Raw genomic sequence first — 72,089 nt, forward strand, 5'->3', positions numbered from 1 at the left:
GTAGTTTAATTCTTTTTTGAAAATGAAAAACAGTTGGGATTTGGAGTCTCTTAAGTTAAAATGGATATCTGACCTCGGTTGCATTGTGTAGAATGCAGACCCAATCTACACTGACATTTTGTTTTTAATTATATGACAAAACCTCTTTTTTTATATACCTTTATTCTCTAAATTTACCCATAACCTTTACATTTTTGAAACTTAGAACAGAATTTGGATGATGTATTGTAATCCATCAACTTGTGACGAGATGGAGAAATTATATGTGTATTCTAATCTTTTCCTCACACACTATTTGACCATTTGCTTTCAATATAACTTTAGCATATTTACTTTATATGATTTAGTGAGCCATATGTCTTCACCAGAAGAAAACTAAAACAAAATTAAAATTAAAAATATAATGTAATGACACCCAATTTCATCTTTTTCTGAATTGATTGTAGTGACTTATTATCCTAGTATATTTGACACTGAAAGATATCTGTAGCTGCCTTTAAATTTTTGTGACCCTCTGAATTACTTTCAAAGCAAAGTCTTTTCCTAAGGAAGAACAGATGTGGATCTAGATCTAAATCTAGGTATGTCTTTGAGGAGTTCTCTCTTTGGGCCTCTCCTTCCTAATATCTAGCTCAGAGTAATGTCTCTGGGAAAGAATCAAGCTTGACAATTTCCATGGTGACACCATTCCTTCTCTAAAAACCTTTATGAAAAAAAGTGTCCTTGAAGCCAACTCCATGGTAAGCTTGGAAAAAAACAGAGGCTGAGCTGCTTAAATAATGAAGCAAGGTCATCCTCTGTTTCCTTAGAAAATGTTTTTATTACTCTGAAAGGAACTTTGGAATTGAATCAAAAAATGAATTGCAGCCCCTCCCAGCTTAGAAGTTGTATTTAGATTATCAAAAAGACTTAGCTAGTGTTAGTGAAATTAAAATGGGGAATATGCAGTGCCAGTTCAATATAAAATCTATATAAGTTGCCATAAGTAAATCATATATTAATACTTATTCACATATCTTGTAAGATTTATTTATATTACATATATTATTAGAATAGTGACATTAGAAAGTGATCTAACCTCAATAGTTGTAGAAGAATCAGATGCAGATTTTAGTATGAAATGATTTAATCATGTGTGCATTCTCAAAGTTTTGTTTTCCACATTCTCTCCTTATATTGTCAAAATTTGTTTGACAAGTACATGATAATAAAATACAAAATAAAGTCACAGTAATACTATCAATTTAACTTTTCATTTCTAATTGTACTGTTTGACATGTCATTATAGTTAATTTTTGTCAGACAAATGCACAGATAATAAAATGAATGCACTATTTTATGTTGCTTGTTAATACAAAAAAGTGAATTCATTGGAAAATATTCCAGATAATCAGAAACTAAAATATTGGGGAAAAAAAAACCCAGCTATTTGTAGAATTCTATATTTTCTCTCTCACTCATTCTTTTTCCCTTTTTTTTTCAAATAATTGTTGTCTTCTCAATGAATCTCATATATTACTCCTGCTTTGAAAACTAGCTTTAGGCACATTCCAAAATAATTCTGCACTTAGATAATCATTAACAAATGTTACCCGAGCCTGACCTTTCTGGCCAGACAGCCAGCAAGAGATAATTTTTTTTTTTTTTGAGACAGAGTCTTGCTCTGTCACCCAGGCTGAGTGCAGTGGCGCGATCTCGGCTCACTGCAAGCTCTGCCTCCCGGGTTCATGCCATTCTCCTGCCTCAGCCTCCCGAGTAGCTGGGACTACAGGCGCCCTCCACCATGCCCAGTTAATTTTTTTTTTTGGATTTTTAGTAGAGATAAATGTTTTATGAGACTTCGTCTTTTAAAGAGACTACATCCACCCTCAGGCACCTATACCCCTGGAACCTTTCTTTTTGTACAAACCTGTGTCTTTCTTTGCATTTCAAAATGAAATGATTCATGTTGATTTAAAGATTTTCTAAATGTTGGTACAACTATAGGTTTGATACAGTGAGTCTCTTTTGCCTACCACATATTCCCTAACCCTAAATCTAAAATGTGGATTTGAAATGTTTCCCAACACAGCATGTTGGTGGAAAAGGACATGTACTAGAATTAGTCTTATTCACACAAACTCCCTGGCCAAGTTTTGTGAACCTCAATTATGCCAGAACTGGTCTCTTCCACTAAATTGAGCTCCTAGAGCACACAGGTCATGTCTTTTTTATTTCTTCGGAGTGTGTCTGCTTTGCACAAATTAGGTGCTCAACACAACTTGGCTCTGACTGTCACTGCTGGTGAGTTTTCCTCTTGGCCTTGGTTATTTGTCAGACGATTGCATGGCTGTCTAACTGATTTCCTGGTTTCTAGGCTTTTTCTTTTCCAATTTAACTCACATAGCACTACTAAATTGGATGACTGCATTAATTATGTTATTGGGCTGCTCGGCAGCCCCTCCATTCTTGTTGGAATTTCACCTGATTTTTCACATTTCTTCTTAGACTTTTATGTATTGTTTAAAATTTTTACTACGAGTATGTAGTTTTACTTAGATATAATTAAGAAAAAAGCTGTTTTTATTCTGAAAAGATATTCAGATATTCAAAGGAACAAACACCTACTCTAATAAAATAATTCTGAATATAACAGCATCTTTGGTTTCAAAAGGAACGTCATCAGTCTCTGCACTTGAATCTGCTGCTGTAAATGACCAAATATCAGTCATTGTGGGGAGGAGGAGATACCTTCACAGATACACATAAATATACACACATAAAACTAATAGATGGATTTGTAGAAATGCACCTATATATCCATAACTAGACATGGTCTAAGCGATGTGTACCCCCATGCTGACACTAGTTGTGTTTGTACAATAGGATAATTTAGTGTATTTGCATTTATATAGTTTTCTGAAGTGAGTTCATAGCATTCATTAGAGCAGACAACCAAGCAGTGAAAGAGGTGAGAAGCTGGAGAGGCACAGTGGTCAAACTTAGAGGGCAGAGTGCACATACTCAACAGTTATATGCAGCACAGAGGCAGTTGATTAGACTTAAACAACATTAGTAATAATAATAAGAATAATAGATAGCACTCATTGCATTGTCACTTCCTGACACTGAGGTAAGAGCTTTACATATACATTATATTTTCTAATCTTTCTAGTTATCCTATAAGGCAATATTTTAAGCCCATTTTACAAGTGAGGAAAGTAAAGCTTTGAGAGATTAATCTATTTGCCCATTGAAAGCTATTAATTGGTTGATTTAAAATTCAAACCCTGATCTACCTGAAACCAAAGCTCATGTTCTTAACTACTACATTTGATCAGGTCCCAGTGGTAAAGTGGAAATTGTAGCTTAGGCTATATTTTAGAATTAGAAGGATTCATTAGCTAATTGAATAATTTTGTTTACCTATGTGTTATACAATAATAATTATAAACACATGTTCACTCACCTAAAGGTTTATGTTCTTACGATATTACAGCAACTGTATGAGAGAGAGAATTTGTTTTCCATTTGGATTTAGAAGGGTGAATTTGAAATTCTTGGTCTTTATAATTTTTTATTATCTTGAATCAAAGATACTCTTAAGAAAGGTCTTTCAGGTGATTTATCTTAAAACCTTATTGGCACATCTGCTTACCTTGAGTCTTAAATATGCATATTTCTGTGAAGTACTCAGATATGAGAGACACACCCTTCTCCAGTAACTTTATGGGTTCTGCAGAAAATGATAACATAAACATTGAGTTTAAACATTTACTCTTTCCAATACTTGGAGAATAAAGTGTTCCTATCTTATTGAAAATATTTCAGATGTCACAGGTTTTCTTTCCCTTATCAGATTAGAGAAATCAGATCATATCTCAAATATTATTTATTAGTTGTACCAATATTTAGAAAACCTTTAAATGTGAAAGGAACACAGCTAGAGGTTTCCCAAGCTCATCAGGCTGTTTCAAGCCTTCTACAGCATTTCATACTCTGTCTCCTCTGAATGGAACACCTCTTCTCTTTCACAGTCTTACTCTTCCCTTTAAGGGATTCCTTTTCTCAAGAAATCCTACCTTGATGGTGAACTCCTAAAGATACGTCAGCTTATTCATTCTTCTTTATGTTTCTGGTGCCTTACACAGTGCCTGGCACAAGTAGATTGCAAATAAGTGTTGATTAAATTTTTAACTGAAAACAGTGTAATTGTCCAAGGCACTATATGAGTTCAGAATCCCAAATTCCCCAATATTTCCTAGCATTTGAAACAACATGAGACTAAAATCCAGCAAAGGTAGGAGTTTTTGAGTCAAATAGATGAATGTGTATTCTTTGCTACCTATATAATTTGAGGCAAGTCATTTAAACCATCTTTCTGAATCTACAAACTGGTGTTATTTAAAGCTGTCTAATAGGATTGATGAAAGGGAGTAAAAGAAAGCATGTAAAGTATTTAACACAGAGCTTGGGACATTCTAGATATTTAATAAAATGCTGTGTTGTGCTGTTGCTGTTATTGTTGTTGTCATTTCTATAAGATCATTCTTATCATTATGCTCATCAGTATCTTCATTATCAAACCTTCTCACTATCAGCAATCAGGAAACCCATTGTAAAAGGACCAGAAATGGAAAATGTTAAAGCATGGAGTCTGCCATTCCCTCTGCATGGGGATTTAAGACACATGGAGAGATGCTAAATGGAAGGCACAAAGGAATTGAGAAGTAGAGAGGAGGTATGCCTTGGTGACTGAGAACAATTAATAAGAGCAGGAGGTTGGAAAATGAAAGACACAGTGTAAAATCAGTTAATTGTCTCTTGACGAGAGTCACTTTTACCTGGAAGAAACTAATGAATGTGAGATACAGTCAGAAAGATTAGATTGGAGTAAGACCTCAGAAGGTCTTGTACAGCAGGTTAAAATAATTAGAATCCATTGACATGATGAACAATCATTTAGACAAATGATTTTATTAGTTTTCTATTTCTGCACAGTAACAGAAATAACTTAGTAGCTTAAAACAATACCCATTTATTATCTCACAGTTTTGTAAGACAGAATTCAGCACAGGGTGACTGGATTCTCTGCTCAGGGTCATACAAGGAAAAAGTCAAAGTCATCTTGACCTTTATCTGTCAGTTGGGTTGGGCTCTTGTCTGGAGGGCTTGGAAAAAGAATCTGCTTCCAAGTTCATTTAGGATGTTGGCTGACTTCAATATCTTGCAGCTGTAGGACTAAGGTCTTGTTTCCTTCCTGGCTGTCATCTGGGGTTTACCTTCTGCTCCTGGAAGCCACCCCTATTCCCTCTCTTATAGCTCCCTCCAACTTCCAGGGCAGCAGTAGAGCAATGAGTCCTTCTTGTGCTTCCAGTCTTTTTGACTTCCTGTTCTACCACCATCCTGAGGAAACTCTGTGCTTTAAAGGGTTCATGTAATTAGATTATCCCACTTAGATAATCTTTCCTAATTACATCTCCCAAATCCCTTTTGCCATGTAAGGTAACATAATCACAGGAGTAACAATAGGACACTAAGGACATGGAAGTCATCTGGAATTCTGCTTACCAGCCGTGTGCAGTGGCTCACACCTGTCATCCCAGTACTTTGGAAGGCCAAGGTGGGAAGATCACTTGAGCCCAGGAGTTTAAGACTAGTCTGGACAACATAGAAAGAACTGGTCTCTACAGAATTTTTTTTTTAAATTAGCTGGGCATGGTGGCACACACCTGTAGTCCCAGATACTTAGGGGGCTGAGGTGGGAGGATTGATTGAGCCCAAGAGTTAGAGGCTACAGTGAGCTGTAATCATGCCACTGCAGTGCAGCCGGAGTGATAGAGCAAGATCTTGCCTCTAAAATAAATAAATAAGCAAGTAAATAAATAAATAAATAAATAAAAAGTCTTCTGCTTAGCTTACCACAATGATCCTTGCAATGATGTACAGGATTGTAAAAGAAAGTTCCTAAATGCTTGAGGACCACTCAGGAGCTATTCTGGCAATTTGAGCTGAGGTGTTAAAAAGTTCTAGTTAGCTAGTAATCACAGCTTGCTATGCACTATACCTTGTTTATGATTTTAACTCATAAAATCTTCACAATGGCCTTATGACATAGGTGCTATTATTTTTCTTATTTAACAGTTGAAGAAATTGAAGCTTAATGAGGTTAGGAAATGTGCTCAACTTCATACAACTTGTATTTTGTAGATATGAGGTTTAAGACCAGAAAGACTGACTCCAGAGCCCAGGCTCTCAACCATCATACCAACTGGCCTCCTTTTGTTGAAGGCTGAGGACCATATGGCAAGCATGAAGACAATATGATTGGCACCTTGGTTCTGTTTGAATCGTCCTCATATTACAAATCTCCACTCTGATTTACTTTGTGTATTATTAAACACGCACCATATATTGTTTTTTGCTGGATTTTTTTTTTGATGAAATATAACTCATTCAATTTTCACAGCACTAGAATTTTCCCAAAATTAGAAATAAGAAAACAGAGCTTGGTTACGTATCTTGTATCTTGTTTCAGGTCTCAGAGCTATGGGGTAGCAGATGTAGACTTTGACCTCGAGTTTGCCTAACTTTAAAGGCTTTTTATTACACTGTATGATTAACCTCAGGACATCAGGCACAGCATGTTCAAAGCTCTGAGAAACAGAAATATGTACTAGCTATAAGCATAGAAGCTGATACCACATTAATACTACCTGTATTTGAAGTCCAGTTCTTCTTATTTGTCTATTCTTACTTGGCCTCAGTTTCCTAATTTTTAACAGAAGGATATGACCTGTTTTATGGTGACTCTGTGAAAATTAATGGGTCATTACAGGTAACACTCTCAGAACAGTACCTGGTACATAGTAAATACTAAAAAATTATGAAATATTGGAAAAGTCTGGGAGAAATGCATGGTATAGACAACTATGAATTAGTTTTACCTGTTCTTTGTGTTATTTGCACGTTTTAAAGTTGGTAGTACCAGGCAATAGGGATGGTTAAATGATATAGCATAACAATGTTGCTCAGCGGGGCTATCTAATTAGGCTAGTGGTGAAGAGAAACTTAATTGTGAGTTGAATTTTGAAAACCTGGAGGGCATATAAAAGTAGCAGAAGGTAAGGGGAAAGCACTGTATGTAGGTCACTTGTGAAAACGATCATAGAAGGCAGTTTACGCTCAGGACAAATGAAGTAGACTTTTTTGTTTGGAATGGGGAAGATAGTGAATAGTGTGTCATAATTCTTGTCAGATTGTTAAGGCTGAAGTAATGAATACATTGAAGCAACTTATATCTTTGTATGTATTTGTTCATCTATCCAATTATTTATTCATTTGATAAACACTCCTAGAGCTCCAAAGTACAAGATGCTATTAAAAACACCAAAGTTAATTACACATCTCACCTTTAAAGGACCGATAAGCTAACAGAGGAAACAAAACATGACAATACTTACAACCGAAAGTGGAAAATTGCGTGAGTCATAAGTGAGGCATGGATAAAGTGCTAATGCTGTTCACAGGCCAAAGAGTTTCCTTCAAGCACAGATAAATTGGGAAAAGTTTGTGGGGATGATGGTAAGTATCAAGGAGGGAATTGATGAAGAGATGTTTGAAATAGGAATTGAAAGGTGGCACGGGGTTTTGCCTTGGCCCACCAATGTGTGAACAAACATGGACTTTCATTAGAGAAACAACAGTGACAATGGAGGTTAAAAAGCACATAGGAGAGACATTTGGGGATAGAATTGATAGAAGTTGACAACAACATGCATTTTTGGCATAAAGAGGAAAGAGAAGGAAAAATTAATTTGAGTTTTGGCTTCAATGACTAGGGAGTTGGTAAGATTAGCAGAAACACTGAATACAAGAGTACATTGGTAGGGAAAGAAATGGATTTTTGTTTTGCACAAACTCTATTTTGCTACCGGGTAGCCAAATTTGTCTAGAATGTAAGATAGCCTGGTTGAATGAGTTTTGCTGGCAGAACGTGTAGCTACTGCCTGATGCATGAGAAGAGGAGTCACCTGACCTCTACATTGGCTCTAGACCAGTGGGTTTTCATCTGCGTTCTGTAAGCTCTTCGGTTATGTAGCAGTGCCTCAGAGGTATGACGGCCATGCAGTTAATAAAGGTGAAAGGGGAAACTATTTATAATTACGTCAGAACAACTGGTGTAAACCGGGACTACCCTGGAGCAACGGGGCTCCAGGTTTATACTCTCTTCAGAGGCCACAGGAGGAGGATGGGGATAATGACACAGAGGCAGTTATTCCTGCAGGGATTCAAATCCTCTGCCTCAACCAGAGCTGCTCTTCTTTCATGTTTTCTGTGGGTGTTGGTTCTGCAAAAAACCGTAATTTGAAAAATGGTTTAGATTACCATAAGAAATGTTGAAAACCATTGGCCTAGGCAATAGTTTAAGGTTCACAAATAAAAAGGTGGAAATGCAGGATGTCTGTTTTTCTGGGGGAAAAAAAAGAACAGCTTTTTTTTGTCCCCCTCTAGCTCACAAGGAAAGGAGTGTTAAAATATTGTGGTAGCACATGTCCTTTTTAAATCACAACTATATTTTTAAACAAACCATTTATTGGTGATGCAACTGTAAAAGGTATCTAAAATTATCATGTCTATATTTGATTCATAAAATTGCATGTACAAACAAATGAATAGATTCTTCCAGACTGTTTAAAATTCACTTGTGAGTTGTGACTTTGTAAGCCAGGTTTCATCCTGGATCACGTTTTTTAATATAACGCTGTGAAAATGAACAATTTTAACAATAGCAGCAAATGTGGTGTTATAATCAGTTGCTGAAGAGCATAAGGTTTCCTTTCATAGTTCACTAGTGTTGAAAGGGAAAAAAAAGTGTCCATGTAACATGTGAATGCCCATACAAAGACCTTGAAAAATCCATAATATATAAGAACTAAAAATTCCATAAAAATAAGCAATGAAAAATTATGCTCTAGAAAATTATTAAATTCTGATTTTAAAAACTTTTAATTCCCAGACTTTGTTTTTCCTATATTCAATTTCATTGAAAATCTGAACTTCGCACCGGGAAAAAATGATATTTTCACTTGGGTCATTTTTAAAAGTTTTTAGATTAATTATATTTGTTTGGTGGCATGACAGATGAAGTGCTACAAATAATTTTATTAACTACTTTGGAGTTTTAAGTTGTAATTTTGTGTTTATGTTTAAAGAAAGTCAATTTAAAATTATGATAATAATATTGTATATACTTCTCCTCTTCCTATTTTATCTTTTTCTTATTTGAACATTTACTAAGTTTGGTATATATTTCTTTCTCAAGTCTTTGGTTTTCAAGTGAGGCAAAAAGATAAGTACCATTCCCTCAAATTGAAAGGCTATTTGTGACAGGAATTCATTTCTAGATCCATTTGGTGAAGAGTCTTTTTCTCACAACTCGAATCCATGAGTCGATAATCTCTCAGAAGTATCAGCAGTCACAATGTTATATTTATTTGTTTATAAGACACTACCTAGAGGTTTTAGAGTTAAGACACAGCCCCTGCCCCTAGGATGCACACAATTCTGTGGGAAGACAGAGAAGTTGATAAATAAACAGGCAATTGCATATGATGGTAAGAGTCAGGATAGGCGTAGGCACAAGGTCCCACAGAACAACAAACAGGGCTCTCCTAACTTAGTATTAGGAAGTAAAGGAAGACTGGGAAGGGAATGTCTGAGCTGAGTCCTGAAAAAGTGAAATTTCTACATAAAAATCGATATAAATAGGGATTCAAGCATTTTAGCAAGTTCAGCCTCATGTTCATTCATTCTCACATCATTGGAAAGGTGGAAGTGGAGAATAGACATTTTTGAGAAAAAAAAAAAGTTCTCCTTAAGCAGCTGTCTCCATGCTGGAATCTGCCATACTGAGACAGCTACATTCTGATAGGAAGTAAAAGGAAGGGTAAGGACAATATTTTAACGGATCACACTTCAAGGGACATGAGATTGAGTAAAATACTCAAGCAGGGTCATGACTTTAAAAGAAGTCAGAGGTCAGGCTGGGTGTAGTGGCTCATACCTATAATCCCAGCACTTTAGGAGGTTGAGTTGGGAAGACGACTTGAGCCCAGGAGTTGGAGACCAGCCTGGGCAACATAGTGAGACCTCATCTCTATGAAAAATAAACAAAATTAGCTAGGCATGTGCTTGTGGTTCCAGCTACTCAGGAGGCTGAGGTGGGAAGATTGAACCTGAGAAGTCAAGGCTACAGTGAGCCAAAATCATGCCACTGTCCTCCAGCCTGGGCAACAGAGCAAGACCGCATAATTTTTTTCTAGAAATCTTGTTTTAAATAAAAGGCAGAAAGACCTGTTAACATTTCACTGCTTCTGTTTGGCTCTGATCAAATCCTTGAGGCCATAATTACAAAGCCTGGCTGCCTGCAATGAACGGGGAAGAAATGTAGAAGCAGAACATGTACAATTTAACCTTCCAGTAAATTATTCTGCCTTTAAGAGCATGGTCCATGGGAAGGATAAACCGAAGGAGGTCAGTCCCAGTTAACAAAGTTGGGAAAGTGCCATGGTGCCCTGGGCACTTGTGGTCATCTGCACATTTCATGATATCATCTTGCAGCCTTTAGCGAGCCTGGTACAGGTCACCAATACTTGACCTGCTGCTTCTTGAAAATGGTCTGCCTTTGGGGATTTATACTTTATGTACTTGAAATCCCCAATGTCTTTGTCTCTTTTAAATTGGCAGACTTTTGGTTTACCACTTTGGAATTATGTTCAGTTAGTCCATGTGTTCTCCAGGTGCCCTATATTTCAAAAACAGAGCTGGATTCTCCACATGCCCATGGGTCAGAAGTGTATACTTCGTTTCCCTACTGCCAAGGACACCTGACTTTTTTCACCAGAATTGTTGTCATTATTGACTCTCGTTATTATTAATAGAATTTTCCACTCTATAGCAATTAAGGTTTTAAGGCTTTTTCACTCTATTATCACATCTGATCCTCATGAGAACCCTGAAAACTAGGACAAATGTTATTATCTATGCCCCCTATAACTATTGTCTTGATCACAGCCCTTAAAAGCAGTAGACTCACTGAGGACTTGTTGATGAAAATTTAAGTTGCTAAAAACATATTTCAGATAACTAGAATAAATTGTACCCAAGTATTTATGTCTTATTTTAGCTGAGGACAAACTATTGCACAGTATCTGAGGCATTCACATATTAATCTATTCAGAACATTACAGAAATTGCCACAAGGTTTCTGAAGGACATTAGTTATACACTTTACCCTGAATCAGATTACATGCCTTTGACGCCAGTTAAAATCTTCATGGCGCAGTTGTCCTCCATGTAACAAAAGGATCACTATGAACTTTTTTCTTGTTTCTTTTCTTTCCTACCCTCCCTATTTCCCCTCCCTCCTCCCTCTCTCCCTTCTTTCTTCCTTTCATCTCTCGTTCATTCATTTGCTCGTTATTATGCTTTATTCTTTCCTTTCTTCTTTCTCTTTCTTCCTTCTTACCCTTTCCCCTCAAGCATATATGAAAAACATCATTTTCTACTTCCAAAGGTCTAAAAATCCTAAGCAATAATAATCTCTAAAGAACTCATTTGCATTAATTTACTCAAAAAGAACAAAACCTATAGTTATATGCTTAGGACTTACTAGGGTTAAAGAATTTTAATTTACTGTTCGCCTATTATGTGTCAGACATTGTGCTGAATTTTTTCATATATTTTATTATTTAAACCTCACAATCACCCTTTGAAATAGATATTACTGTACTCAATGAAACTAAATATATTTACTAATATCATATAACTGAAAACTAACAGAACCAGAATTAAAAATTGGTTCTTGAGGGACTCCAAAGTCAATACTTTTTCATTCCAGAAGTATGTATTGAAAATGGTTAAATTTGAATTTGGAGCAGAAGGATAGAACACAGAATGTTAGAATAGGAAATGACTTTACATTCAAGGTCCCCTTGAATGTAAAATGCTGCACCTCTAAAATTCTCTGCCAAATTATTCCCCACTTTCTACTAAAACAGGTCTGGTGAGGTGTTGGATTATTTTCTTTCAGAGTTCTTCCTTGTTTTGAGCCAAATTATGTCTCTCTTTTTTCTCTGTCCCATCTTTTGACACTGGTTTTTCTCCTGTGTGTAGAGTGATCATATGTCCTAGTTTTCCTGGGACAGTCTTTGTTTATATAAGCTTGTTGTCCCTACAACAAGTTAATACTGTCCCCCTCTAACTCTCAGCAATGCCCTATTTTAGATGACAAATTATATGTCCACCCACCTATGAGGACACATAGATTTAACAGTTTTCCAAATATTTGAGGAAAGTCATCACGTCTCTCATCTCCTCTGCAGGCTAAGTATTCCTGGTTGATGTTTGCCACAAATTACAAGTTTTCCCCCAGACCCCTCACTATGTTGACCATAGAGTTGCCTGGACATTTCTAATTCAGATCTGTTTAACTTAGGCTTCATGGACCCTCAGGGAGTCCACGCAGAGAGTTTGAAATATTATGCGAAATGCTGCATGTAAGAGCGTTGTGTTTGTTTCCTGGGGCTGCTATAACAAATTACCACACTAGGTAGATTAAAAACCACAAAAATTTATTCTTTCACAGTGCTGGAGGCCAGGAGTCTGAAATCAAGGTGCTGGCAGGGTTGATTCCTTCTGGAAGCTTTAAAGAAGAATCAAATCCATGCCTCTCTTGTAGCTTCTGGTGGCTTTCAGCAATCCTTCGTGTTTCTTGGCTTGTGGCAGCACACTTTCAATCTCTGCCTCCGTCTTTTCATGACGCTCTTCTCTGTGTCTCTATGACTTCTCCTTTGCTGTCTCTTTTGTGGATATTTGTTATTGGATTTATGGCCCAACTCAAATTCTGGATAACCTCATTCAATATCCTTAAGTTAATTATATCTGCAAAGATTTTATTTCCAAACAAAGTTATATTCACAGGTACTGGAGGTTAGAACTTGGATATCCATCTCTTTTGTGGGGTACATCATTCAACCCAATACAACATATATGTATTGTCCTGAAAAGTGGCCCATAGGTTTTCTCATACCATAGGCAAAAGTTTAGTAATAATAACTAATCCAGATTGTCACTATCCTGAATACAATATTCTAGGAATCCTTAAGAATAGTTTCTACTGAAGTTATATTGCTTGGCACATAGTAGACAATAAATATTTCTTTCATAAGTGATCGAATTGAATGGTTTGATCATTTTAGAAGGTAATCACTTCTTCCTAAAAATTTCTTACGGCAGACAATGGTTATGTTATATTTGTTTTTGAAGGGTGAATACTAATGATAATTCAAATTGAGTTGATTTATGATTATAGCTACTTGGAGTCACCCACAGTTCAGCTAGTCAGCATAATAGGAGAATCCTCTTGGAAATGAGACTTCTTACTTTCTTTCTCTTATGTGGTTCAGGTGGAAATTGATGAGGATTAAGTTTCTATCCATAAAACACATTAGGTCTGTTGAAAATGACAGATTTCTGTGAGAACGAGCATATATCTCTTATCTATCTCTCTCTCTCTTTTTTTTTTTTTTTTTTTTTTTTTTGCACCAGTCCCTGGTGCCTCTAAGTTTAGACCAGGGATGCTTCACCCTGCATTATTCTTTTTTCTTCCTACGAGAAAAGCAGCTTAGTGCCGCTGTCTTTACTTTATGGCAAAAACCTAACTGAATAAGGCATCACTCCTTTTGAGGGAGTTTTGGTAAAGTCATTCAATTGACAGTTACACCCCAATTAACTCTATGCCACATGAGACATCTTCTTTTACATTAGATGTCCAATTGTGTGCTTCCAATATTCAAGATTCTTCTCTTAAAATGGGACTGAATAGGGGCCTGATTTTAGCAATTTAATTCTATTGTTTTTCTCTTCTCACACTTAATAATTCATGCCTTCAGGAAAATCAGATTCTAGAAAATAATTTCAGGTTTTTACCCCACAGTGGAAAATCAAGAAAGGTAGAAATAAGAAGATATCAGCTATTATAATCTCAGTTATAATAGAGGGATTCTTGCTGATTTCCTAGTAATATGTAAATAGAACTTCTTGGGTTTTTTTCCTCATATCACCTTTTTTATTTTCTGCATAACACTCCTTGAAGTCATCTATTCTTTTTAATTATTTACTTGGATAATGTCTCTCACCCTCCACCAGCACGTGAGCTCAGGCAAGAAGGGATCCTGTCTGTCTCGGTCATCCCCAGTGCCCTGAGCATAGTAGAACTTCAACGGAAATTTGGTAATAATGGAACATAAGGATCAACCCTTCACTGATTCATGGACTCCAAAAAGAGCCATCAAGGAAAAAGCCCCATATAATTATTTAGTAAAGTTCAAACAGATCCATAGGAGACCCAGCAGGTGGGGAAGGGGAAGGGATTCCACTTGCCGACCCATCCAAGGTTGTTAAGGAGCCTCTTCCTGTCCCATAGGTCTTCAGGAGAGGAGGACTTCCAGAGATGGGCCAGTTTTTAGCCTGAGGCCAAAGCATCCTTTGACCACCAAGATGAGCTTTCTAATGGACATAACACAGCATTTGGAAAACCAACTCATCTTACTTGATAACTAAAAATAAGTCATTATTATACCAAAAAAAGAGAGAGAAATGCTACAAAGTTGGGAAGGGAGTTCTTGGTCTTGATTCTGACACTGCTAAAAATATATCTTAATTAACAGCTTTCCTTATAGTGTTCTTCCAGGTATTTGGCAGAAAGCGGTCATGCCAATACCAACCCAGACTTTCCACACAGCTTCAGGAGATCTACTGTACTCCCTGATAGAAGAAACCTATGAGTTTGGCTCCTTCTCCAACAGCACACTTCTTTGTTTGTTTGTTTATATGTTTGCTGTTCACCTACTATGCACCCAGTAGCATGCTAAGCACTGGGGCCTGCAACAAGGGATTGGGGCCACACACTGCTCTCCCAGACCTCAGAGTCTAACAAGGATACTCTATGATTAAGCAAGTAATTTAAACAGAGGATGATGAGAGCAGGGATGGAAGATATAACAAGTGGGATGGAAGACAAAGTAAGAGGCGCCAACCTAGCCTGGGTGCCCAGGGAGGGCCTAGGAAGGCCTTAACTGAAAGGGGCCAAGGAACTGGTCAGGGAGAGAGAAGAGTGTTCCAGGTAGAGGGAAGGGCCCAGTGAAGGTCAGAAGGTGAGATCCAGGGACAGCTGGAAACACAGAGGTCCCTTGTGGATGGACCACTGTATTAGTCTGTTCTCACACTGCTAAAAGAAATACCCAAGACTGGGTAATGTCTAAAGGGAAGAGGTTTAATTGATCCACAGTTCCACATGTCTGGGGAGGCCTCAGGAAACTTACAATCATAGTAGAAGGGGTAGCAGGCACCTTCACAAGGCAGCAAGAGAGAGGGTGAGCAAGAACCAGCAAGCGCCACACTTTAAAACCATCAGCTGTCATGATACCTCACTCACCGTCATGAGAACAGCATGGGGAAAACTGTCCGCATGATCCAATTACCTCCCATCTGGTCTCTTCCTTGACACATAGGGATTATGGGGATTATAATTCAAGATGAGATTTGGGTAGGGACACAGAGACAAACCATATTATTGTGCCCCTGGCGCCTTCCAATCTCACATCCTCACATTTCAAAACAGAATCATGCCTTTCCAATAGTCCCCCAAAGTCTTAACTCATTCCAGCATTAACCCAAAAGTCCACAGTCCAAAGTCTCATCTGCAACAAGGCAAGTCCCTTCTGCCTATGAGCAGTTAAAATAAAAAACAAGTTAATTACTTCCAAGATACAATAGGGATACAGGCTTTGGATAATTACACCCATTCCAAATGGGAGAAATTAGCCAGAAAAAAAGGGGGCTGCAGGCCCCGTGCAAGTTGAATTCCAGCAAAGCAGTCATTAAATCCTAAAGCTCCAAAATAATCTCCTTTAACTCCATGTCTCACATCCAGGGCATGCTGATGCAAGGGGTGGGCTCCCACAGCCTTGGGCAGCTCCTTTCCTGGCTGGGGTTAAGTGTCTGAGGCCTTTCTATGTGCACGGTGCAAGCTATCGGTGGATCTACCATTCTGGGGGCTGGAGACTGGTGGCCCTCTTCCACTAGGCAGTGCCCCACTGGGGACTCTGTGTGAGGGGTTCCCACCTCACATTTCCCCTTTGCACTTTCCTAGCAGAGACTCTCCATGAGGGCTTTGGCCTTGCAGCAAACTTCTGCCTGGAAATCCAGGCATTTTCATACATCCTCTGAAATCTAGGTGGAGGTTCCCAAACCGTAGTTCTTGATTTTGTGTGCACCCACAGGTCCAACACCATGTGGAAGCCACCAAGGCTTGGGGCTTGCACCCTCTGAAGCAACAATTGAGATGTACCTTGGCCCCTTTTAGCCATGGCTAGAGCTAGAGTAGCTGGGACACAGGGCACCAAGTCTTGAGGCTGCATAGAGCAGGGGGACCCTGGGCCTGGCCCACAAAAGCATTTTTCCCACTTTGGCCTCTGGGCCTATAATAAGAGCAGCTGCCACCAAGATCTCTGACATTCCCTGGAGATATTTTCCCCATCGGTTTGGAGAGTAACATTTGACTCCTCATTACTTATGCAAATTTCTGCAGCAGGCTTGAATTTCTCCCCAGAAATTTTTTTTTTCATCTCTATCACATTGTTAGGCTGCACATTTTCCAAACTTTTAGACTCTTCTTCCCTTTTTAACGAATGTTCCAATTTCAGATATCTCTCTTAAGTTCAAAGTTCCACAGATCTCTAGGGCAGGCACAAAATGCTGCCAGTTTCTTTGCTAAAGCATAGCAAGAGTGACCTTTGCTCTAGTTCCCAAGAAGTTCCTTATCTCCATCTGAGACCATCTTAGCCCGGACATCATTGTCCACATCATTATCAGTATTTTGGTCAAAACCATTCAACAAGTCTCTAGGAAGTTCCAAACATTTCCACATCTTCCTGTCTTCTTCTGAGGCCCCCCAAACTGTTCCAACTTCTGCCTGTTACCAAGTTCCAAAGTCGCTTCCACATTTTCGGGCATCTTTATAGCAGTGCCCCACTCCCGGCACGAATTTACTGTATTAGTCTGTTCTCACACTGCTATACAGAAATACATGAGACTGGGTAATTTATAAAGGAAAGACATTTAAGTGGCTCACAGCTCCACATGGCTGGGGAGGCCTCAGGAAACTTACAGTCATGGCAGAAGGGAAAGCAGGCACCTTCTTCTCAAGGCAGCAGAAGAGTGTGTGAGTGAGAACAGGGAAGTGCCACACTTTAAAACCATTAGCTCTTGTGATAACTCACTCACTATCATGAGAATAGCATGGGGGAGACTGCCCCCATGATCCAGTCACCTCCCCCGACCCATTTCTCCCTTGCCACATGGGGATGATGGGAATTACAATTCAAGATGAGATTTGGGTGGAGATACAGAGCCAAACCATATCAACCATGGGGTTTGGGGAAAAAAATGGAGTGAGGGGAGAGAGGTCAGTGGGACCCAGATTATAAAGGGCCATGTAAATCATACGCTAAACATTGGGGGAGATGCAGGAAGTAAAAGCAGTAGCAGATCTGTGCTTTACAAAAATTATTCTGGCTGCTGCTGTATAAAGTGAGACCAATGTGCTGGGGGAAAGATGAGAAGTACAGAGACTAGTTAAGAGACAAGTTGTATTTCTGTTGGAGGAAAGGCACCACTGAGGGGGAAGGCAGAGGCTTTATTGAACAGGATTCATCTCCTCACACCTCAGGAGCAAGATTTAGGTAAAGCTATGCCCAAACAGCAGGCATTGGCCACATGGCAAAAGTATTCTTTCATCTTGGTAGGCAATGTTGACTGAGGATGAGAACCAAGTTCCAGCCCTATACGACCTTGGTATGTGCCCAGGGGCACTGCTCTACACACCTCTGAGCTTTAGCTGCTTCTTCTACTCTGGATGAATCACATCCTTCAAGCTGTGCAGCTAGGCAAGGGCCTAAGGGAAAAGACCAAGATTGCTGTAAAATGTTGATGCCTTTACAGATAAAAGGTGGCAACAACACTTAATAGGATGACTGGCAAGCATGGAGAGACAATTTTGCTCTACATTTGCTTCAGCTTTTTGTTTCCTTTGTCTTGGCTTCAGAGGCCTTTGCTTTCTGCCTTATGAAGCTCCCTTTAAAGCTGGACACAAGAAACATTTTAACAAGAAGCAGATGGTGACCAGGCCAGAAAACCTGATTTACCACAGTAAAGTCATGATCCCCCTCTTGCCTTCTGGAAGCTTCTTTTGTTTAGGGTCATCACTGTAATCAAAGTGGGTGAAAAATGATCATCAGCTGGTTCCTAAATGTGAGCTCTGGTGGCTTTGATCACTCCAAGAGCCTCTAGGATTGAAGACCAGTTGCAGGAAGAAGTTCCAGATTCAATCACTGCTCTGTGAAAGGCTAGGATTCAGCTCCGGGTCTACACTTCTGAGACACCATTTATCACCTCAGAAGCTGCAGTTTCAGAAGTTAAGATTGGTCCTCTACAGGAAAACATTAAATGTTATTTTCTAGGGAAAGCTGGAGAAATTTCTGGAGTTGATCCAATATTTTCAGTCTGTCCTGTGCTGCTGCTCTACTCCACGCTAGAAGATGATGATGGTCAAACTAAGTACAGGTTTTCATGTGGGCAGAGCAGAAAGAACAGGATTATAGGAAGTGACAGTTGTGAAATGGGCAAGCTAAGGACCTAAAATGCTCTCCACAAGTGTGCCCAAGCCCAGCCCAGCTAATTATTCTTATTTTTATTTTTTTTTTACACTGGGCACTCCATGTGATTAGGAACTGTGTCTTACTTATTCAGCTTCATCAGTACCTAACAGCTGCATTTCATTGGGAGAATGGAAAAATGTGAAAGCCTATCAACTCAGGTGCAGGAGATGCCCCTTCTTGTCTCAATGGAACTCCCAAATAAGATGGATGTAAAATTCCATAATGTTTATATCTTCCTGCCAAGGTACCAGTTGTTTGTTTAGATATATGGCTACAATTCAACAATCTTGTGAATTCCATTTAGTCCAAGTATCCGACAGATGAAATAAATATTGTTGTGGACTTGAATGCCAGGGAGAATAGTAGGGTTTTGAGGACTAAACTCTGACTTTTTTTCCTCTCTTGCTCAAATTCCTATCTAAGGGGCCTGGGGAGTCGTGCCCTACAAACCACAAAATCTCATCAGATGGGTTTTATGTAACCCTATATAATGTGGTTTACATTCCAAGCTGATTCTGGCATAACATCACATGAGGGATAAAGAAGAAAATCGAAATATTTTACCCCAACATATTCCATTTTGCCATATTTTGAAATGGCCCTGAAAAGCCATCTTTTGTAGAGGAAAACTTGCATCTGTAAAGACTCTCTATTAACATAACTAAATCTTTCCCCTTCCAGGCCCTCCCAATCCTGAAGAGATTAACTGAGAGTCTAGCATGTTTTAAAGGTCTGAATAGGAAATATTTGCCATCTATTGTCTCTAAAAGTGTCCACCTATGAGACTTCATCTACATAATAAGAACCTTGGTCTCCATAACCCCTATCCTAACCCAGACATTCCTTTCTACCAGTTCCAGGTTTTTAGAGAATAACTTAACTCTTTTGACCAACTGCCAATCAGAAAATCTTTCAATCCACCATGACCTGTAAATCCCACCCCACCTACATGAACCCCCTTCCCCACCCCCACTTAAAGTTGTCCCCTTTTTCTGGACTGAACCAACATATACCTCACATATATTGATTGATGTCTAATATCTTTCTAGAACACAAAATCAAGCTATAATCCAACAGCCTTGGGCACATGTTCTCAGGACCTCTTGAGACTATGCCTCGGACCATGGTCACTCACATTTGACTACAGAGAAACTTTTTAAATATTTTACAGTTTGACTCTTTTCATCAACATTTTTCAAAGCCTTTCCTGGGCTCATTTTCAAGTAAGGGGATTGCTTCCTCAAGGGTTATTCCTCTAAGTGGAATGTTTCTCTTCAAATACATTTTTTCCCCTTAGGTTGACCCAAAGAGTTAAAGGGAACTCACATTGCCATTTTATTATTTCCTACCCCTGCCAATATTTAGTGTCCATCTGACATTAGCACAATCCTAGATATGACTATTTTTTTCTCATTCTGTTCTCTGAAATTAGAGTGTTAAATATAACTGAGTTGTTATAAAAGGTTCTCCAAATTTAAAAAGGCTTTTTTATGGTCTGCAGCGTTCCTGAATCTCCATTCTTATGCTTTTTGAGTCACTTATCAAGAAATTGACATTCTGAAATTGTCTTATTTGTTCTTTGTAAGACTCATGTTAAGCCCCAGTTTGACAGGGCTTACCAGTGGGAAATAAAAACAAAATTCTAAGCTTCTCAACTGACTGAACGGATACCCTCTTGGCCAAGAGAACACCAGAGAAATCTTGGAAGCTGATTTCAGGGCTGGGAGGGGCTGGGAGATCAGATAAGCTTCATTATATCCCCTCCCTTACTAACGGTCATTAGGTTTTCTTCCCCTAAGCGCTAAAAAGAAGCCAGCTTCTTCAGGTAAGCTTACCTTCCCAGGCACAGAACAAAGACAAGATGAGATTTATCTTCCTTCACCCCTTCTCTAAGATGTGTGCTTCCTCTACTCGCTTTCTCTTCATATATTCACCTTATTCTATATAAAATGTAGATTTACTGAGCACTAGCCAAAGTTTCAGTGCTACCTTTTCTTTTTTAAGGAAAGTGTATGAATATGAAACCTCCTGAAAACATCTTTGGAAAAAACAGCCACAGATGCATCTGAGGCTTGCATTTTTCCCAGGTGTGCTCTCAGGCTGATTCAATAAACCTCAATGATTAGAGGCTTATGCCTCAATCACTCATTTTGGTTGTTTCCAGGATACTAAAAAATAACAGTCCTAACTCTTTTAGCAAGTTGATATGGAAAATGACAGTGAAAAGAGCTGTTTGACAGTCTAATAAAATTTAAATATTTCTAATCTTCTCAGCACTTCTCAGAAATCTAGATATCATAGATTTCTGCAGTGATTTGTGAAATTGGCTGTTGGGGAAATAAGGATTGTCAACTCAGGGAAAGAATTACCTACTTAATGTGTTTGTTGAGGGAGGGTGTAGAAACAGGACTTTTAATAAGTATCTGGGAGGGACTTTTTTCTCCCAGCTGTGTAGATCTGTGAAAATAGCCCAAAACCTTATCGCTCCAAGAATGGGACACAAAAGCACCAGATAAAGAGCTTTCCATCAGAAAAGCTCAAAGCCTATGATTTGAACATTCATCTCTACAGTCTTTGTTCTTTCAATTTTTTTCTTCCCTAAAAATAATTAAAAGCAATAACATTTCACTGAATATATTCACAGATATTAAAGAAAATAATTTAGTAAATATTTAAATGTAATTCATTCTATAGGTGCATACTATTCTATAGAGTATATAGTAGATGCCATAATTTTTTCAACCATCCTTGCATTAGCGAAAATTCATGAGTTTTTCTATTGCAGACAAAAGTCCTTCAATATCTGTATATGTGTTCTTACATATTAGCTCTTTTGGGTGATTTTTTGAGCTACTTGTAAGCTTATTTTAAATTTGATTAGTTATTGCATGGATATTTCCATAAAAATTGTACCAACTCCTATCTTTTACAACGTGGCCACGTAAGTAACAATTCTGACCTAATACCAACTATATGGTTTAAGAGACATGGAGGATAGACCCAAAATAACATTTCTCTTATATTAGAGTTTCCGAAGGAAAGAATAGAGAAAATATAGAATAAATAATAAAAGATAAGATAAACATATCCTTGTGATTCCAAAGGGAAAAAGAGATTGCTTAAAAGAAAGGAGAACTACCTCACATCTGAATTCTTGGCTGTGATGTAGGTTGCTAGAAAACAAAGTCTCCAAGGTGCTAAAGAAAAACTATTTAGATCTTAGAGTTCTTTGCTCAGCCAAACTATCATTCCAATGTAAGAACAAAAGAGAATTTCTCTTGCTCATATTTCTGTGAGTGGGTCAGTGCCTGCCCTACTACCATTGTGAGGTGGAAAACAGAAAAGACCTAACAATAAGTTCAGACGTGAGTGTTCTCTGTTCCCCTTTTACCTCTCACACCACAATAAGTAGATGATTATACTTGAAGAAGAAGAATGAGGGAAAAGCATTCCTCTAGGCATTAATACTGGATGGCCTCCTAAAGGGAATGGTAACTTAGTAGAGGGATGGCAAGGTAGGAAGCTGAGGCTGTATTTTAATATGTATATGTATGTGTATCCCAGAGACTCTCTCCCCTCAGGCATGTAGGAAATAGGGTGTAGGGTTTCACCTTCTCTTGAGATATATTTCATCTGCTGTAACTGTTATTTATTGTTGTGTAACAAAATTACCCCCAAAACCTAGTGTCTCAAAACAATAAAATTTTACTATCTCACAGTTTCTGTGGATCATAAATTTGGGTTTGGCTTTGCCGAGTGCTCTACCTTAACGCCTCTCATAGTGTTGTAATCAAGGTGTCAGCAAGAGCTGTGGGCTTACCAGAAGACTCAGCTAGGCGAGGATATGCTTCCCAACTCCCTCACATGTTTGTTGGCAGAATTTAGTTTCTCACAGGCTACTGACCAGAGGCCTTCCTCAGTCCACTGCCATGTGGCCTCTCCATAAGGAAGCTCAGCACTTGACAAATGACTTCCATCAGATTGGGCAAGTGAGAGAGCAATAAAGGACAGAACTTAGTTTTTAAATAATCAAATTCTGAGAATATTCCATGCCATATTCTCACTAGAAACAAGTTGCTAGGTCTAGCCCACACTCAAGGAGAGGAGATTACACAAATGTGAGAATACTGGAGGCAGATGTCAATCACTGGCAGCCATCTTACAGTCTGCCTGCCACACTTGCTATTGTAAGCTTCTACCCCTAGGAAAATATAAGCATACAGAGAAAATAAGAAGAATCTGAGGAGTTCAACAGAAGAGAAAGCCAACAAACCAAAGAGCTTATATCACAAGAAAAACAATGGATCAGAGAGAACGAGGATGTAAAATAAGCTTAGTATCTTTAAACAACTAAGAGCAGACATTGGTAAATATGAAGCAGAAAACAAACATTTATAAAAATAACCAATTGGTTTTGAAAAATGTGAGAGTTGAAAGAATCCCATATGTGGGATTTATATCAAAATGGATACAGCTCAAAATGAATGCATAGGTTTAAAGAATTGATGGACATAACTATCCAAATGGCATTATGGAATGACAGAAATGGAAAATATAAGAGAAGACTTGAGAGATTAAGAAAGTATTCATACTTGAATAATAGGAATCACAGAAGGAAAACTGTATAAATAGAAGGGAATAAGTATTTGAAGAAACAATGAGTAAGAATTTCCCTGAATTGTTTCTAAAAATGTAACTCAAATGTTTCCTCAGTCCTCCTAGTGAGTCCATAAAACATTTAGAACTCTGTAATTAACTGAAACTAGCTAAAGAGAATTTTGTTCTTAGTAACAAATGCTGGATAACATTATGATAATTGCCAGTAGAATACAAGAGAATATATAACTTTAAGATTAGCATAAGAAGAGTTAATCTACCCAATGGAAGGCAGAAAAGGAGAAAAGGATTGAAAATAGAAAACACAAAATAAGATAGAATGTTGTCATGGTTATCTGTTGCTGAGTAGCAAACTACCCCCAAAACTTAGTGACTTAAAACAACCATTTATTATCTCACAGTTTTGTGGGTCAGAGATTTGGGCAAGACCCCCTGGATGATGCCTTTATTCAACATAGTATTAAATGGGGTCACTACCTGGTATTTAATAGTAGAAAGGTTGGTCTGCATCACACAAGACAGCTTCACTCACATGCCTGGTGCCTTGGCAGAGATGGCTACAAGATTAGACCCAACTGGGGCTGTCAACTGGAATGCCTACCTGTGGCCTCCCCAGCATTGCCATTTCAGGGTAGGTAAACTTCTTACATACATGGTATTTCAGGACTCCCACAGAGGACAATCTAAGGCAGTAGAAAATGCCAGTTTCTTAAGGCCTGGGTTCTGAAACAAGCACAGTGTCAATTCTGCCATATTCTATTAGCCAAATATCTCACAGAGCCCACCCAGAACTGAGGTAAGGAACTTGCATCTACCTCTTCGTGGGAGGAGTGTCCATGAATTTTTGTCCACTTTTGATCTGCCACACATGAGTTAAGACACAATATTGATTAAGGAAGACAGAAGGTCTGTATTACAAAAACTTCCACGGCATATGTATGTTTCAGTAGTACACATATGTCCAAGGCCACATATTAGACACACTAGGGTGGAAGCCTATAAATACGAAGGAAAAATATTGACGTTAGAGGACACATAAGAAAATAATATAAAGCTAGAGGGGCTTGTATATAACAGGTATAATGTATGCTATGGATTTCAGAGCGTTCATGTGGAGGGAAATAAAAAAATAAGAAAAAAATGCATGGCAATTCCTTTCTTAAATCAGTTACAGGACTATATCTTTGAACTGTGTGACTCTAGCACTCATTAATTTAATTGCATTTAAAATTATGTTCTTTTATAAATTTATTTATATACTTAAATTTGTTGTTATGAGGTTTTTCCTTGGCATCTTTGAAGACAATGTGATCTCTCTTATCATATTCATTTTTCCTTTTGAAAATTTGAGTTATTTAGAAGACAGAGGAAGTGTGGGGGATGTATATGTACATGTACATGAATGTGTGTTTAGTGTGTGTGAGAGCTGGGGCAGTATTTATTATTTCTTCCTCCTTAATTGTAGACTTGGCATAAAAATCTGCCACGGCTTCTTCAGGGTGAGGCTCTACCAGCTGTTGAAAGACAAGAAAATCCTCCTATTTCTAATTTGATTTTCACATAATGTTTTGGCATTTGGCTACTAAATTCAACTCTTCTCACTTCCCTAGCTCCAAAGAAATAACTCTGGTATTTCAAAAATAAATTTTAAGGCTCCAAATGTTAAATGTGAACAAGTTTATCAAACAGGAAACATTAATTTCTATTGTTTGGATGTTGTTCATATCTAAGAAAAAAATCATAACTATATAGACCATCTTTAAGTATTTTAAATTTAAAAATGAACAACACAGTAAGTGAATATCTGAATAGAATTTGTTCATCAATAATTTATCAGTTATTTCCGGGTCAGTCCCGTAAACACTTGAAAATAAGGGAAATGAGATTGCTCAGAGTCAAGCAGTTAGAAACACATCAGGGGAATATGAAAAGACACTGCAAAGAAGAAAAAATGACATACATCTGCAAAATTTGACAATTATTAGACTAAAGATGTTAACATAGTAAAAAGACATGTCAGCTGGGAGTTGGTCAGGTGCAAAAGCATAGAAAAAGGAGGCTCTCAAAGGCACACATTAGCACATAATGAGAGAGAAACACCAAAAAATAATGATGAATAGGATGTATTTAACACATGTATACTTGACTACTAAAATCTATGACATACAGTTTAAAAATCTTAATCATGGCCGGGTGCGATGGCTCATGCCTATAATCCCAGCACTTTGGGAGGCGGGTGGGTGGATCACAAGGTCAAGAGATCGAGACCATCATGGCCAACATGGTGAAACGTCATCTCTACTAACAATACAAATATTAGTTGGACGTGGTGGCGCATGACTGTAGTCCCAGCTACTTGGGAGGCTGAGGCAGGAGAATCACTTGAACCCGGGAGGTGGAGGTTGCAGTGAGCCGAGATCGCGCCATTGCACTCCACCCTGGCAACAGAGTGAGACTCCGTCTCAAAAAAATAAAAAAATAAAATGAAATAAAAATCTTAATTATGTTTTACGACAAAAATCATGAAATCATTTGTGTTTAGAGTTAGGAAGAACTTCAAGGGCATCTCGTCTGCCTTCTCCTTCATACATCATAATAATTTCTTTTCAGAAGTATCCAAACTATTTTTGAGCACCTTCAATTTTTGCCTCATAAGTTAACCATTCCCCTCGGGATCCAAAGTACCAATGTGCCATTGATTCTGTTAGTTACTTCTGGCCCACTGTAAAAGTAGCACACACAAAACCAACATTTATTTACTAGTTAGATGAATTGTTTTCTAAAATAAATGGGGAAATGGTTCCTGTAAATAAATATTGAAAATGGGGATTATTTGCAGACGCTAATCTAGAATTCTGGATTTGGATGGCACCTCGGGGAGAATGGATGCATTCTCTACCACTGGCTCTAGATTCTTTAGGGCTTCTTTCCCTGGGCTAATAGTGGTGGCAGTTACTTCAGACTGAGTATAGGAAGGCACTGGTGTTGATGAAAAGTGAAGGATTTATCACATCATAAAAGATTATATCAGCCTACTTATCATTTGTTTGCCATTACCTTTGTGAGAAACATGGTGCTACTTGTTTTTCGTAACCATCTCATCCAGTTTCTATAAGGTGCCTTGGAGATATCTCAATTTTACAATTAGACAGCCTTGGAGATGTCGAGGAACTTGTCCATATTTATCATATGGAGCTTGAATTTCAACACAGTTCTACTGTTTCCAAACGTCAGGGAACGCATTGGTTCCCATGTCAACATTCTCTTACCCAGGCTCCTATCACCAATGCTTGCCTCTCCCCTTATTCTCCACCTGCATGCCTTCCCTGCCTCCACAATCTCCTGCCTCTTTTCTTCTTATTAGGTCAATTACAATTCATGTTAGTTTTTTAAAGTCATGCATTCATTGCATATCCACTGTAAGAAAAAAATTCGTAAATACAGAGAAACAAAAAAGTGCCCAATAAAGTAAAACAAAGAGAAATGCTTGAATCATAATTCTACTACCCAGAAATAGCTATTATTGGCATTTGTAATATTGATACAACATTGAGTTGCTCCTGTTTTACTGAACATATAAGTAAGTGATATTATATTATAAAACTGCTTTATATCTTGCATTTTATCATCTTTCCATTTCTGTAAGCAGGCATCTTCATTATTATGCATATTTGGATTTTTAAAAGCTGTTATATTAATTGACTTTTATATCAAGTGCCCCTTAATTTACTACTTTTAAAAATTATTTATTTCTGAGTATAGAATATTTACTCATTATAAAAAATAATTAATTATAATAAATATAACATATCACAAGGAAAGTCTTGCTTTCAGTTTGGTGAATATAAATCTAATTCTTTATTCACTTCTTTCAGGTGAAAGAGAAAACACAGCTTGGTGATAACTATGCAAAGATATGAGGCAGAAGGATATAAAAAAAACTTGGAGAATATGCCAGTATCCAGAATTCGCTTAATTTTTATTCCAGCACAAAAAACAGAAGACTGGGAATTTTTGTTGGAGGGTAATGGGGAAGTGAAAATTCTGCTTTATTATAGATCTTATGATTGCATTGATAGAATTTATCATTTTTTTTTTACCACTTATCTACCAAAAATGATGGGACATTTCTTAAAACAACTTAGCATGCCTTTAACTTATCTTCATATCCTCTTTATGTAGTATATTTGGGAATAAATAAATAACAGTAGTAATTAATATTAATATATAGCCATTTTCTTTCCTAAAAATAAAACAATGAACACAAATATCACACAGTAAAAAAGATCTGACTTCCAAGAATGAAAATTTAAAAAAAGAGAGAGACACAAATACACATTCAAACACAGGGAAGAGCAAGCAACATGAGAATAATGCTTCAAAATATTCCTTCCCTAAGAAACACATATTCTCCAGAGAGAAGAAAAACAGTTCAAATGAGAAATATTTTAAATCAAGCTATGCAAGAAGTCAGTGTTCTGATATTTAACAAGTCTACACAGGACCCAGACTGAATTGGTTGACTTAGGCAGTCCTTTATTATCTTTAAGATTTAAAAAAATTGAAAAATATCTAAATGAATGCTTTATTGCACCTCTTATTAAATGCAAAGCAATCTTTTCAGAGCTTTGAGTTTAACATAATCAAATAAGTTATTAACATTTTGTTTCATGTTTGATGAAACCAAAATAGTACAACATCAACATTAATGAGAGCATTCTCCTTAGCAGATAAGTTCAGGCGTATTATTTACTATGTATCAAGCTGTTTATCCATAACAAACATTTATCTGCTTATTTAGCTCATTAAGAAAAATATAATTTGATTTTTATCCTGCATACATTAAGATTGTTTCTCCCACTTATTTCAGATGATGAAAGATGTCTACTGGCTGGATGAACAAGATGAATCTTCCATATTTATGCTTTATAGTTACAGTTTTATGATTAGAGAAAGAAAAAGAAACTCAAATAGACCCAAAACACTAGATCTTGCAGAACCCAAAGGGGAAACAGCAGAACTCTTCAAAGCCAGGAACAGAAAAATTTTAGAACAAAATGCTAAAATAAATTGTAAGGAATTTAAAAAGTATAGTAAATATTTACAAATTATTCCTAAAACAGTGCTTTTTTGCTGGTAAGGAGAGAAAATTACATTTAGCAATTTTTTATTCCTCCTGTCTCTGATCTACATGACTACACATACCAAAGATACCCTCAGCTTGCAAAATACCTTTTATGAATAGTTCTGCTTAAAATATTACTTCAAGTTGTACAAAATACATTTTTAAATTTGGAATACACAGTATTCTATGGAACAATGCTGTCATTAAATACTCTGAGAAAAAAAGGATTGCATGGTCAATTTTTCAGAAAATGCTACATATATTTTACTCTTGGAGATTTACAATTGGATTTTTCTTATTAAGATTTCAATAAATCTGGCAGCAAAGATTCCCATAAATCTGGCAGTAAAGACTTTGTATAGCCTAATATTTTTCAAATTTATTTAAACAGGAAGCCCTTTTTAAATTTAACATCTTGTGGAACAACTGTTTAAGGAAAAAATAATATATTTGAGAAAATGCTACTGTAGATCCATAATATTTACATTGGTTACAACTCTAGACCTTTGAGAATTCCCAAATTTATAAAATCCAGAAGTTAAACTAAGAAACAGATGTTTGGAGATTAGCTAGGCTAGCTAAGTTACTTGCTTTATCAAAACCAACATCACAACCCATAAGATTCATTCGTGCTAGATGCCCTCATTATAATATTTTTATTTCTACAGATGTTTATATCTCAGAGCATATGGCAGCAATATCTTTGTTCTCATTTTAATTGACTATTACTGATTTTTTATGGTCACTGATGAGTAGTTGAAACACAAATGATAAATCTACAATGGTTAAAAATTCAAGATATAGTACAGTGTCTAAATAGCTGTATGACCTAGTTATTTAACATCTCCGCGCCTCAGTTTCCACATCTACAATTTGGGATAATGGTAGCTCCTACCTTGTAGAGTTTTTATGATATTTAAATGGATGGATGCTTGTTAAGTTCTTGGAACTGTCCCTGTCATATAGTAAGCACTACTTAAGGGTTGCTAAATTAAATATACAATGTTTTCTCCATCAGTCTTATACCATAACATAGATATCATAGATTTGGATTTTGTTAACTGTGAATAGCCATCTTCTCTCCCCATGTGTTGTACGAAGACAGAGGAAGAGAAAGAGAAAGAATACTTATCCTGCCTACTATAGCAAACACATCAATTGCTCCACATCCACAAATTTGAGAGAGTTTTTTATTTTCGACATTCATTAAATTTGGTTTGTTTGTTTAAATGAAGGTTATCTTAGGACCACATACATCAGAAAGTAAAGTTGGAATTCCTAGGTGCCATTTAGATGACTGGAATCAGAATCTGAACCTACGAGGGTGTTATTCAGAAATGTCTGCTTCTTCCAGCCTGTTCAGGTTCACACCATCAGTTTTCCCAAGTAACACAAATCTGAAAACAAGTGGCTTAATTAAGGAACCTTTCCCTCCAGTCATGAGAGGTCTCAGATGGACAGTGTAGGCTGGCAGGCGGAACTACTCCATGTTATCTCAGGGCTGCAGGCTCCTTGCGTCTTTCTGCTCAGCCCTTCTGAGAGTGTGCTTGTTGCTATATGGTCACAGGGCATTGTTCTTCCTCTGGGCATCGTGTTTATATCACAGGCAGGAAGAACAGAAGGCCAAAGTGCAAAGGGCAAAAGATTCAGTCCAGGTGAGCCTCCTCCTATTGTAAGGAGTTTGCCAGGAAGCCTCACTATACAACTACCAATTATAATTCATTAACCAAGCCTGGGGCACATTGCCACTGTTCACCCTTATCTGTAAGGAAGGACAGGAAATGCCATCTTGTAGCTGGGCACATTTTTATGCCCAACAAAACTGGAATAGGCTCTTTGGCATACTCTGTATTTCACGTTTTAAGAAACTTTGCTTGCTCAAGCCTCCACTCCTTTATCTGTACAGTTCACTTGGACAAGACTGCCTTTTCCAACTTAACTATTTCACATGCTTCTATTCCTTCCACATTCAGTACAAGTTATTTACTCTTCTGAGAAGCATTCCTATCTGACCCTGGGCAGACTCAATCCCCTTCCCTTATTTCATATTTGCATTACTCTATTATAGCATTATCATATGTATAACTCAGTAGACAGATCACTTTGAAGGCCAAGATAGATGGTTTAAGTCTAGAGGCCAACTACAGCAGTGGACTCAGTCATTGCTTAATAAATGTTTATGGAATGAATGAATGAACAAATGAATATGTAAAAATTAGAATGAACAACTAAGCATATAAATGAAAAGCAGAATCATTAATCTTTTGGATAATCTTTTGGATAAAATAGTTATCCAAAAGAAAACTACGAGACTTAGACTCTGCTATTCATTTCTAATCATCATTCAGAGAAATATCTGCCATAGATTTGGGAAACTGTTATATTATGAAATTAAATGAAAGTAAGGAGGAAGATAGTATAGAAAATACTTGGTATACAAAAGTATGTGAGTTCCTCTGATTGAGGACCCATATTTATTATTTCTGTTGCTTTACCCATGAAAGGCTTGGTTCAAAGCAGCTTTCTAACAAATACTGAATGAATATTGTATTAAAAAGAAAAGAGAGAATATGAAAGAATTAGCAGGCTGTCTTTATCTGGTGAAATTCCAAGCAGTATACTATTAATGTCATGGTTGTGAGTAAATAATTTTAGGGTATAATAGATAAGTAATTAACAGTAGTAATAATTATTGCTCAGAATGATGCTATGTATGAAGCTGGCATTTTTAACTTCTTTTAAGATATGTGGGGTATCTGCAATGATCGTTGATGCTTAAGCTTTGCATTTTTATAGCCATACATATATGACTGTATAATTGTAAGAAATAATTTTATAATTACATACTATTAGGATCTAATTATGAAAACCAATGCCTTCACTCAGGAGTATATTTTGTGAGAAATTTTTTCCATCAATGAAAAAGAAGAGGTATTCCATTGACTTTGTGTATAATCAAGATATTTATTTTTTAAATATAATTAAATTGATGGTATTAATTTGCTTTGTTAAATCTGGTTTAGGGCAGGAGAATGCTGGGACTCGGTCTCCTTGTAAGACAATTGTAATGAAAGGCTGGCTTTATGTGCAGGGAGGTTACGTTCTCTTTAAACACTTCTAGGCCCCAGACCTGGAGACTCCAGCTCCTAGAGTGCCTAGTCCACTGCTAAAACCAGGAAGAAGGAGTATAGATAGAGGAAAAAAAGCTTACTTTATTTTTCTCCTGTTCAGAGGTAAATAGGGAAAAGAAAATGGAAGTCAGAAGTAGAAAATCAAGGCTTCCTTTCTTTCTTGAATAGAAATTTTTAAAAAAGGCAGGTCCTAGAATTTGAGGGAAACAGCAAGGTGGAGTGCCTTTCACTGTAACCTACGTAGGTATACTAGAACAGAGCCAACTTGTGATGGCCTCACAGTGACATGGGATGGTGGCCCCCACTTTCCTGAGGTTTAAAACTTCTGACCCACCATGTATGACCATGTATCACAAGTTCCATGGATCACAGACACTGAATCAAGGACCAAGGTGACCAGGCAAGAAAGGCTGATGGTAAACAGCCAGGCCAGTGAACCAAATGGAGAGCCCAGCAGACTCAATTTCCAGCATTGGCCGTGTGTCTTCACAGGGCCAAGAGGACCACGGAAGGAGACAAAGGAAGAGGCAGAGAATATCACACCCAAGGACTGCTATTTTATACCACCTATAAACCCCTCACCTCCCATCTCCTCTTTTAAGAGGACATTAGCTAATGAAGTATATCAGGTAACCAATCAAGAGACAGAACACCCATTCAGTGCACTGTTTACATTTTTAAATCACATTAAGTACACCAGTTTGAATCCTTAATCCCCCTCCCTGAATTAATCAACAAGAGGGCTTCAGGAGGAATATTATTCATGGCCTCTGAAGATCTATATTGTAGTGGGAATTACATTTGCATTACATTTGAATTAAATTCACCATCCCCTCCACCCTAAACATGCAGGTTTATGTAAGGCATTACATTCGAGCTTAAAGATAGAAACATATAAAAGCACAGGGAACAACACCAGATTTACATTTTACCAGGAATAATCCTGGTCAGAAAATTTTTGTATATGAATCCATTATGCATAAGAAAGCAAACTCTGTGGCCATCTGAGAATGATTCTGCTGAATTGGGTAGACTTTGAAGACTGAGAACAGTAATAATACCTCACATCTTGGAATGTATTTGTTTCACTTAGTAGGGAGAGAATACCATTACTTTAGGTTTTACAGGGTAGATACTTGTGAAATGAAAATAGATGCTTGATTTTTTTTTTGGTCTTCTTTTGGTTTTTAGAAGTGGTCAAGGGCAAATTAAGCAGGAGTGGAATAAGAAGAGATTTTGCACCTGTGATCCCAGCTACTGGGTAGGCTGAGGTGGGAAGATTGATTGAGTCCAGGAAGTGGAGGTCGCAGTGAACTGAAATTACCCCACTGCACTTCAGCCTGGGCAACAGAGCCACACCCTGTCTCAAAAAAAAAAGAAGAGATTTTGATGGGAAAGACACATCTCTCATCATATATTCAAAAATACCCTTATGTGAATGATATATGACACCCCATTCTGTATCCTCAAGGAATTAACAATCTAGTTTAAGGAGAAATTGTTTAAGAAAACAAACCTGAAATCATGGTAGCAAAAGAAAACATGAACTCAAAAGCTTAGTGGTTTGTCAAGGATTCAATGTAAGATTATTAAGAAGTTCAAAGAAGAGTTCAGTATCAGGGAAGGCTCTAAAGATTATACAGTAACTTGATTAGGAAAAAAAATAAAAGGGCATGATGTAGATGTGGATAATCAGTACTTGCAAAAGCAAAAATAAATAAATAAAAAGGAAGGAAGGAAGGAAGAGTATTTATGGAAAATCCTGAAAATCCAGCGCTGTAGTTGGGAACAGTAGAAAATAAGAACAGGTAGGTACATGTAGATCAAGCTGGTCCTAAAGAGCCAGAAAGAAAAGTTTATTTATTTATTTATTTACTTTTTTTGAGACAGGGTCTCATTCTGTTGCCCAGGCTGGAGTGCAGTAGTGCAATCCTGGCTCACCACAGCTTTGACCTCCAGGGCTCAAGCAATCCTCCCGCCTCAGCCTCTCAAGTAGCTGGGACTACAAGTACGCACCACCATACCTGGCTAATTAAAAAAATTTTTTTTGTAAAGACAAGATCTCACTATACTGCCCAAGCTAGTCTTAAACTTTTGGGCTCAAGCAGTCCCCCCACCTTGGCCTCCCAACGTGCTGGGATTACAGGTGTGAGCCACTGTGCTCAGCTGAAAATTTCATTCTTTTGGGGAGAAACATTGAAGACTCATTGTAGGTTCTTGAACAAGAGAGTAACACTCAAAATAGAGTTTTAGGTACATTTGCCTGTGTCAGGATGGAATGAAGGGAGAGGGGCAGGTGACTAGCAAGAAAGTACAGAGGGTGCAGTTGAACTCAGTGTGGGGATTGATACAGAAGCAATGAGAGAAAAAGGAGAAAAATTAAGATAATTAAAATAAGGAATTGACAGAACACAATGACAGAAAAATTGAATAGTGTAACTGTTAGCCCTGTTTCCCTAGAATCATCCAATTTATATCTGTTGTCCCAGAAGAATTATTGATAACACTCCTTTCACTTGGATGATAAATTATTTAGTCATCTTATGTGTATTGGAGAATAGTTTCAGCTCAGGCAGCTGTGATAATGGAACTGCCTTGAAGTGCCTCCAACAAATATAGGGAAGACAGGCATTCAGAATGAAGCAGAATTTCATTGTAGACCTGATTAGAGGGAAGAGTAGCAGGGTTTCAGTGTAAGTGCCCAACAGACGGTTGAGATAAAAGACAAACAGATGCACATTCCAGAAACTTTGATTTTGCAGTCATCTGCATCTTTTGTAAAAGCCAGTTTGTACCAAGCTCTGCATTTTGATTCTGAATATGAGGCAATGAATCAAACAAGGGCATTGATGACATCCAGCACACTCTACCAAAGTCAATATACCATCAGAGACCCGGAGAGGAAGTGGAAGACTACCATTCAGGGGAAATTTTCAATAAAGGTCCAACTGGAGGAGTCCGAAGCTTTCTTCAGCCTAACATTCCAGCCCATTTTCCACCATTCTCCCTCATAAATGTTTGACTATGTCCAGATTAATATAGTCACTGCCTGGTATTAATGGTGGATTCCCCCTTCTCCTTGCCCTCAAGTCTTACTGTAACCTCCCTCTACGTCTCCCTCTCCCCTTCTGAAAACCTATCCCTTGCTTCTCCCTCTGCCCATTTCCTCCTGCTACTTTAATGCCACTTAATTTCTCATTTCCCCATGAAGCCTTCTTGACCACAACAACACACATGCACTCTGTAGCCTATGACCTCATAGCATTTAATGTCTTTACTACTAATTAGATTTTAATTTAATCATACATTTGCACCATGACATCCATTTTCTGTGGTTTTATATGTTCTATAACTCCTTATTCAACCACTCGATTATTTAACTGTTAATGCACATATCTAATCTCCTCAAGGTTATATGCCCTTTGAAGGGGGGCTGCTATTTTTCTCTGTATCATATAACTCTTGACTTGGTGCTAGTCCTTATTTCTCAAAAACAAAACAAAATATTTTAATGCTTTTTATGTTGATGAGTGAATTCAAATCCTATTACTAATGCATTTTCAGAGTATTTAACGTTTACTATGAACTATGTCAATTGTATCCTTTTTCATACTAATAAGAATCACAACAATATCAAGAAGTTCTGGTGTTTGGAGACATTTGATACAACATATAAATTCCTTCACTTGTTTGGAAGACCTTTTTTTAACTGGAAATATAATATTAGTACTTTTTATATTAAACATCATACTTCTTGCTTAATCTGCTCTTTAATGTCATATAATACAGTGTAATGAAGTAAACAGAAAATATTCAGTTTCTAAATTTAGAGCTTATATTTCATCAAATTAACAAGAATACCAATGGATTCACATACCCAAGGTGGCAACAGCATTGAGTCAGGGTGTTATTTCCTCCCCTATTCTTTGTGAACGTATTGATGGTGCTTATCACTTAATCAACAGACAAATGCAAGATCTTTTGTCTGTCCCCCAAGTCTACTGCTGCTACAACTGAAGTTACCACTAGCAGCCTCATAAGTTGTTACACAAAACGGCACCTCTCTGTAATAATACAGGAAGTGTGAAAAAGGATTGCTACCAGCTTTACAGAGAAATTCTGCTTTAAGGTGAACGTTTATAATGAATGGAATGGCAGGATTTGGACCACAATATATCTGACACATATGTGATTTAGAAATTTATTACAAAGGATTCCATTGAATTTTCAAAGGGACTTCTCAAATTCTGAATGTAGGTGTTTCTTGCATGATCTGTTTAATCTAAGCTTCAGAATATAGACGGTCATGGGAGTTAGCCAGTGCAGATAAATCAAGAAATTAAACTTCATAAGCTTCATCAATAGCAGCTTCTATAGAAGGTGTAATTTACTGAACATCCATCCATCTTTACCTCCAGAAACATGAGTAATGTCCTTGTGTTTTTAATTTGCACTTAGTCTATATGTTAAAAAGCTGGTGTAAGTAGCTAGAAATTAAATGAGCAGACATGTATGCTTTAAATTCAAATAGTGGCATGGGAAAATATTTTTACTGTAATAAATGCATCTCTGATGTCTGCAGGGGAAATTGAATAGTATTTTATTGACTCAGATCAAACAATCCCTAATTACCACCCAGAGGCACAAAGTAAAATTCCAGCAAGTAGAGGCAGCATTAGGTTGCATCACACTGTCAGACACTATTCTGGTATATGCCCAGGCATTTCCTTGAGGAGTTAACACAAGGTTTACCAGAAAGTCCATCCCACCAAGGCATTGTATGGCAAGGTCTCAGTTGCCTTTCTCTGCCCTCTCTGAGTTTGTTTTTTCTCACAATTGAGGTCTTCAATCAATCTCAAACAACTGGAAAACAGAAAATGAAAACAGGCATTTCTGGTTAGATGAAAGGCATAGATTTTTTTTCTTTCCAACTTTTTATGAAATATTTGTAAAATCTGTCAATCCATTATCTACATTCATAATTACAATATTATGAATACAAATGAATCTTTTTAGCATGATTCTTATGTTCTGAACATATAATCTGTCAAAGTGACCTCATTCCCTGGTAGATAAACTATACAAGTCTTACTCCAAAACAGATGGGGCTTCCTTCAGGATCTGACTCTAGCCTATGTTTCCTGTGACTCCCCACCGCAGACTCTAAGCTCTAGCCTTATAAATTATTTTCATTTGCTGGGTATTTTGTGTCTTTCTCATCCCTGTAGCTTTTCCCATAGAGTCAGAGTGGTTTTTCAGACTACAAATTTCATGGTTCCACTTCTCTCTCTTTTTCAATCCTTCAATGTCTTCATTGAGGTTGCCCACAAAGTCTTCCCTGAACTGGCCCCACTTGTCTCTCTAGTGCCAGTTTAAGTAACTTCCATCCCCATTGTTTATGTCCAAGCCAAGATCATCTTTATACGCAGCAGATTACAGCTCAGAGCCATTAGCCATGACATGGCCTTTGCCTCTTTATGTTCTTCCCTCTCAATATGCCACCTAAGGTATTAACTCTCCTACTATCCTCCAGGAAGTATCCCTGCTTTCCTCTTTTCTCCACCCCCAAGTCAAATCTCCTTACCAAACATTTCATTGCACTTTTCAAAGACAACTTACCTGTAGTTCACCCTTCAAATAAAATGAACAAAAGGTGCACAAGAACAGAGACTTTATCTTTGCTCACTCTTGTGCTCCTGTACCTAGCATATGGCCTAGCTCATAGTAGCTTTTTAATGAGGATTTGATTATTGATCTCTATTATAATTTCTATTGTCTAGAACACCCTGGTGAAAAGCTATTCATTTTTCAAGACACAACTCAAATGTTACCTCCTTAGAGAAATTACTCTGGGTATCTCCCTTAGGTTTTGAGACTTCTTTTCTCCCAGAAGCACATTATACAGGTCATCATGGGCTGTGATGGGCTTCTCATTCAGCATGGAGGTTCTTTATGTTCATGTCCATCTCCTTCAGTATGGCTATCTTTGAGGACCAGGACTGTGATTCATTCATTTTACATCACCAAAACCTAGCATGGCAGATATATATAGTGGGCATTCAAAAACCATTTTAATTAATTAATATGTTCTTGAGTTTCCCAATCATCACATTAACATTTATTTGTTTTCGAATAAATGCAGTGGAAGAAGTGCAGCGACACAAGAATAATGTGTGTCCTGGATTTAGCTGAAGCTTTGTCATTAAGTGACCAAAGGAAAAATGGGTAGACTCTCTGAGATTTAGTTTCTTTATTTATAAAACAAGGAAGAGGTCAGTGATGATTTCTGAAATTTCTTCTTGGTACTTAAGAATTGTAATTAAAATAGTAAATGTAAAAATTGTAAGATATAGGACTAATTCAAAATATGTAGTGAACTTAAGCTTTCACAAATAAATTTCTAACAGTACTTGGTTTAATTTTAAAATGCTCTTTCTCCTAAAATAAAATTTGGAAATATATTAATTAATTGGAATTTGAGGATTCACTGAACAAAAAATGTCAGGTAGCGAAACTCCCTCTATTCAGTACAATTAGTATACACTGAAATTCTGGACTAACCCCCTGGATTAAAAAAAAATAAAAAAAGGACTCCTGGTTTATAGTTTGGCATGTAAAAACTTAGAAGTTTCCACTCCATCCTAACAACAAATAAGAGGCTGAAAAGAACTGAAAAATCAATATCCTTTCTTAGATTCATAGAGAAGTAAGGTCACAGGTCAAACTGTTGCCCCAACAAATACAGAGAATCACATCTTACCTGAGCAGAAACTAATGAAGAAAACCTAAATTATACTTGATGAATTGCCAGAAGTTCCATGTGGATGGGTCTGAGAGCTAAAGGCTTCTGGGGGACTCAGTCTTAGGAAAGACCTCATGCTTTTATGGGTTTTACTTCCTGGATCTTTATCAAGTTCTCGCAGTGATTACAGGAGAAAAATTCCTTTGTGCTTCTGACAGAGGAAAGGGAAGGAACTTTTTTGAAATACACCAGTGCATTCTGTTCTTAATAAGTTCTGCCCTCAGGAGAAACCATTTAGCTAGTTGCTGAAAATTAAAATTGCTAGAGTTTTATCAGAAACTAACTGACCTGGGGGGAAGAGGTGTCCCAACCCTATCTGGTCTTCCATGTGGAAGAAGGAAAACACCCAACTTCAGCTCACTCTAGTTATCTTATCCCATCTAAGTTGAGGGGATGTGACTGAGAAGCATGTGTGAAGTTCGCAGCCCAGAGACACAGGCTTACTAAAAGACTGAGACCTATTCATAAGACTATAAAACACTTCATTTCCCCCACACCTTACCACCACATTAATAAAGGCCTATTTATAGCAGTTTCTTTTACTCAAGGCATCATGTTCAGCTACCAAGAAAAAATTACAAGGCGTACCAAAAGGCAAAAAACACGGTTTGCAGAGACAGACTAAGAATCAAAACCAGACTTAAGATATGGCAGGAATGGTGCAATTATCAGACTGAGAATTTAAAACCACTTTCATTAATATGTTAAGGGCTGTAGTGAATGAAGTAGACAGCATGCAAGAATAGATGGGCAATATAAGCAGAGAAATAGGGATTTTCTAAGAAAGAAACCCCAAAATGCTAGAGATCAAAAAACCAGAAAACAAAAACAACAACAACAGAAATGAAGAACTCCTTCAATGGCTTTAGTAGACTGGACAAAGCTGAGGAAAGAGTCTCTAAGCTTGAGAACATGTCAACAGACATCTAACTGAAAAGCAAAGAGAACAAAGACTGGGAAAGAAAAAAAGGACATACTATCCAAAAACTGTAGAACAATTCCCAAAGCATAAATACACATAATGGGGATATCAGGAGGAAAATAAAGAGAAAGAAAAACAGAGGAAATATTTGAAACAATAAAGATTGAGGATTTCCTCCAAATTAATGTCTGACACTAAACCACAAATCCAGGAAGTACAGAGAACACTGAGCAGGATGAATGTGAAAAAATCTCTATACCTAGGCATATCATCTTCAAACTACAGAAAATCAAAGATAAAATTTTGAAAGAAGTCAGGGGGTTGGGAAGGGGTGGAACAACAACAAAAAAGAGAAGTCAGAGGTGAAAAAACTCACCTTACCTATAGAGGAGAAAAATAAGAATCTCATTTGCATCTGACTTCTCCTTAGAAACAAGTAAAGCAGGCCAGGCGCGGTGGCTTACACCTGTAATCCCAGCACTTTGGGAGGCCAAGGTGGGTAGATCACCTGATATCAGGAGTCCAAGACTAGCCTGGCCAACATGGCAAAAACCCATCTCTGCTAAAAAATACAAAAAAAAAATTAGTTGGGCATGGTTGTGTGCACCTGTAATCCCAGCTACTCAAGAGGCTGAGACAGGAGAATCATTTGAACCCAGGAGGTGGAGGTTGCAATGAGCTGAGATCGCACCATTGCACTCCAGCCTGGGTGACAAGAGCAAAACTCTGTCTCAAAAAACAAACAAACAAACAAAAGAAACAAGGAAAGCAAGAAGAGAGAACAGTGAAATATTTAAAGTGTTGAGAGATAAAAACCCCACTAACCTATAATCCCATACCCTGTAAAAGTGTCCTCTAAAAACAAGCGAGAAATGAAGACTGCCTCAGACAAAAAAAATTGGAATTTGTTGTGCCTTGCAAGAAATGTTCTAAAAAGCTCTTCAGCAAGAAGAAAAGTGATATAGGTCACAAACTTGGATCTACCTAAAGAAGAACATTGGAGAAGGAATAAGTGAAGGTAAAATAAAAAATAAACTCTTATTTTTCTCATACCTAATTGATCTAACACATAGCAGTTTGTTAAAAATAACAATAGCATAATTGTATTCAATTATATGTATGTATGTGTCTCTGTGTGTGTGTTACACACACATATATAAGGATATATATGAAATATATATAAAGTATATATATACATACACACTTATATATGCTTATATATAAGTGAAATAAATGACAGCAATGTTACGAGAGACAGGAGGGAGGGCTTAGAACTATTTTGTCATTATAAGGTATTTGTACTACCTGTGAAGTGGTATAGCATTATTTGAAAGTGCACTTGGAGTCATGGTAAAGGTATATCATAAATTCTGAGATGACCACTAAAAATGTTTTGTTTTTTAAAATGGTATAAGTGATATGTTAAGAAAGGAGAGAAAATAAAATTACATCAAATGCTCAGTTAAAACCACAAAAGGCAAAAATAAGTGGAGGATAAAAAGAGAATCAAATAACAAGCATAGAAAATAAAAAAAACAGTAACAAATATGATAGATTCTAATAAAACTGTATCAGTAATCACTTTGAATGTTAATAGTCTAAATGGACCAACTAAAAGACAAAGATTGTCATAGTGGATAAAAGACAAAGATCGTCATAGTGGGATTAAAACCCAACTATATGTTGTCTACAAGAAGCCTACTTTAAATATAAAGAGATATGGATTAAAAGTAAATGGATGAAGAAAATTATACCATTCTAACACTAACAAAATGAAAGTGGAAATTGATATATTAATTTCAGGCAGAGCAGGCTTCAGAACAAGGAACATTATCAGGGATAAAGAAGTGTAATACATGGGTAAGCACAGGCCCAGAGTTAAAAAATTATCAGAAAGGTATTACATAATGACAGAAGGATTAAGTCTTCAAGAAGACATAATTCTTAATTTGAATGTAACTAATAATAGAGAATCAAAATATATGAGGCAAAAACTGATAGAACTGCCATGAGAAATAGATGAATATACTATTATAGTTGAAGACTTCAATGCCCTCTGTCAGAAATGAACAGATTCAGCAGGCAGAAAATCAATAAGGACATAGTTGAACTCCATAACACCATCAATCAATTGGACATAATGGACATCGATAGACTACTTTATGCAACATCAACAGAATACACATTCTTCTCCAGCTCACATGGAACATTCACCAAGATAGACCATGTTCTTGACAATAAAGTACACCTTGACAAATGTCTAAAAACACAAGACATACAATGTCTGCTGTCAGGCAACAATGGAATTAAACTAGAGAGGAATAATAGAAAGGTATATAGCTGGAAAATACCAAACTATGTGGAGATTAAACAATATACTTCTAAATAACTCATGGGTCCAAGAAAAAAAACTCGAGAAATTAAACTAAGTGAAACTTAAAACATAGCTTATTAAAACTTGTAAAATGCAGCAAATGCAGTGATTAGAGGGAATTTTATAGCACTAAGTGTATATAATAGAAAAAAGAAATGTATAAAATCAATTATAGGTCAACCAGTTTACAACACTGGAAAAGAAAAAGCAAATAAAATACAAAGTAAGTAGAAAAAAACAAATAAAAACTAGGACACAAATCAATGAAACTGAAAACAAAAAATCAATAGAGAAAATTAATGAAACCAAAAGCTGGTTTTTTGAAAAGTTCAATAAAATTCATAAACTTCTATAACAGGGTAAGTGGGAAAAAAAGCATAAGAGAGAGAACACAAATTACTCATATCAGAAAGGAAAGAAGAGAAATTACTACAGCTCCCATGGACGTTAAAATGATAACAAAGGAATACTATGGGCTGGGCTTGATGACTTAGGCCTGCAATCCAAGCCCTTTGGGAGGTCAAGGCAAGAGATAAATTAAGGCCAGGATTTGAGACTAATCTAGGCAAGATAGAGAGAACTTATCTCTACAAAAATAATTTAACAAAATATCTGGGTATGGTGGTGCACACTTGAAGTCCTAGCTACTCAGGTGACTGACATGGGAAGATTCCTTGAGCCCAAGAGTTTGAGGTTGCAATGAAATACAATCATGCCACAGCACTTCAGCATGAGCAACAGAACAAGACACTCTCTCTTTAGAAAGTTTAAAAACACAATTAAAAAGAAATACTACAAACAATTCTAGTCTCACATACTAGCCTAGGTGAAATGAACCCATCCCCTGAAAGACACAATCTGCCAAAACTCACACAAGAAAAAACAGACCATCTGAATAGGCTTATATTTATTTAAAAAATTCAATCAATAGTCAATAACATTCCAAAACAGAAAGGATCAGGTACAGATAGTTTCACTATGAATTTGACCAAATATTTAAGAAAGAAATCATACTAGTTATCTGCAATTATTTTAGGTGATAGAAAAAGAATGAATACTTTCTAATTCATTCTATGAGGCCCAGTATTATCCTCATACAAAAACCAGAAAAAGGCATTACAAGAAAACTAGAAATCAATATCTCTAATTAACATAGATATAAAAATTCTCAACAAAATAGGAAATCGAATCCAGCAATGTATAAAACAAATTGTATGCCACCACCCAGGTGATTTATCACAGGTATATAAGGCTGATTCAACTTCTGAAAATCAATCAATATAATTGATTCACATTAACAAGCTAAAGAAGAAAAGTCACATGATTACATCAATAAAGGCAAAGAAAGTATTTGACAAAACTCAACACTCATTCATGTTAATAACTTTCAGTAAATTTGGTCTAAAGGGAAAATTTCTTAACCTGATAAATAATATTTACAAAAGCTCTACAGCTAACATTACATTTGACAGTGAGAAACTTGAAGTTTTCCACTAACATCAAAAGGAAGGAAAGAATGTCCCCTTTCACTACTACTTTTCAATATTTTACTGGAAGTGCTAGCTAATACAACAAGGAAAGAAAAGAAAGTGTATACAGATTGGAAAGGAATAAACAAAACTGTCTTTGTTTGCAACTGTCATGATCATCTGTATTAGTCTGTTCTCACACTGCTATGAAGACATACCTGAGACTTGGTAATTTATGAAGAAAAGAGGTTTAATTGACTCACAGTTCCATAGGCTGTACAGGTAACATTGCTTGGGAGGCCTCAGGAAACTTACAATTATGGTAGAAGATGGAGAAGGAAGCCCATCTTTCAATGATGGAGAAGGAGAGAAAGAGAGTGTAAAAAGAAGTGACACACACTTTTGAACAACCAGACATCATAAGAACTCACTCATGAGACAGGACTAGGGAGATGGTGCTAAACCATTCAAAACTACTCCCATGATCCAATCACCTCCCACCAGGTTGCTCCCTTGACACTGGGGATTACAATTCAACATGGCCCCTCCCAAATCTCATGTACTTTTTCTATTTTAAAACCAATCACGACTTTCCAATAGTCCCATGAAGTCTTAACTCATTCCAGCATTAACCCAAATGTCCAAGCCCAAAGTCCCAACTGAGACAAGGCAAGTCGTTTCTTCCTATAGGCATGTAAGATCAAAAACAAGTTAGTAACTTCCAAGATACAATGGGGTTACAGGCATTGGGTAAATGCTACCATTCCAAAAGGAAGAAACTGGCCAAACAAAAGGTACTACAGGCCGCATGCAAGTCCAAAACCCAGCAGAAATTCATTAAATCTTAAAGCTCTGAAATAATCTCCTTTGATTCCATATCTCACAATCAGGTCATGTTAGAACATCCCATGGCCCATCCCATGGTCTTGGGCATTTCTGCCCCTGTAACTCTGCAGGGTGCAGCTCCTTCAGCTGCTTTCACAGGCTGTTGTCGACTGACAGTGGCTTTTCCAGGTGCACGGTGCAAGCTGTCAGTGGATCTACCATTCTGGAGGCTGGAGGATGATGGCCCTCTACTCACAGCTCCACTAGGCAGTGTTGCAGTGGGGACCCTGTGTGGGGGCTCCAACCCCACACTTCTCCTCCACACTGTTCTAGCAGAGGGTCTCCATGAGGACTGTGCCTCTGCAGCAGACTTCTGCCTGAACATCCTGGCATTTCCATATATCCCCTGAAATCTAGGCAGAGGTTCCCAAAGCTTAACTCTTGTCTTCTGCACACCTGCAAGCCTAACACCACATGGAGGCTGCCAAGGCTTGAGGCTTGCAACCTCTGAAGCAGTGGCCTAAGCTGTACCATGGCCCCTTTTAGCTGGAGGAGCAGGGATGCAGGGTGCCATGCCTCAAGGTTGCACAGAGCAGTGGTGACCCACAAAACCATTTTTCCCTCCCAGGCCTCTGGGCCTGTGATGGGAGGGACTGCTGTGAATGTATCTGAAATTCCCTGGAGACGTTTTCTCCATTATCTTGGCAACTAACATTCAGCTCTTCTTTACTTATGCAAATTTCTGCAGCCTTCAATTTCTCCCTAGAAAATGGGTTTTTCTTTTCTACTGCATGGTCAGCTTGCAATTTTTTTAAATTTTTATGCTCTCCTTCCCTTTAAAACGTTTCAGTTTCAGATCATTTCTTTCTTTATGCAAATGAGCATAGGCTTTTAGAAGCAGTAGACCCTATCTTGAACACTGTTCCTTAGAAATTTATTCTGCCAGATTCTGTAAACCATCTCTCTCAAGTTAAAAGTTCCACAGATCTCTAGAGTGAGGCAAAATGCTGCCAGTCTCTTTCCTAAAGCATAGCAAGAGTGACTTTTACTCCAGTTCTCAACAAGTTTCTCATCTCCATCTGAGACCACCTCAGCTTGAACTTCATTGTCCATATCGCTATCAGCATTTTGGTCACAACCATTCAACAAGTCTCTAGGAAGTTCCAAACCTTCCCACATCTTTCTTTCTTCTTCTGAGCCCTCCAAACTGTTCCAACCTCTGCCCATTACCCAGTTCCAAAGTCACATCCACATTTTCATATATCTTTATAGCAATACCTCATTCTCACACCAATTTTCTTTATTAGTTTGTTCTCACACTGCTATAAAGACATACTTGATACTGGGTAATTCATGAAGAGGTTTAATTGACTCACAGTTCAACAGGATGTACAGGTAGCATAGTTAGGGAGGCATCAGGAAACTTCCATCATGGCAGAAGGCACTGGGGAAGCAAGCCAATCTTACCATTGTTGAGTAGGAGAGAGAGAGAGGGACAAGGGAAGTGCTACATACTTCTAAACAACCAGATATAATGAGAATTCTGTCATGAGACAGCACTAGGGGGATGGTGCTAAAGCATTAGAAACCACCCCCATTGATACAGTTTGGCTATGTCCCCACCCAAATCTCATCTTGAATTGTAATTCCCATAATCCCTATGTGTGGTGGGAGGCACCAGGTGGGAGGTAATTGAATCATGGGAGCAATTTCCCCCATGCTATTCTCATGATAGTAAATTGTCACAAGATCTGATGGTTTTATAAGGAGCTTCACCCTTTGCTCATTTCTTATTCTTCTCCTTCCTGCTGCTATGTGAAGAAGGACATGTTTGCTTCCCCTTCCACCATTTCCTGAGGCCTCCCAGCCCTGCAGAACTGTGGGTCAATTAAACCTCTTTCCCTTATAAATTACCCAGTCTCCAGTATTTCTTCATAGCAGAGTGAGAAGGAACTAATACAGGAAATTGGTACTGCAGAGAGTGGGATGCTGCTGTAAAGATACCCAAAAATGTGAGAGCAATTTTGGAACTGGGTAACAGGCAGAGGTTGGAAGAGTTTGGAGGTCTCAGAAGAAGATAGAAAAATGTGGGAAAGTTTGCAACCTCCTAGAGACTTGTTGAATGGCTTTGACCAAAATGCTAATAGTGATATGGACAATGAAGTCCAGGTTGAGTTAGTCTCAGATGGAGATGAGAAACTTGTTAGGAACTGGAGTAAAGGTCACTCTTGCTATGCTTTAACAAAGAGACTGGCAAGTTTACCCCCTGCCCTAGAGATCTGTGGAAATCTGAACTTGAGAGAGATGGTTTATGGTAACTAGCAGAAAAAATTTCTAAGTGGCAAAACATTCAAGAGGAAGCAGAGCATAAAGACTTGCAAAAATTGCAGACTGACAATGTGATAGAAAAGAAAAACCTGTTTTATGGGGAAAAATTGAAGTTGGCTGCAGAAATTGGCATAAGTAAAAAGGAGCCAAATGTTAATCACCAAGACAATGGGGAATATGTCTCCAGTTATGTCAGAGACCTTCATGGCATCCTCTCCCATCACAGGCCCAGAGGCCAAGGTGGGAAAAACTCACCCTGGAGCCAGTAATAACTTCCCAGCATGTGAGTGACCCATCTTAAAAGCAGATCCTGCACACCTCAATTTAGTTGGTATTGCGTAGGGTAGGACCCAGCCCAAATCACAGATTCATGAGAGAAATAAATGACTTTTATTGATTTAAGTCACTAAATTTTGGTATGAAGCAAGAGATAACTGGAACATATTTAAATCAAGCAATACATATAATGTACTTAATACAGTATGTGATATAAACTTTCTTACCTTAAGGTGGCTATTATATTAGGAATACTATAAAGGAGAGGTTAAGATCACAGATGTGGGAGTCAGACTGCTTGAGTTTGAATCCTAGATCTGCTACTTTTTTAGTTGTGTAACATAAAGAAAGTTACTTAACCTCTCTATAATTCAGTTTCTCATTTTAAATGGAGATAATAATTGTATCCACTTCATAGGGTTGTGGTCAGAGTTAAATGAGTTGCAGTTCCCCAAATGGGCCATAATCTTCATCATAACCAAGCCTTTGTAGTATATGTTCCTGCACCTCACCACTCCTTCATTTAGGTCCAGGTTAGCTAGTCCATTCTCTAAGAAACTTGTGATCTCTCAAGTTCAGATGTGCCTTCTCTTTTCTTTCTTTTCTTTTCTTTTCTTTTCTTTCTTTTCATTTCCTTTTTCCTTCCTCCGTTCTTTTCTCCTTCCTTCCTTCTTTCTCTTTTTTCTTTCTTCTTTCTTTCTTTCTTTCTTTCTTTTTCTTTCTTTCTTTCCTTCCTTCCTTCCTCCCTTCTTCTTTTTGTGCATGTGCATGCACTTTCTTGAAAAGGACCCAAAGCAATGTTACTTATGACTCAACATCATACCAAGATTCTGAGAAACTGCCCTTTCACATTAAACATTCATATTTGAAGACTAAGTCAATCTTTGAGGACTAGTCTAGCAGACAATTAGAAAGGGCAGCCTGGGTGCAGTGGCTCATGTCTATAATCCCAGCACTTTGGGAGGCCTAGACAAGAGGGTCACTTGAGCCCAGAAGTTCATGACCAGCCTGGGCAACATAACAACATCTCTACAAAAAATAAAACACACTAGCTGGGCATGGTGGTGCATGCCTGTGGTCCCAGCTACTTGGGAGGCTGAGGCAGGAGGATCACTTAAGACCAGAAATTTGAGGCTACTGTGAGCTATGATCACACCACTGCACTCCAGCCTGGACATCAGAGTGAGACCTTGTCCCAAACAAACAAACAAAAACACAGAAACGGCAAATTCCCTCCTGTCTTCAATGTCACCTCACCTCTCTAGTAACCAAAACTCTGCTACCAGCCTAAACTTGTTTCCCAGACTCTTTTTTCTGAAGATGGATTAACTCCTGAGGGCTTTGCAAATTCTTCATGGACGCAGATTTCTGGAGAATACATCCCAGCACTTCACTGAAAATGACAAACCTGGTCTAGATCTCAATAGATGCATCCTAGATTAAAGCTGGGATCGCCATTGTATTAACATAAGAAAAAAAATCTTCCCTACATTTTCTGTGGACTCTGTGTGTGTGTTTCTTTTGAGGTTGGGATGCTTTTTAATCTCCTACATTGTGATAATATCTATCCCTGCTTTTGAGCCAAGTTAAATGCAGCCTCATGTGCTGAAGGCATATAAGTCCGTGGCAAAAAAAAAAAGAAGACATGAAAAGGGAAGTTGGAGCCGAAGCTCACAAAGACATTGGGAAGAGGGAATGTACTGCCCAGAATGGTTCCAATAAAAGTCAGGAAATGATCCTCAAGTCAACAAAAGTTTAGAGTTAGTGACGCTTGTAAGACTTTAATATTTAATATAACCCCTCCAGTTTGATCAAAAGCATCTTACATTTTCTGGCATTTGAGTGAAAATAATTCCTGGCTTCATTACATTTTAAAAATTCAGCTAAAAGTCATAAAATAAAGTAGCACAAAATTTGTAATGTAAATATTAAATGGCAGTACAGTGTTCAACACAATCCACTTTCATTCTCACCATCATCCATGGCCATGAGTCCCTTCATTTTCATTCATTTATTTATTCACTATATATTTATTGAGGAGTCACCTTGCACAAGTCAAAAGAAAAATCACAGTTGACTCATAAGGGAAAAAGAACTGAAATACAGTGAAGGGAAACAGTAGATGAATATACAAGATATATTAGAGGAAAAATGTTAATACCGTTGACCTAATGAACACTTTTTATGTTCCAGGCACTATTCTAAACACTTTATTAACTATTTTGATCCTCACAGAACACCTATGAGATGGACACTCTTATTGCCTCCAATATACAGGTGAGGAAATTAAGATGAAGTCAAGTTATATACTCAAATTTTTAAAATAATTTCTCTGTTATGTGCTTTGGATGGTAGTCAAGGTAACTGTCTTGTTCCAGGAATATTTTTCCAGGGGAGGGGGCCTATAAGGAGCATATTGGAAATATTGGATTTGAGCAGAGGTGAGCAACCTTTTTTTGTGGAAAACCAGATAGTAAATATTTCAGTTCTGAGGGCTGAGTGGTCTCTGTTGTTTAGCTTTGCCATTGTAGTGCAAAAGTAGCTGTAGGCAATATGTAAACAAATGAGTGTGGGTTTGCTCTAAAAATATTCCAGTTATGGTCATTGAAATTTAAATGTGTTTTAATTTTTACATATCACAAAATATTCTTCTTTTGATTTTATTTCAACCTCTACTAAAGGTAAACGATTTTTAGTTCACAGGTCATACAGGCAGAGTTGGATTTGTCTCATGGACTGTAGCTTGCTGGCCTCTGGCTTAGAAAATATAGAATATGAGTCCCATTAAAGGATGAATGGGAGTTTTCCAGGCAGACAAAGGCATTCCAAATGAAGAAAATAGCAGCTGGCAAAGACATAAGTAGGTGAACAGGCCTGACTGTTTTGAAGAGCTATAAACGGCATCATTGTCACTAGGTGTTGGAGTGGGTGGAAGACACAGAGAAGGGAATGGAAGAATCTCTTGAGGGAATTTGACCTTTACTGTGTAGGCAGTGGGAAACCACTGTGGATTCTGTGATATAATGAGGTTTGCATTTTGGAAAGTCTCTCTGGAAGCAAAGTGAAAAACTGATGCTAGTAGTCCAAAGCAGAAGAAAAAGAAAACATTTAAACAATTTTGGTAGTACAGCAAAAGACCATATAGATGCAAGCTGCTCATCTCTTAGTTCCTTGGAATTTTCTGTTTTCTTCACACATACCATGTCCTTTCCTGACTCAGAACCATTGTAGATGATATTCTTCCTTCCTGGAATTTTTTTCTTCTCTTATATCACTTAACTCCTTTTCATCCTTTAGGTTTCAGTTTTAATGTCACTTCTCCAGGAAAGCTTTCATAGACCCCACTCAGATCAGGATTCACAGCCTTTTGAGACACAAAAGTGGACTTGTACTTCTCTTTAGCTACAATCGCATAACATTTGCTCAGGATCTGTCTCCTGTGCTAGACTGTAAGTCAACTGTCTGCCCCTATATTCCAGGGTCTTTCACAGTGCCTACTTCAGAGTAGATACTCAATGAATATTTGTAGTGACATGGGATTGAAAGAAAGGATACTTACCAAGCAGCATTGACTTGAATTTTGTGATTTAACAGTTGAATGAGGAATAAAATAGGGCTAAGGATAATTCCTAGATTTGGGTGACAAAATACTTGGTGGCACACACAGAGAGAATATAGGATGGAAGTTAAATTTGAGGCACTTATGGAAACGTTGATTTTGAATTGCCTCTGGGACATCTGAGGAGACATGTCAGGAGATGTTTTGTCTCCTCCTCACTGGACTAGGATGATCATTTTATATTTGATCCTGATTAAAACCTGATTCATCGTAATTCAGTCCTAATATCAGACTTAGAAATGCATATCTTCATAATTTAATTTAAAATATTCATTTTAAAATAAAATTTATTATTAGTAAACTCACATTGAAACCATCAGTTACCAGACAGAAGCTTTGGATTGCAAGTAGATTCTTATCTATCAGCTAGCAATTAGACATTGTGAAAGGCATATTATTAAACCATGACATGTCAAAGATTTGCTGTTTTAAAAGCAATATTGTCAGGCTGCAAAATTTACAAAATTATCCAATAAGTCGTTACTCAAATAAATAGTCTTTTTTTTTTTTTTCTCTCTGAGACAGAGTCTCGCTTTGTTACCCAGGCTGGAATGCAATGGCGCAATCTCAGATCACTGCAACCTCCCCCTCCCAGATTCAAGCAATTCTCATTCCTCAGCCTCCCAAGTAGCTAGGACTACAGGGACATGCCACCAAGCCCAGCTAATGTTGTTTGTATTTTTAGAAGAGACAGGATTTCACCACGTTGGCCAGGCTGGTCTTGAACTCCTGGCCTCATGTGATCCGCCTGCCTCAGCCTCCCAAAGTGCTGGGATTACAGGCATGAGCCACCACACTTGGCCTTAATATTCAATTATTTCTTATTGATTACAACTTTGTTTGAAGGTGGCAAGAGGTACAATGTTGCCACCAACAGTAAAAAGTGTACCATATTCAGTTTCTCAGAATTTTCACTAAAGTTTCTAGGGATGACTGGTTCTTAAAAATATTCCCAAATGTCTCTGTATCTCTTTCTTTCCCTTTCTTTCTGTTTTCTGTGGGGAGATGGATTGTCTAGAGAGCCTGCTTTTTTTGTATTAAATGATGGGTAGAATTTTAAAACTCCCTTGGGGGTAGATTCTTTGTGCCATCTATGTGAAAAGACTTTCTTGCTCTGTTCACAAAATCCCCAATTAAAAATTGAATTAATAGTTGAAAATATTCCAAAATAGAAAGCATCAGGTGCAGATGGGTTGACCTTGAATTTGACCAAACATTTAAGAAAGAAATTGTACTAATTTTCAGCAATGATTTTTAGAAGATAGAAAAAGAATGAATACTTTCTAACTCATTCTATGAGGCCCAGCATTATCCTCATACCAAAAGCAGACAAAGATATTACAAGAAAAGAAATTAGAATCGATATTTCTAATTAACATAGATATAAAAATTCTCAACAAAATAGCAAATCGAGTCCAGCAATGTAAAAAACAATTGATATGCCACTACCAAGTTGACTTATCACAGGTATGTAAGGCTGGTTCAACTTCAGAAAATCAATCAATATACTTGATTCACATTAACAAGCTAAAGAAGAAAAATCACGTGATTATATCAATAAATGCAAAGAAAGCATTCGACAAAACTCAACACTCATTCATGCTAATAACTTTCAGTAAATTTTCAACAACCCATGCCCTGTTGATTCTGGTTCCTGTTCCAAACTCCTCCCATCTAATATATGCTAAGATTTAGAGTTCCCTTCCAAAAATGTCAGTTCCATTATGTTATCCCCCCTGCTCCAAAAATTGGTAAAAAGATACTTCAAAAGTCACATTTTCTCAACCTGGACGCCAAGCCCCCTTCAGTTATTTTTATTTCACTGTTTTGCCTTGTTTCTTATGATTCTCCAACATGAATCTTCCCTGATCAGATTGGTGATCTCATCTTACTCCAACTTTCACCGTTCTCGTTCCTGTCTTTGCTTGTTCTTCCCCTCTGTTTGGAATTCTCTTTTTGGCTAATTTAAAGCTCATCTTCTCTAAAGGACAATTTAATTTTTATCCATTCTTTGATGCCTTCATAGACAGATTAAATATACACTGCTCTCCCTTCTCTGAGTTGACCTAACTCATATGGAGTCCTGTTCCTATAATAATAATGCTTTTCCTGGTTGGGGAAGTTTGACTCAGTCTCCCATGTGATTTCATTTTATCCATGCAACGACTCTTCCAATGTAGTAGTATAGTCTTTATAATATTAAGATTATGAAACTTGGAAATTTAATTTTAACTTCACCAAAGAATCAAAATTGGTAAGTAGTAGTTCCAGGTCTGACTCTATGAAGCCCACAGTCTGCTATGCAGTAATGGAAGACAGTTTCTTAATTTAGGCTTAAGAGAGGCGAGAGTCTCACAAGAGATTTTTTTTTCAGAGAGTCAATTTAATGTGATGGGCTCTGGGCTCAGAAGCCCAGCATTTGGATTGCTCTTTCCAGGGGAGTGACCATGGGGAAGTCATGGAGCTTTCTTTGATCCTAGTCTACTCACCTGAAAAATAAAAACTCAGATTGTGTCAAGGAAAAGGGAAAGTTGAATATATGATAACATTTTGACAATTGGGAAGCAGTAGATATTATACAAGTATTGCAGTTGTTATTTAAAGAGGCATTGAGTAGAATTTCAATGCAAATAAAAAGTTTAAAACTGCTACATAAAATAAAGCTGAAGACCATAAGAAATTGTCAGCAGGAGCACTCACCAAATAAAGTAATTTAGGTATTTACTGAGGTTTAGCAATGTGAAGAGTGATAATCTGGATTGAGTGAATGATTTAAAAAGTAAAAGTTCACGGTCCATGCTCTTAAGAAAATTTCTTCCCTAAGACAAATACTGTGTATGAATATACATGTATATTTGCAATATACATAAATAAAATGTTGTGTATTATACGTACATATAATTTGCTTAATTCTCTACTTTTGACAGTTTTCAACTTTTGCTCTCCTAGAACTTGGTAGAGAATTGATTGTATTTTAACGTATCTCCTTATATATGTGTCTTCCTCTATTCATCATTGTAGTCCTAGAATCTAACATAGAACCGTGCATATCAGTAATTAATTTATGTGGAAAGAAGGGAGAAAGGGAGGGATGAAGGGAAGGAGGACATGAAGAAGGGAGGGAAGGAGGAGCAGCAGGAGGAAAAAATAATCCAGTTTACTGTGTGAATCCTTGAATTATCCTTGGAAAGTATTCTCAACTCAGGACAATTTTCAAATTATAGAGCCACAGTGATTATCTGTCTACAGGTCTTCCTCTTCCTTTCCACGTAGCTATTATTCCCTTATCATCTTTTTTCTCATAGCTTTTCTTCTAGTTCCTTTTTTCGTTCAGCCCATATCCTTGCTGATGCATCATCTAAATGACCACAATTTTTGTTTTTATTTTTATTTATTTATTTTTTTGAGACAAGGTCTTGCTCTGTCACCCAGACTGGAGTGCAATGGCACAGTCATGGCTCACTGCAGCCTCCACCTCCCAGGCTCAATCGATCCTCCTGTCTTAGCTTCCAGAGTAGCTGGGACTACAGGCATGTGCCACCACAGCCAGCTAATTTTTCTGGGTATTGTAGACATGAGCTCTCAGTATGTTGCCCCGGCTGGTCTAGAACTCCTGTGCTCAAGCAATCCTCCCACCTCAGCCTCCCAAACTGCTGGGATTACAAGTAGTAATCACGGTGAGCCACTGTGCCTGGCTTAAGATTTTTATTTGATCAAAAGTCAAATAACAATATATTGAACAAATAAATCATAGACACCACGGGAACACCATACTAGCAAGTAAAATTTCAAGATATGCTTCCCTGACTGAAGACTTTCAATAAGGCTTGTCAGACAACCCCTAAACATGTGGTCTAGTAAAAAAAGCTGAGCTGTGGAGTCAAAGAGTCTCAGTTTAGAAAAGCCCTCCATTACTTTCTAGGTCTGTGGCTTTAGATATGTCATCCAGTGTCCATGAGTCTCAGTGTCTCTTTATAAAGTGCTGGTAATATTTCCTACCAATAAGAGATTTTGGAGATTAGGAATGGTACACATCAAACATTTAGCATAATACCTGGCTCTTGGGAGGAAATAAAAAAATATGTAAAATGCAAGACTTTTGGTCAAATGAATATTACAGATATTACAGGTAATAATTGCCTAGTAATTTAGAAGAGAGACATATAATTAGCTACTACCAGTGCCTGAGAATATGCTAAGAACAGTAAATATTAACCAATTGCTTGAACACTAACTATTGAATGTATTCCCAAAACATATGAAATAAGTAATTGCTATGACTTAATAATGATATTTCTGTTGGTCAGATTTTCACATCTGAGTCATCCCACTAGTTGGGGGAGTGTATTAGTCCATTCTCATGCTGCTAATAAAGACATACCCAAGAGTGGTTAATTTATAAAGGAAAGAGGTTTAATTGACTCACAGTTCAGCATGGCTGGGGAGGCCTCAGGAAACTTACAATCATGGGGGAAGAAAAAGCAAACAGGTCCTTCTACACATGGTGGCAGGAAGGAGAAATACTGAGCAAAGGAGGAAAGTCCCCTATAAAACCATCAAATCTTATGAGAACTCACTCACTATCACAAGAACAGCATGAGGGTAACCTCCCCCATGATTAAATTACCTCTCACCAGGTCCCTCCTATAACATGTGGGGATTCTGGGAACTACAATTCAACATGAGATTTGGGTGGGGACACAGCCAAAGCATATCAGGGAGTGACATAAAACATAGCCAACCATGCTATTAAACAAACAAACAAAAAAACTAGTCTGAAGATCTTAGAAAAATGCTACAAACAGTTAAACCTAGCGAACAATAGCAGCAGCAAGTTCTTGGGAAATTCTTTTTTTATGTAGAATAAATTGGGCTATTGTAAAATAGCATAAGTTCTATGATGGTTCAACCTCATAAGGCTTGAACGAAACCAAAAGGAAAGCAAGTACATGCATACTGGAAAGGGACATATGGATGAGGTGTTAAGGCAGCACTGCTCAACCTGTCCTCACATGAATTCCACTTAACATCGAAGGGCTAATAGTGGCCTTTCTCTTAGAAAATGCCCCCCAGCTCCCCAGAGAGAAAAACCCATATTTTCTATTTGCATGTTTAGTGTGTATATTTATTTTACTACTGACTTCCTGAACACAATCTGAAAGATAGTGATTCTGAACTCATAATGAATTCTAGAAATTATCTTTTATTCATAAAATTACTATCATGAAAACACCTTAAGGAATTCCTAAAGTGCATTCACTTATCACTCAGACAATGGGTTTATCTACTCTCTCAAATCTTGAAACTCTTATTTATCTTTTATGGCACTCATAAAGCCTGATGTTGTCCGTGTGAAAGTGTGCCTGTGCATGATTGTTTGCCTAGCATCTCTTCCACTTTTGCATGTTGGTTTTCTCTTAGCTCACTGGCTGTGGTCATTATAATTTTCCCCTATTACATCACAAGCTATAGGACAGCTGAGCTTAAAATCCTGTCTTTAACTGGAAGCCTAAACCTTTCAGCACTCTTTTTGCTACTCTGAACAGGGCTGAATTACAGAAATGGAATAAAACTGATCTTATTGCATTTCTTGACTGCACTTGTCAGTTAAGTGCAGAACCCTCCAAATCCAACCATAGGATGTGAATGAGCTGAGCATCCAAGCATATTTGTAAGAATCAGGTCTTAGGCCACCTGAAAGTATCTGATACCTCTCTTCAGTGAGTTTGCATAATTTCTTACAAACAGAACTACTTCTAAGCCCTTTCTACTCTACAATGAGTTCACATCAGGACAGACATTCCTTACTCAATGCCAAGCCTTTTCAGAGACTTTAAAGGTTGAGTATACTTACCTTGTTCATAGGACTGATGGCATCAAATGTTATTCTAAGATTGATTTGTATTTATGTAAGCTCTGGTGTTAAAACTTAAATATTTAAACCAATCCAAATGGAATATTTTTCCCTCAGGGCTACAATGCTTATGACCTGTAATGCCACATTGAGACATAAAGAATCTATAGTTACACTATAAGCCTGGAATGCGTGCTTGATAATGTTGTTTTTCGAGTAGTCTCAAAGGTTTAGCTAAGCTGCGTCAATTGGTTTGTAATTTCTGCCTCCCTGCTCTTCCTTCCCTTTCTAACTTCCTCATCTCAAATGACACTTGCATTGGTTAATAATCAGGAATGTTTGCTTTATAAAATGGCTTCCAGTTTTTCAGTTTTTCTAACAAATACTTTATTGTGTGTAGTGCTATTCTAATATATCTTTTAAGGTTTATGGAGAAAAGAAAGGCTATATAGGAACTAAGAATTTTAGAAAGAGTGGCAAAAATGAAAGAAAGAAAAGAAAAAAGAAACATGAGAATCATCTATTTCAGTCACTTGCCTGAAAGTTTTGTCAGAGGCCTTGACAACCACACCAGAAATAAAGCAGTGGCCTATTGTCACTTTCAGTGGTCCATGTGTCTGCCCTCTGTTGATGGCCAAGTCATGAGGAGAAAGGCAGATAACTTGTCCCAGTTCTATTACCACCTGAGAAGGTTGGCAATCTGAGATAGACTTTTGGGTGCCAGGGCTATAACATGAAGGAAAAATCAAAGGAAACATTAAATTTGAAAGCTAAAAGCTTAAACATGAGTGTGATTTTATGCCTTGGAACTAGAATAAAGCAAACAAATTAATAATAAAAGCAGTGACCCTTTAACAATAATAGTAATAATGACAATAATGACACTGAGTAAAACTGGCAAGCTTACTCTTTGCTAGTCACTGAGCTAAGTGCTTTACACATATTATGTCTTCTCTTTTAATCCTCACATCAACCTTATGAGATATTATTTCCATTTTGCAGGCAAAGAAGCTGAAGGATTGAACAGCTAAATAATAGTAGTAATAGTAGTCACAGTGACAACAATGATAACAATAAAAACATTGTTTTAAAGATTTTACATGTTACCTAATTTAATCCTAAATAACAAGCCAATTATATAGGTTATAGAATTAGAAACTACACACAAGAAAACTGAGGCATACAGAGGTTAAATTAATTTTCCAAGGTTACTAAGCAAATACATGATAGTGCTAGAATTCGGACTCAGGCATTTTGGCCTCAGGGTCAAGGTTACTAAGGATTATGGTCAAAGATAAAGTATAAGGTCACCAAGGTCACCAAGCATTATGGATCAAGGTCACCAAGCATCATGCTCTACCATCTCCCCAGAAGCAAAGTATAAATAAACGTAGATGTTGTACATCAAAACACAACTCACAACAGTTTCTTATTTGCTCTATTTCAGTGATGGAACTCAGTTGATGTTAGGCCAAATATGAAAGTATACTTCTGGTTGCTTAAGCTCTTCACATATGCCATATATGGATCAGCTAAAGAGACCCGCTTATCCTGATTTGTTCAGGGCTTTCCCAGTTTTAGCACTGACTATACCACATCCCAGGAAACCTTTCAGTTCTGGATAAACTGAGAAAGTTGGTAACGGAAGCATGGAATATGAATATTGCTTAATTGGTAACCCTAGTCCCACCCCAATATTATTTCCAGTTGAACATTACCAAGAAGAGAATTGAGACATTTCTTGTAGGAAGCCCAGCAAATATACCCTATCTTAAGCCTCCTGTTTTGGCACTTAGCAACTTTGTAACTTTCAATTCCTCCAACTTTCATGCCTAGGAAAGACTCAATGAAACTGGATTGGGATTAAAGAATTCATTGCTGCTAAGAAAGAAATATACTTACATGTACCATTCAGTTCTTCCTGATGTTTTTCCCTCTCTACCATACTCCACCAAAGCCAGCCCCCAACTCATCTGGGCAGACAGGCCAGATCCTAAAGGCTGTGACCTTCACTAAGATTACAGGATAAGAGTCAACAGGGTTTTCTGCCAAGGGACCCCTTATCTCTGGACAGCCTCAGAGAACAGCATCCCCAATTAAGTTTTTTGTGTTACATGGGCACTTACAAAAATACTTATTTCCAGTCTTTGAAAAAGCCAGTCTTGCCAGCAAATGTTGGAAAACACAAACATTTAATAGCACACCTGCATTTGGTAAATTTTGACAGAAAATAGAATAAATATATTTAGCAATATCAGTGACCATTCTTAGTAAATAAAGCCTTGCTATCTTGAAAAAGAAAACTGAAACAATTTTAAAGCACTGCATGAAAATCCATATTATGTTAAAAGCAAATCTGACTTGCTCAATAGAGTCACACATTCTCACACAGCATTTCTCAAGTGCCAATTATATGCTGGACACTAGTAGCTTGGAAGGGTATAATTCAGTAAGACAAAATATAAAATAAATAATACTAAAAGGACTGTGTCCAAAGTGCCATAAAACAGATTACCTCTGACATGGAAGCTTTGGAGTAGGAAATGAGAGTGCTAAGCAGACTAGGAAGAGAAGAGCCTTCCAAGCCAACAAATGTTATGTGCAAAGGAACGGAGCTTAGATGGGTTTGATGTTCTGGAGGAATCTCAAATCATTTTCTGTGGCTGGGATATAGCATGAGAGAGAGGGGCTGTAGGTAATACTAGAAAAACAAGTAGCTTTTAAAATTACTTTTGACAGCAGGCTTTCATATTTGTGTCAAGAATACAGTGGACATACAGTAATAATTTTATTAATGATGATGCTAATTAGTAACATTTATTGAGCACAAACTATTTTCTAGGTACTGTGCTACAAGCTTTACTTGGCTTTTCTCTGGTTAGAATAATTAACCTATTGCTATGAAAAATATGTTTTCTAAAGCAAAAACAAAAATATTATTGAGAAGAGGGGTAATATTTATATTCTTACAAATCTCTCTAATACCTGCCTTAAATATAGCTGGCTCTAATATCTATGTCTGCCTTAAAAATGTGATGTTTTGCTTGAAGTTTATCTATCTGTCAGGTATCAGGCTATATGCTGGACAGCAGAAATATGATGATGAAGAAACAGATGTGATCCCTCTGTTCATGGAGCCTGCAGTCTACTGAAAGATGCAGTCCATCAACCACAATTGTACCAATAACTTCTTAATTGTTACTGCAATAACAGCTAGAAAGGAAAATTGAAGAGTGCAGTCAGAATGTCTGACCAAGGGGAAATGACCTAGGATGAGGAATCTGGAACTGGGTTATTTGCAGATATAAACACAAAACAAACTTCAGAAAAAAGGAAAAACATATCTTCATATTTTAATTTAAAATATTAATTATAAAATAAAATTTATTATTAGTAAATTCACATTGAAACAATCAGCTACCAGATGGAAGCTTTGGATTTCAACTAGATTCCTGTCTATCAGCCAGCAATTAGGCATTGTGAAAGGCATATTCTTAAACCATGACGTACCAAAGATTTGCGGTTTTAAAAGCAATACAGTCAGGCTGCAAAACTTACAAAATTATTTAGTTTTGTATTACTTCCTTTATATGTCCCCAAAAAGCAAGATTTGGAAATTTTTCCATTTTAGTTTTTGCAGTCATGGGAGAACATTTTTTTAATTACACACATTTTTAGCTTCTTAAACTTAGATTTTTTCAAGTGGACTAAAGTTTATTAGCATATTCTTTTTCAGGGATCAAATGTTCTGTTTTCTAAGTAGCAACAGTGACAATAAAAGGAGTATGCTGAGATTTTGGAAATGTCAACACTCCTTCTGGATTCTGAACCAGGAGCCAGAGATAAATGAGCAACTCTATAATGTTAGACTGGTGAGCACAATGCAAACTGGGGGGTTAAAATGTGCCTCTGTTGCTTCCAGTCTCAAATCCAGGCCTAGAAGCCTATAGACTTTCAGAGCTTAACTATAGCCCTACTGACCACACAGGAAACCCCAGCCTGCCTCTGTAGAGCAAGGAGCAGAACAGAATGAGGGAGGCCTAGGGAGAGGAAGATCTTGAGAAGCCAGATGGGGTCTGGGCCTTGCAAGCAAGGTCTGGGGCCGTTTTTTTACTCTCACCAGTGGGTATGTTTTCTTCTCCTCCTCTTCTTCCTCCTCCTCCTATAGGAAGAGGCTAGTGGACAAAGAGAGAAAGGACTGAGGGAGGAACTTAGGAAAAGGAAGAAAACATTTGCTCTCTACAAATAAGATGAAACTTAAAATCCGGGTCTAGGAATAAGTAGGAATAGTTTATCTTTGTTACTTTCTCTGTGGCTAACAATTTAGAAGCAGAAGAATACAAAGAAGCTCTCCAAAGAACTGAACTTTTCTGAAACACAGTTTCCTTATCTATACAATTGGGGTGGAGGGTGGTTAAAGTAATATTAGCTCAAAACCAAACAAATCAATTGAGAGAATACATGCATACCCACTATTCAAACAAATCAGTACTTAAATAAATATTCAACTTTTTTTTTTTTTTTTTGAGACAGAGTATTGCTCTGTCACCCAGGCTGGAGTGCAATGGCGCAATCTCGGATCACTGCAACCTCCCCCTCCCAGGTTCAAGCAGTTCTCATGCCTCAGCCTCCCGAGTAGCTAGGACTACAGGCACACACCACCACGCCCAGCTAATGTTTCTTGTATTTTTAGTAGAGATAGGGTTTCGCCATGTTGGTCAGGCTGGTATCGAACTCCTGGCCTCAGGTGATCCGCCTGCCTCAGCTTCCCAAAGTGCTGGGATTACAGGTGTGAGCCACCACCCCTGGCCTTAATATTCAATTATTTCTTATTGATTACAACTTTGTTTGAAGGTGGCAAGAGGTACAATGTTGCCACCAACAGTAAAGAATGCACCATATTCAATTTCTCAAAATTTTCACTAAAGTTTCTAGGGATGAGTAGTTCTTAAAAATATTCCCAAATGTCTCCGTATCTCTTTCTTTCCCTTTCTTTCTGTTTTTCTGTGGGGAGATGGATTGTCTAGAGAGCCTGCTTTTTTGTATTAAATGATGGGTAGAATTTTAAAACTCCCTTGGGAGTAGATTCTTTGTGTCATCTATGTGAAAAGACTTTTTGCTCTGTTCACAAAATCCCCAAATAAAACCTGATTCATCATAATTCAGCCCTAACATCAGATTTAGAAATGCGTGAAGTAATCTATGTACTTGCAATTTAGGACTTAATAAATTACTAATAGAACTCTGAATTGAGGGCTTTTTACAATCCAACTAATTTGTTACACCTAGATATCACTACAAAGATTGCATATATTTTATAAAGTAAACACCAGTTTGAGGTTCTCGGGTAATTATTTTAATAAGTGCCATGGTTTCCACACACACACACAGATAAAATTAGCTGCTCATCATTATTTTAGACTTATCTTTTTGTGGTTTTAAAAAATGTGTGGTATTCTTTAAAATATAACCATATGACTTTAATGCACTACCAGTTTATTACAACTTTTTCACAATTTCCTTAGTGTATTTTAATTGCATCTAAGACACCCTGCCACACCGCCTTTTTTTCTTCCCTTATTTTTTTATTTTCTCCTCATTTTTCAGAATCTTAGACTATACATTTTCCTCAAACACATTTTGGCAAGAGTGTGTTAAATATTTTAAATAATAGAAAAAAATAGTGAGCCTATGAAGATATCAAAAGTCAGTGTAGGCCTGGGATAAAGTTGGGATGCATTTTCCCCAGTTTGCCTCAAATACATACTCTCTTTTGATTTTTATTTCCATAGAAATCAATGAGTCTATTTATAAACGTCCATATAGTGCGTCCATCCTCCAGAAGAAAAAATGTTCATTTTTTCAATTTTTTTTTTCCTTTTTTTTTTGAGACAGCGTCCCACTTTGTCACCCAGGCTGGAGTGCAGTGGTGCAGTATTGGCTCAATGCAGCCTCAACATCCCAGATTCAAGCGATCTTCCTGCCTCATCCCCTCAAGTAGCTGGAACTACAGGCATGCACCACCATGCCCAGCTAATTTTTATATATTTAGTAGAGACGGTTTCGAACTCACGAGCTCAAGCAATCTGCTCTCCTTGGCCTCCCAAAGTGCTAGGATTACAGGTATGAGCCATGGTACCTGGCTGGCTCATTTTTCAGTTTTAATTATTGATCTTAGAGCCCATTTCATGATTGATTCACCTGCTGTATATCTGCATAGATTAAGTAGAATTTCTGCCAGCAAAATATTTGTTTACTGGTTTACTGTGTAAAACAGAGGTTTGATATAGTCTAAAGCTGTGTTGGTTGGGAAATTCTGCTTTTGTGTCTACTCAGAAAATCTTTCTACCTCAATTACCAATATAATTGAATTTCAGCATGTATAGCACCAATTAGTGCATTCAATATGGTCATACTGCTTTGTTCCATCTCTTCCTTCTAGTCCCCTTCCATCTCCATATCGGAGAGAGGCATATGTTTCCAGATTCTTGTTGTGTATCACAGCTGTGTTAAAAGGCCCAAGCAAATAACTAGTTTGGATATTTTGGCTCCACAGTTTTTCTTTTGGTATCATTGTTATGCTCCTAACACAATTTGGGCAATAGCTCTGCCAAATTCCTTGTGGGGGTGGTAGGGGGGACGGCCTCTTTGTTTGTTTGTTTTAATGGATTAAAAAAACCTCTTAGTAAAATTAAGTCTAACTCTCGAACATGTTTGTGAAAAGATTGTTTATAGATGTTAAAGGATCTAGTGTACTGAAGTCATCTAGCAAATATTACAGCAGAGCAGCAGGTATGCTTATGTAATTTAAATTCAATTATACATATGTAGGAGACAGAGAGAAAAAGACATCATTTGATTTTGTCCTCTGTCCTCGGGATGAATTTATGGCTGTGAGTGAACATGAAATGAACAACGTGAATCTGTTGTTTCCCAAGTTATCTAACTTCTGCCTAAGTGAGAGTATCTTGCTACGGTGAGTGTGATCTTCATTTATAAATATGCAGTACATATTTTTTTTTTACAGCATGGTCCTTAAGTGCCTTCCATGCAAGCCAGCTATCACCTGGTGCTTAACGAAAGAAACAGAGCTTTATTCTAAGGCTGGAGGAACAATTGTATTGAACTTATTGAAAGCCAGTACCATACTGTATTTGAAGGTCATTTTCAAGGGCATTATTTTTTCTATTTTAATTAAACTTAATTTTGTTTGTAAATACAGTGTTGCATTCTGTCTCCCAGGCTGGACTACAGTTGGCACTATCATGGCTCAGTGCAGACTGCACCTCCTGGGCTCAAGCAATCCTCCTGCCTCAGGCTCCTAAGTAGCTGGGACTAGAAGTGCACCACCACACCGAGACAATTTTTGTGAATGTGTGTGTAGAGATGAGATCTTGCTTTGTTGCCCAGGCTGGTCTCAAATTTCTGACCTCAAGTGATTCTCCTACCTCAGCTTCCCAAAATTCTGGGATTACACCACACTCAATCCTTTATTTTTATTTTAAGCACTGAGATTAAAGTTTATTCCATGTGAGATGCTACTATGCTGTAAAGCCATCAATTAGCAGTCTAAACCATAATTTATCTTAGTATAATCTATAGTTTTGTGATGGTGCTGGGAAAACTGGCTAGCGATATGCAGAAAACTGAAACTGGACCCCTTCCTTACACCTTATACAAAAATTAATTCAAGATGGATTAAAGACTTAAATGTTAGACCTAAAACCATAAAAACCCTAGAAGAAAACCTAGGCAATACCATTCAGGACATAGGCATGGGCAAAGACTTCATGACTAAAACATCAAAACCAATGGCAACAAAAGCCAAAATTGACAAATGGGATCCAATTAACTAAAGAGTTTCTGCACAGCAAACGAAACTATCAGCAGAGTGAACAGGCAACCTACAGAATGGGAGAAAATTTTTTGCAACCTATGCATCTGACAAAGGGCTAAAATCCAGAATCTACAAAGAATTTAAACAAATTTACAAGAAAAAAAATCAAACAACCCCATCAAAAAGTTGGCAAAGGATATGAACAGGCACTTCTCAAAAGAAGACATTTATGCAGCCAACAAACAGAAAAAAAGCTGATCATCACTGGTCACTAGGGAAATGCAAATCAAAACCACAATGAGATACCATCTCACGCCAGTTAGAATGGTGATCATTAAAAAGTCAGGAAACAACAGATGCTGGAGAGGATGTGGAGAAATAGAAACAGTTTTACATTGTTGGTGGGAGTGTAAATTAGGTCAACCATTGTGGAAGACAGTGTGGTGATTCCTCAAGGATTTAGAACCAGAAATACCACTTGACCCAGCAATCCCATTACTGAGTACATACCCAAAGGATTATAAATCATTCTACTATAAAGACACATGCACACATATGTTTTTAACAGCACTGTTCACAATAGCAAAGACTTGAAACCAACCCAAATGCCCATCAATGATAGGCTGGATAAAGAAAATGTGTCACATATACACCATGGAATACTGTGGAGCCATAAAAAGGATGAGTTCATTTCCTTTGCAGGGACATGGATGAAGTTGGAAATCATCATTCTCAGCCAGCTAACACAAGAACAGGAAACCAAACTCTGCATGTTCTCACTCATAAGTGGGAGGTGAACAATGAGAACACATGGACACAGGGAGGGGAACATCACACAGAAGGGCCTGTCAAGGGTGGGTGGTTTAGGGAGGGATAGCATTAGGATAAATACCTAATGCAGATGATGGGTTGATGGGTGCAGCCAACCACCATGGCACATGTATACCTATGTAACAAACCTGTACGTTCTGCACATGTATTCCAGGACCTAAAGTATAATAAAAATAATTAACGTGATAACTGTTTTAGTCTTGACTACATCTTTTGTTGTTGTTATTGTGAGGAATAGTGAGAGTTGGTCTTATCTGCTTCACAGTTAGACACCAGGCTTGCATTGCAAGAGTGCAGAGGCAGTGCTCAGAGGGACAGAAGGAGGTCCAGCCACCACTTATTCATCAGCTGCAACTGTGGATCTCACCAGCATCCTGGTGCTCATTCTTCTTCACAAGTCAAAAGAGTTGTTTATACCCTCAGCCTCCACCGCTTCACCAATGTTTCATTTGTAGCATTCCATTATGACTTCTGAACCACTACCATCCTGAGACTTCTTTGCCAAGGTCACAGATCATCATTTTGTTGCTAAAGTAAGTGAATATTTTACATTCTTTCCCCAGTTAACCTAGCACCATCATTAGCTATAATAAATATTTCCTTTTTCTTGAATATAGACTCCAGATTTTTTTTTAATCGTCATAATTTCCTATTACCTTCTTGGCTGTTTTTCTTAGTTTTTTGACTCTCATCTTATACATGTATAGGTTACATGCCTGCAAGGGACATTTTCATACCTTCAATCTCACCACAGAGGTTGAACTGGAAATCTCCACATGACCCAAACCTGGTCAATTAAACTATTCCAGGATTTATGTGGGTAGCAGCCATCAATGAAGAATTATGTCTTTTCTGCTGACAGTGAGAAGAATGTTAGCACAGTACTTCTGGGGTTCAGAAAAATGAGACCACCTAAGTGAAAAGTAGACAGAGACTCAGTCCTGATGAATTCACTAAGTCCGTGAATCCAGGTGGGTCTGAAGCATGAAGTATACGTCCGCATTTTTTCATAACATGAACCAATACATTTTCTTGATTGTTTGAGGGAGGTTTTATTTCATTTGCAAATGAAAGAGTCTTTGATGATAGAATACTTCCCTCCCACCTACCCAGCCATCCCCACATATATGCTTATATACGTATATCTCCACACCCCTCACCCTTTGGGGTTTTATTTCATTTGCAAATGAAAGAGTCTTTGATGATAGAAAACTTCCCTCCCACCTACTCACCCATTCCCACATATGTGCTTATACACGTATCTCCACACCCCTCACCCTTTGTTTGGACTGCAGGCTCCATAGAAATAATTTTCTCTTAGAGATCTTAGTTTGGATGTCCACTGGCACCACGCATTTAACATGTCCACTTCTATTCACCCAATTTCCCAACTCAAAACTTGAGCATGATCTTTGACTCTCTCCTCTCCTTAGCCCACCCTCATATCCACATCAATTATCCAATCCTATTAATCTACTCCTAAATTGTTCCTTGTGCCAACTAATTGTCTTCATTCTCACTGCCCGATAGAGGGTACACCACTATTTCTTGGCTGGATTACTCTCACAGTGTAACTGCCTTCAGGCTATCCTTTGTGTTAGAGCCATAGTGATTTGTCCAAAGTACAAATCTCACTATCGCATTCTGTTTAAGACTTTATATGCCTCCCCTTTGACCACAGAGAACCATGAACCCAAATTCTTTAATGTGGCTCATAGGTTTTTTTTTTTTTATCATCTGTTGTCTCCTCACCTCTCCAACCTCAAATTCTGTTATTGCCTCCACCTACACAATCATCTTACACACATCATGCTACTTTTAATCCCTGAAATAGGCCATGCTTTCTCTGTCCTCGGGGACTGTCTATGCTGTTTCCTCTGCTTTAGAATACTCTTCTCCACTGCTACACCTGGTGGAATTCTACACACCCACAGGAAAATTTCTTCTCCTTGAGTTTTCACTCTTGTAGGACAACTTCCATGACTGAATGGAATGTCTTTTCTGTGTGTCTTTAGCTCCTGAACCACATTTACACATTGCTATTTTAATTGCCTGTTTATGTTGTCATTGTTGATTTCTCTCACCTACTCTGAATGCAGACCACTTTAGAACAAGGATCTCAGTGCCTACAATGGTGCTGCTTCAAAACTACTTGTGTAAATGAGTAAATGAACAGTGATTGAATAATCAGTTATGCCATAAAATTGGCATAGATTGAGTTTTCTGTTTACATAACTATCTAAGCCTCTCTCTGATATTCTAAGCAGCTCAGGCAGGAACAAAAGTAAAACAAAAAAATTAATAGAGTGTTTTGATAGAGGAATTTTAGCTCTTTCTTGAAACTTTTTCACTTTCCCAAACTCATTTGATTGATGTTACGTGTAAAATTAGGGAAAGGTTTATATCAAGAAAAATGAGGGCATGCCTTTATAATTTTCCAAATCTATTTTATTATCAAAACACAGACCTTTTGACCCCAGTTTACATATTCATTTTTAAGTTTAAAATAATAAAATTACCCAAGAGCTAGGTTGATAGTTCATGAAGAAAATTGTGCTGCTCTATGATAACTGACTAGGTGCTTTACACAAAATATAACAGTGGAGAAGCTGACCTGATAAGCCCTGATGTGAGAAGAAAAGGAAATACAGCAAGAGGAGAAATAAAGGACACTCTGGAAAGAACCCAGGTTTCACAGTAAAATAAGACAATCTCCTTGCTTTTCCTGATCTCGCCTCACCCCACCACCAACATACATGGCCTGTTCTTAATATATTACTGCTTGGTTACCAAGTATGGTTTCAGTAATTGGGTTTCTTGGCAAAATAAAGCATCAAACATAAGGAACAGAAAATGTAGCAACAAATTAGCAAATTGCTAAAGCCTATCTTCTGTGAATCTGCTTTTTCTCCCTGCCAATCTATTTTTCATAAGAAAGTCAAAGGAATATTTTAAGAATTCAAAACTGATCAGATTGTTCTTCAAACCTTTTAACATCTTCCCATTGCCTTTGGGATAAGGCCCTAAATCCGCAATATGCCTATTAGTCCTACACAACCCACCTTCTGCTGGCTACTTTGTGTAGATCAAATGTCCCTTCCCTGGTCTTTCTCCATATTCTGGCCAATATGGAAAAATTTCACTTTTTTGAAGGCACCACACTCTTTCTTGGCTCAAACCTTTTGTACATGCTGTTATTTCTACCTAAAACAGTTTGATACCAACCTCCCTATTTGCTTAATTAAATCTTATGTACCCATTACACCTCAGCTTATCTCACTTTCTCAAAGACTCTTCTAAGCTATCAGAGTGGCTTATGTCACTTTCACCTTGGCTACTCCCTTCCAATGACCTTGACCCTTTTGGGGTGTGCTTATCACTCTTAACAATTCTCTTATTAGATTATAAACTCCATGAAAACAAAGATTGTGTCTGGTCATTTTCATTGCAGCTCTGTTGGCTAGCACAGTGCCTTACAACTACTGGTGGTTAATAAATGTTTGTTGAATCAATAAGTGCATCATCAGGAGGAAGGGAATTAGACATGTATGTAGTTCACATATTAGCTGAGCCTGCTGAACCTCAGTAATGTTTTGTCATCAATTGCTTTGGCAGTAACCAAGCCAAATTTCCTAAACTGTGTTCCAATATATCTTGTCTCATGGCTCACTAAAAATGTTATTTAAATTTTACATATACATATAAATGTCTTTTAACAGCTTTTATTCTATGTTACTAAATATTCTTTAGCTACCAAAATGCATGCACTGACAACTTTAAGACCATGTAAAATCAGTAGTCCTGGATGCTCAAAACCTTTTACAATTGTGGCCACGTAGCCCATCTCAGAGTTATACCAGTCCTCTTCCATTTTATTGGCAGTTTTTAAGCACAATTTAAAATCATCCTGTATATTTCTGCTCCATCATTCTGTGCAATAGCTCTAGTTTCTGATAGCATATAGCCTCAAACAAAGGTATCAAAGCTCACTTGAAAGCCAGCCTTACCAGAGAAGTTTAGAAAAAAAGTCTTGTCTTGCCAGGCACAGTGGCTCACACCTGTAATTCCAGCACTTTGGGAGGCTGAGGCAGGAGAATCACCTGAGATCAAGAGTTCGAGACCAGCCTGGCCAACATGGTGAAACCCCGTCTCTACTAAAAATACAAAAAAAGTAGCCAGGTGTGTTGGCAGGTGCCTGTAATCCCAGCTACTCAGGAGGCTGAGGCAGGAGAATCGCTGGAACCCGGGAGGAGGAGGTTGCAGTGAGCCGAGATCATGCCACTACATTCCAGCCTTGGTGACAGAGCGAGGCTCTGTTGCAAAAAAAAAAGAAAGAAAGAAAGGAAAAAAGTCTCGTCTCTGCAGATGTGTCAAAGTAGTAACTTTAATCAATTACCTCATGCCTGCTACACACCCTCTTCCCTTCCAGGAAGGAGTCCAGTTTCTTAAGAATTTGCAAATCTGGTTGGGTTAATCCCCAATTTCCACCCTGGTCCTTTTACTTTTAATTTTTAAAAACTACTTACATAATTTTAAAAAGTAAAATGAGGCTTATATAGAAAATTTGGTTTATCTGTTCTTTCTAATAACCTACCTCTTTATTTTTTCCAGGATATTTTTGTTCAAATTTATCTTCCAACTATTCTTTTAGATTTTTTTTATTTATGGTTCTTTATTTTTTAATTTCCAAGTGCTAGCTTTTGTTGTATGAATCTTCCTTATTGCTTCCCATTTTTATGTAATATAATTTCTTTTTGTTTCTCTTCAATTACGTTTCACAAAAAGTTTCTTCTGTTCCTTTCATTATCTTTGTTTAAATTTCATACTTTTTTTTTTTAATTTTTGTCTTTTTCATTGTTTGTTTGTTTGTTTGTTTGTTTGTTTTGAGATGGAGTCTCGCTCTGTCACCCAGGCTGGAGTGCAGTGGCGTGATCTCGGCTCACTGCAACCTCTGTCTCCTGGGTTCAAGCGAGTCTCTTACCTCAGTCTCCCACCTCAGTCTCCCAAAGTGCTGGGATTACAGGCATAAGCCAGCACTCCCGGCCCCATACTGTTTATTTTATCTTTACTTTGCTAGAGAGTTTCCTCTGATGTTTGGTGATCATTGGCTGTCCATTCATCTTTAAGAATGGCTGAAAAGCTGACTGGGAGTTTAGTGTCTAAAGGCAGACTTGTTCACTCTGGGCTTCACCATAGTGTGATCTGGATGGGCTGTTTCTTTGAAGAACCAATACAAAGACTGTTGGTATCTGCAGATTCCTCTTCGTATGCTGGCCAGTTATTCAGGGAGGGGTTATACAATGACCTGCCTGGAGGGAATAAGAGACTGACTATTAGCTACTCATTCATAACTAAGTCAAAGAATCCCACTGTTTATATTAGAGTTTTACTTTGTTTGCCTGTATCTCTTGTGATACCTTTGTCTTCATCTTTATATGATGCCACTAATTTTCGACCTTTATAGAAAATAAATTAATCCTCTGCTGGAGTATAGGGGGTAATTTCCTTAGTGTGAGGACTACAGGAGTGAATCTAGGGTTTGAGCTGCTGTTTATATTGTTTCTTGAACAATCTTCCTCTTTTCAGATCCACTTGTATCCTACCCCACTTCAGTGTAACTGTTATTTCCAGTTCCTGAGCTTTGCTGGTCTTCCTCATCATGACTAGCTTGCTTCAGAGGTTTCCACTGGCTAAACTTCAGCTTTCTCTGGTCTGTTACAACTGTCATCTCTTGTCCATTTCACTTCAGCTTGTAAAATTATCACCTTTTTCCTGTGTACATTGTCATTGTTGGCTTGTGGCATTTTTGAGATCATTTTATGGCCACTTTAGTATGGTTTTAGAGAAAATACAGGAGTTTGTGGTCAATCTAGCATATTAATCAGAACTTGGTAACTTGATTCTTTACAGGAGAGTTCCTTAGACTCATACCAATATATTTACTTAATTCTGGTTAAACCAGTTCCACTTAAAATATTCTGATTCCAAAAAGTCAACCAAGGACAATCTCATAGTTGTTTTTAATATTTTCCTCTAAGCAATAGTATTCGCAGCACCACCATAGCTTGTCCAGGTGAGAATATGCTTTTCAACACCACGACTAAAATACATGGACACTAAACACACTTCTAAAGAATCCATGGGTCAAAAAGGCAGTCTCAAGGGGAATTTTCTAAAAATACATTGAACTGAATGAAAATGAAAGTAAAGCATATTATACTTTGTGGGATGGTGTTAAAATAATGCTGGGAGGAAAATTTATAGCGCTGGAGTCTCACATTGGAAAAGAAGAAAAGTTTCAAATTAACAATACGCCCCCACCTCAGGAAACTAAAAAAAGAAGAGCTAGATCATCCAAATCAAGCAGATGAAAGAGCATTATAAATACCACAGTAGAAAGCAACAAAATTAAAAGCATAAATGATAGAAAAACATCATTGAAACAAAAAACTGTTTCATTGAAAAGATTAATAAAATTGTCAAAACTCTAGCAAGACTGAACAAAAAAAAAAAAGAGGGACACAAATTACCAATTTCAGGAATAAAACAGGGGTTATTATTATAGACTCTGATGACATCAAAAAAAAGAAATTCTACAAATAGTTCTACCCATATATATTTGAGTACATATGTTCCTCTAAATGCATAGATTACCACAATTTACCAGTATGAATTACACTATTTAAATATCTCTATAACTGTAAAGAAATTGTATTTGTGATTTTAAAATCTCCCAAAAAGAAATCTCTAGGCTTAGGAGATTTCACTAGAGAATTTTACCAAACATTTAAAGACATAACTCCAACATAATACCTTCCAAAAAATAGAGTAAGAGAAAATATTGATAATTGTTTTATGAAGCCAGTATTACTCTGACAGCAAATCCAAGGATAGCGCAAGAACAACAAAAAAGAACAAAAACTAGAGATCAATATTCCTCATGATACAGATTTTTTTAAATCCCCAAAATGAAATATTAGTTTAGCAAATTAGCAAACCAAATCCAACAGTGTATATAAAAATTATACACCATGACTAATAGAATTTATTTTAAGCAACAAGGCTACTTCAACATCCAAAATTAAGTTATTGTAATCCACTATGTAAACAAACTAAGGAAAAAATTCACACAACCATATCAATTGATGCAGAAAAAAACTGCTTGAAAATATTCAACACTCATTTATAGTAAAAACTCTTAGAAAACTAGAAATAGTATATTAGTTTGCTAGAGCTGCCATAACAAAGTACCACAGTGAGTGGCTTAAACAACTAAAATGTATTGTCTTCACATTTCTGGAAGCTAAAATTCTAAGAT

The 72,089-nt window shown here is 37.4% G+C and overlaps 2 long non-coding RNA genes across 2 annotated transcripts; both read right to left on the reverse strand.

Annotated features, from left to right (window-relative positions):
• Nucleotides 1-3,643: 3,643 nt before the first annotated feature.
• LOC105369886 (uncharacterized) lies at nt 3,644-24,347 on the reverse strand. Its single transcript, XR_945167.3, has 3 exons — nt 24,194-24,347; nt 23,980-24,101; nt 3,644-3,715 (listed from the first exon to the last, which is right to left on the reverse strand). It is a non-coding gene; the product is annotated as an uncharacterized LOC105369886 (long non-coding RNA).
• An 11,864-nt stretch (nt 24,348-36,211) lies between these two features.
• LOC105369887 (uncharacterized) lies at nt 36,212-38,475 on the reverse strand. The gene is made up of 3 exons (XR_945168.3): nt 38,395-38,475; nt 37,466-37,664; nt 36,212-36,497 (listed from the first exon to the last, which is right to left on the reverse strand). It is a non-coding gene; the product is annotated as an uncharacterized LOC105369887 (long non-coding RNA).
• Between the last annotated feature and the right edge of the window lie 33,614 nt (nt 38,476-72,089).

This window comes from Homo sapiens, chromosome 12, assembly GCF_000001405.40.
Source record: "Homo sapiens chromosome 12, GRCh38.p14 Primary Assembly".
Lineage (NCBI taxonomy): Eukaryota > Metazoa > Chordata > Mammalia > Primates > Hominidae > Homo > Homo sapiens.